The sequence below is a fragment of the Oncorhynchus mykiss genome, chromosome 17 (assembly GCF_013265735.2).
Source record: "Oncorhynchus mykiss isolate Arlee chromosome 17, USDA_OmykA_1.1, whole genome shotgun sequence".
Classification (NCBI taxonomy): domain Eukaryota; kingdom Metazoa; phylum Chordata; class Actinopteri; order Salmoniformes; family Salmonidae; genus Oncorhynchus; species Oncorhynchus mykiss.
The window spans coordinates 25202151-25274239 of NC_048581.1; positions in this window are offsets into that span (position 1 = coordinate 25202151).

Consider the following 72089-nt stretch of genomic DNA (forward strand, 5'->3'; position numbering starts at 1 on the left):
CACAGGCATCAAAGCCTCTCCTGCCAGTGGAGTGTTGTTTTTTTCTCTCTCCCCCAAGGCGAATTGGAAATGCCCGCAAGAGCACAGGGGAGATTCTTAACTGTACTAGCGTGTAAAGCCGGTGAAGGAACTCCACAAATGTGTACAGACTTAAAGGCCGTCATTGTAGTAGACCGTCATTGTAAATAAGAATTTGTTCTCAAATAACGTTTTTGGTTTCTTTTGTAATTTCTCAAACACAAACCCAATGTTAATAGATTTCTAAGGACCTGATTTATACTGAAGAGTATGGGTGCCTTGTTTGATGGCATCTATGCGATGAATTTTGAAATCAATCCACTCAACGAGACAAGTTTTAATTACAAGTATGAGCTACATAGGCCTACAGTTACACAATTTGGATTACAAAAAATGTAAAACGTTCAGTCCCTAATTGTCTTATTTCATGGACTTTAATCAAAGCCTTCATCAAAAGCTACGAAGAGAGTTATGTACATTTTCTTAAAGTTTTACTTTTATGTGTCACGCCCTGATCTGTTTCACCTGTCTTTGTGATTGTCTCCACCCACCTCCAGGTGTCACGCGTTTTCCCCATTAGACCCTGGGTATTTATTCCGGTGTTCCCTGTTTGTCTTATCTTCTCAAGTCAACCAGCGTGTTTTTCCGTTCTCCTGCTTTTTCTTATCTCTTTTGCTAGTCTTCCTGGTTTTGATCCTTGCCTGCCTTCAATCTGAACCCACCTGACTGACCATACTACATGCCTTGACCTTGAGCCTGCCTGCCACTCTGTACCTCCTGGACTCTGAGCTTGTTTACGATATTTTACCTGTCCACGACCAATCTCTTGCCTGACCCTTGGATTATAATAAATATCAGAGACTTGAACCATCTGCCTCCCTTGTCTGCATCTGGGTCCCGCCCTGTGCCCTTATATCATGAGGTATTGTCTAATAGTTTTTGACTGTATGGGCCACTATGTCTAGGTCTCCGATCTAACAGGGATTATGATTGGACATGTACCACATTATCTTTTGATATCTGTTAGCACTCTGTATATACAGTGCCTTGCGAAAGTATTCGGCCCCCTTGAACTTTGCGACCTTTTGCCACATTTCAGGCTTCAAACATAAAGATATAAAACTGTATTTTTTTGTGAAGAATCAACAACAAGTGGGACGCAATCATGAAGTGGAACGACATTTATTGGATATTTCAAACTTTTTTAACAAATCAAAAACTGAAAAATTGGGCGTGCAAAATTATTCAGCCCCTTTACTTTCAGTGCAGCAAACTCTCTCCAGAAGTTCAGTGAGGATCTTTGAATGATCCAATGTTGACCTAAATGACTAATAATGATAAATACAATCCACCTGTGCGTAATCAAGTCTCCGTATAAATGCACCAGCACTGTGATAGTCTCAGAGGTCCGTTAAATGCGCAGAGAGCATCATGAAGAACAAGGAACACACCAGGCAGGTTCGAGATACTGTTGTGAAGGAGTTTAAAGCTGGATTTGGATACAAAAAGATTTCCCAAGCTTTAAACATCCCAAGGAGCACTGTGCAAGCGATAATATTGAAATGGAAGGTGTATCAGACCACTGCAAATCTACGAAGACCTGGCCGTCCCTCTAAACTTTCAGCTCACACAAGGAGAAGACTGATCAGAGATGCAGCCAAGAGGCCCATGATCACTCTGGATGAACTGCAGAGATCTACATCTGAGGTGGGAGACTCTGTCCATAGGACAACAATCAGTCGTATATTGCACAAATCTGGCCTTTATGGAAGAGTGGCAAGAAGAAAGCCATTTCTTAAATCCATAAAAAGTGTTGTTTAAAGTTTGCCACGAGCCACCTGGGAGACACACCAAACATGTGGAAGAAGGTGCTCTGGTCAGATGAAACCAAAATTGAACTTTTTGGCAACAATGCAAAACGTTATGTTTGGCGTAAAAGCAACACAGCTGAACACACCATCCCCACTGTCAAACATGGTGGTGGCAGCATCATGGTTTGGGCCTGATTTCTTCAGCAGGGACAGGGAAGATGGTTAAAATTGATGGGAAGATGGATGGAGCCAAATACAGGACCATTCTGGAAGAAAACCTGATGGTGTCTGCAAAAGACCTGAGACTGGGACGGAGATTTGTCTTCCAACAAGACAATGATCCAAAACATAAAGCAAAATCTACAATGGAATGGTTAAAAAATAAACATATCCAGGTGTTAGAATGGCCAAGTCAAAGTCCAGACCTGAATCCAATCGAGAATCTGTGGAAAGAACTGAAAACTGCTGTTCACAAATGATCTCCATCCAACCTCACTGAGCTCGAGCTGTTTTGCAAGGAGGAATGGGAAAACATTTCAGTCTCTCGATGTGCAAAAATGATAGAGACATACCGCAAGCGACTTACAGCTGTAATCGCAGCAAAAGGTGGCGCTACAAAGTATTAACTTAAGGGGGCTGAATAATTTTGCACGCCCAATTTTTCAGTTTTTGATTTGTTAAAAAAGTTTGAAATATCCAATAAATGTTGTTCCACTTCATGATTGTGTCCCACTTGTTGTTGATTCTTCACAAAAAAATACAGTTTTATATCTTTTGTGTTTGAAGCCTGAAATGTGGCAAAAGGTCGCAAAGTTCAAGGGGGCCGAATACTTTCGCAAGGCACTGTACTACATATACGACATATGTATATTTACTTTCCACATGCTTGTGGTAAAAGTACAATGCCGGACACAGGAGATCTAGTCATGGACTGTTATCAGTTCATAAAAGTGTGTTAAAAATGTTGTGTCCTTAGTATCCTTAATGTGATGACATGCTATTTTATCAAAGCGATTACCTAACATTTAATTGATTACGTGATTTAATTAAATAATGCAACAATTAACTCATTAATAACCTGGAGCACCACGGATAAGTTTATTTATTCCGTCTTCTGAATGAATTCTTAGAGATCTAAAGATCTCTTCCATTTCAGTCATCAGTCAGTCATTATTTATTCTTTACCTTCTATCAGTCTCACCTGAACGTTGTAAATGATTGGTTCTCTACAAAACCTAGCATAAATTATGAATCAGCAATGTACAAATTGGTTTAATTATTTAGTTACTAACTAACTAATCAAGTCACCGAAATACATGAAAACACACACAATTAGTTCATATTACATGATCATGTATTACATGATACAAAGAAAAAGTGACGGAATGTGACGGATTGGTAGACAAAGGAAAGGGGGTGTGGACCGCTCAAGAGCGGGAAACTCATAGCTGATAACTACACTCATAGACATTGCCAATACCTTACATACACAAACACTCTTTCTGAAAGAAATTGCAATTTACGAGTGTATGCCTTGATGTCTCTCTCTGTGAGAGAGTCGACAGAAAGCCTATGGTTTGTCCACCAGAGATCAAAGTCATATGTCGTTAGAATGGATTCTTCAGAGTACCATTCGGAAATGTTCTCATAGAATAGCTGCTTCGGCAGTTGGTGGTATTCTCGTTCTAGACTAATTTCTAGCTGCAGACTAGTAATTCGACATCTAAGGTTTGCTCTTATTCTGTAGTGATCGATAGTCTCAGAGTTGAACCATTTACAGCCATGTAGTCAATGCTCCACGTGTTATGGTCTTGTCCTTTGGTAGAGTTATAGTGCGTCAGCTGCATGTTTTATAGTCTTAGAAATTCAACCATTTGCAACCTTAGCTTACACCATGGTTTGCGTGGTCTGGTGTAAATTTCATCAGGAGTGGGTTTTATACATTTTAGTAGGGCTGATCCATGACGCCGATGTAATGTTTATGCTCACGTGGGTGTGGCCACTGACTCATTAATCTTTATATGAAAGGTTATCACATTACATCTTTTCACAAATAGTTGTGTGTTTAATCATTTAAGTTTCACAATATTTAGATGTAAACCTGACAGCTTGGAAATGTACACTTTAAGAGATACCGTTATGTGTGTTTCCTGTCCTTCATGAGACCACCAAATGAAACTCACTCGTCATATGTCTCTTAAGTGTCCACAGACGATTCCCACATTCTCAAAAGGGGAAATATTGTTTAATTCCCCCATTTGGGGGATTTAGGAGTTTGGCCAAGAGAAGGTCTTTGTTCTCTTAGACTTTCTCAATACTGCATGGCAGTTTCTTCCAGGTATTCATTTTTTATTTGACTTTATTTAACCAGGTAGGCCAGTTGAGAACAAGTTCTCATTTACAACTGTGACCTGGCCAAGATAAAGCAAAGCAGTGCAATAAAAACGACCACACAGAGTTACACATAAACAAACGTACAGTCAATAACACAAAAGAAAAGAAAAATAGAAAAATATATGTACAGTGTGTGCAAATGTAGAAGAGTAGAGAGGAAGGCAATAAATAGGCCTTAGAGGCAAAAATAATTACAATTTAGCATCAATACTGGAGTGATAGATGTGCAGATGATGAATATGCAAGTAGAGATACTTGGGTGCAAAAGTTACGTTACTCTTTTCCTAACCTTCATGGTGTTATACTCAATGCTTAGGTAGCTAGCTACATTCTTCTACTAGCTCTGGAAAACAATGCTAATTGCTTCAGAGAAGCATTAGCATGTGTTGTATTTTGAAGCTACCCTGGCCTTATGACTCCCAAATGGCGAGCTGTCTAAGGCACAGCGTCTCTGTGCTAGAGGCGTCACTACAGACACCCAGGCTCAAATCTAGATTGCCTTTCTCTCAAAGTAAGTGCCTTATTACTTTATAATAGTTTCTGTATGTTGTGTTATACCTTTTCTACTGTAGCTCACTGTGTGTATGGAGAATAATATATTTGTGTATATTCCTTAAAACCGTGGACACGCAAGGTAACGTTACTCCTTTTATAACCTTTATGGTGTTATATTCAATCATGCTTACGTAGCTAGCTACATATTTCTATTAGCTCTGTAAAACAATGCTAATTGCATCAGAGAAGTATTGGCTTGTTGTATTTTGAAGCTACCCTGGAAAAATCTGAGTGCATTACACAAAGCTGTTTATCTTGTCCGCCTTATCCACTGCCTCCATTTTGAGGTTATAGTCAAGCACGCAGTCTGGTTTGATTTTTCTCTCTACCGTTAGGTGGTCCAAATTCACTGTGGCCGACATGGTTGTGTATGGACAGTGGAGAGGACATGGATGTCTCGTTTGTCATGTCACTTTACTGCCAGCTGTTGACATTTCTTATTTTGTATAACGGATCATTTAGGATGACAGTAGCATTGTTGATGAAATGCAGTCATCTCAGCAGAACTAGGAAGCAGTCTTGGGAAAAGAGTGTGGCAAAGAAGGGAGTTGCAAACATAGGATCTCTGTTCCAGTATTCTCTTATATTCTCTTATATCCCCATGAGAAGGACTGTCACCAGGAAGGTATACATTTCACTAATTGTAGTTGTCCCCCCTACTCCTAGCTCTCTTCTCCTGTATCTCCAAGGCATTGCAAATGGTCTCTGCTATGTCTCCCACCAGCTCCTCTGTCACAAACAACTTGAAGCACTCTGCCTCAGATGGAAATGGCAAGGGGGGATGCACTCCAGACTGGGACTCAAAGCAAACAGCAGGGCCAGGAGGGGTGAAATGGATGGCAGCCTTCCAGCTACCACAGAACTCCTGTACTTCATCCACTGTCGGTCTGCCTCCATCACCACCAGCATCTTCAAAGGGAACTGGGACTTTGTCAGTGGACAAAGGGTCCTCAGATTCAGAGTTCTCAATGGCTGGGGGGCAGCTCCTCACTGTCACTGTCAGAATCTTATTTGTGACTTTCAGACTCATTGTCAGAATTTTTTATAATCACCAGAATTTCCGCATTTGTGAGTTGTCTCCTTTTGAAAGACATTGCTAATGCTAAAGCTTAGCTCACTAGCTACATACAAACAACAACACTGAATGTCTCAGAGTGGGAGTAGCTGGTTACGTGATTGGCTGCCTGCACGCGCGACTTGTGTCAATAAATCAATATCAGAAAATGTTTTGTGGTAATTATTTATATATTTACTGTTTTATTCACATGTTTTTCAATTACCGGTGATAAATCATGCATTCCAATTCTTGCATAGATTGTAATTGGCACATAGTGTGTAAAGTACTTTTTTGAAGGTTGTACTGATTATGATGAGCTTAGATAATTCCAGCTATGTGTGGAGCCATGTTTCACGTAATCGTCTGTTGGACCAAAGATGCTATAACAAAATGAGGTGAGTAAGGGTTCACTCATTTTTTGAGAACTTCAGGAAGTGAATGGTGGGATGTGAATGATGGTAGACGACACACCCCTTCAATATGCATACTATAAACAGACCAAACTCATCTTGTCTTCTCTTATTATCTTTGGTTTCTGTGAGGAAAAAAGTATGGCTGCTTGCTGAAATTAATCATTGTTGGAATACTTTCGATTTCTAGAAAGTGTTTTACTCAATTATTTCGATCAATGGTGAGCTCACCCGTGATGTGATTAATTATACATAGTAATTGTAGTTTATGTCAGCCAAGAGTTTGAAAATATGACCGCTTGTGTTGCATCAATCTTTCCTCAGTTAGCACTAAGACAAATGTAGCCTACATTTTTCCGGTTAGGATGATTGTGTTATGCTATAGATACTTCTGTGAATATCGGAACATTGCATCCAAAATTAAACTACTCACATTCTGGACATAACTTTGTAAGGACTGTGTTTGTGTAAATAGTTTCTGAAAAAAGTGTGGCCAGCTCAAATGCTGATTGTTACCTCATTCAAAACTGTCCGTTCTAAATCAGCGTTCTAATCACACAGCTGTGATCGTACGCTTCAGGGACCACTGTTGAACGATCACACCCGTGTGATGGTGAGTGTGAAAGGGTTAATGTGAGTCTGGAAGGAGAGTTTACAGTCTAACCAGACACCTAGGTATTTGTAGTTGTCCACATATTCTAGGTCAGAACCGTCCAGAGTAGTAATGCTAGTCGGGTGGGAGGGTGCGGGCAGCAATCGGTTGAAGAGCATGCACTTAGTTTTACTAGCATTGAAAAGAAGTTGGAGGCCACGGAAGGAGAGTTGTATTGCATTGAAGCTGGTTTGGAGATTTGTTAGCACAGTGTCCAAAGAAGGGCCAGATGTATACAGAATGGTGTCGTCTGCGTAGAGGTGGATCAGAGAATTACCAGCAGCAAGAGCGACATCATTGATATTTACAGAGTAAAGAGTCGGCCCGAGAATTGAACCCTGTGGCACCCCCATAAAGATTGCCAGAGGTCCGGAAAACAGGCCCTCCGATTTGACACACTGAACTCTATCTGAGAAGTAGTTTGTGAACCAGGCGAGGCAATCATTTGAGAAGCCAAGGCTATTGAGTCTGCTGATAAGAATGTGGTGATTGACAGTCGAAAGCATTTACCAGGTCTATGAAGACGGCTGCACAGTACTGTCTTTTATCAGTGGCGGTTATGATAATGTTTGGGACCTTGAGTGTGGCTGAGGTGCACCCATGACCAGCTCGGAATCCAGAATGCAATGAGGATAAGGTATGGTGGGATTCAAAATTGTCGGTGATCTGTTTATTAACTTGGTTTTCGAAGATTTTAGAACGGAAGGGCAGGATGTATTTAGTTCTTTATGAAGAAAATATTTACTAAATAAACTAAAGTAAAAAATGTAATAAAAAACAACACAATGAAATTATCAATAACAAAGATATATATACAGGGGGTACCGGTACTAAGTCAATCTGCAGGGGTACAGGTTAGTCGAGGTAATTTGTACATGTAGGTAGGGGTAAAGTACTACTGCTGCTTCTTCTAACATACGTGTTAACGGTTTACAAAAACGGGCTTAGTATTAAAACTGATGGTCACACCCAGTGGGTAAAACTGGTTGAAATAATGTCAATCCTGTTCTCCATTCAGTATGACGTTGTTTTAACTAGTTTAACCCTCTGGGTAGGCCTACAAATCACCTACAGTCCAATGATGAACTACCAGATTCCCACCTTACTCAGAGCAATAAATAGCTTTTGAATGAGTGCCTGATACAGTAGGAGATAGGGAGGAGGAGACAGAGGGCTGGAGGGAGGGAGGGTTAGCTAGATGATTTAGATAATGTAATGGTCATGATGATGATGCTCTTTTCTGTTAGTCTAGCGATGTGTGTGTGTGTGTATTAGCTCTCTGCCAACACTCTTTACCCCTCCCTCCATTTGGAGCCTCAGATTCCCTGACTCAGCAGTGGATCCATATTTATAATAGATTGCAGAAATCTTCATTAGTGCATATTGAGAGATTGTAAAAGGCTGTCTGCGGGGAGACCGAGTGCATGTACTGAGGGAAGTCTGGTATCTCAGTGGTCATTTATCATACTAGTGCTACTGTGCTGAAAGTTGTGTTTGTTTTGTCTGTAGATTGATCCACATGCATACATTCATCTATATTTAGTATTACTAGAGTACTGTAAGTAGTTTCTTTTCCCTACGTAGATGTTTCCACACGTGCGCATACAGGTAACTGACAAAATAAAGGAAACACCAACGTAAAGCATCTTAATAGGGCGCTGGGCCACCACAAGCCAGAACAGCTTCAATGTACCTTGGCATAGATTCCAAAAGTGTCTGGAACTCTATTGGAGGGATGCAAAACCATTATTTCACAATAAATTCCATAATTTGGTGTTTTGTTGAGGGTGGTGGAAAACGCAGACTCAGGCGCCGCTCCAGAATGTCCCATAAGAGACCAATCCCATCAGGATAGATCTGCTTCACCATAGGTTGAAGTTTATCCTTCAGAATGGTTGTGTATTTATTGGTATTTACCTTGCCCTCTAAGGGGTTGAGTGGACCTAAATCATGCCAGGAAAAAGCACCCCACACCATGACAGAGCCGCCAGAATCCTCATTTACTCAAGTGTTTCCTTTATTTTGGCAGTTACTTGTAGGTCCATATGTAATATTACTGGATGACAGCCACACATAGGTCTACACATATTACTAGATATCACTCTTATAGTCAATGAGACATTGATGCCAAAAATCATCATAGTAAAAGGCGATAGAGGGATGGGTGTGGGGGATGATAATTGATTACGGCTGTGATTGACACGTCTGGTCAGGTTTGGGAGGGGCCACCTCCCGCCTCATTAGCCGTGTCCATCCTGGCCCGCCGTGTTTCTATGACGATGTCAAACGTGTTGCCTATTAGAGCCACTCACACTGGAAGGGACCCTGAGGGCCCTCAGGAAGTGTGATACAACTGGAGGCCCTCAATGTATGCTGCAGTATGGGTCTTATTTAAAGCCCAGTCATCAGGTTATTCCACCCAATCACACTTCCATCCTGGATCAAATCAAATCAAAGTTTATTTGTCTCGTGCGCCGAATACAACAGTGAAATTGTTACTTACAGGCTCTAACCAATAGTGCGAAAGAAAAAGGTGTGTGTGTAGGTAAGTAAAGAAAAAAAACAACAGTAAAAATACATTTGAAAATAACAGTAGCAAGGCTATATACAGACACCTGTTAGTCAGGCTTATTGAGGTAGTATGTACATTCAATGCCCTTGCTGATGGAAGGAGGTTTTCACTCAAAATCTCACGATACATGGCCCCATTCATTCTTTCCTTTACACGGATCAGTCATCCTGGTCCCTTTGCAGAAAACAGCCCCAAAGCATGTAGGTATGGTGTTCTTTGGATGCAACTCAGCATTCTTTGTCCTCCAAACACGCCGAGTTGAGTTTTTACCAAAAAGTTAAATTTTGGTTTCATCTGACCATATGACATTCTCCCAATCTTCTTCTGGATCATCCAAATGCTCTCTAGCAAACTTCAGACGGACCTGGACATGTACTGGCTTATGCAGGGGGACACGTCTGGCACTGCAGGATTGGAGTCCCAGGCGGCGTAGTGTGTTACCGATGGTAGGCTTTGTTACTTTGGTCCCAGCTCTCTGCAGGTCATTCACTAGGTCCCCCGTGTGGTTCTGGCATTTTTGCGCTCACCGTTCTTGTGATCATTTTGACCCCACAGGGTGATATCTTGCGTGGAGCCCCAGATAGAGGGAGATTATCAGTGGTCTTCCATTTCCCAAAAATTGCTCCCACAGTGGATTTCTTCAAACCAAGCTGCTTATCTATTGCAGATTCAGTCTTCCCAGCCTGGTGCAGGTCTACAATTTTGTTTCTGTTGTCCTTTGACAGCTCTTTGGTCTTGGCCATAGTGGAGTTTTGAGTGAGACTGTTTGAGGTTGTGGACAGGTGTCTTTTATACTGATAACAAGTTCAAACAGGTGCCATTAATACAGGTAACAAGTGGAGGACAGAGGAGCCTCTTAAAGAAGAAGTTACAGGTCTATGAGAGCTAGAAATCTTGCTTGTTTGTAGTTGACCAAATACTTATTTTCCACCATCATTTGCAAATAAATTCATATTGACGTGTACCTATGATGAAAACTACAGGCCACTCTCATCTTTTTAAGTGGGAGAACTTGCACACTTGGTGGCTGACTAAATACTTTTTTGCCCCACTGTAGGTGTTCCTTTTGTCCAGGTGGGAAAGGGCAGTTTGGAGTGCAATAAAGATTGCATCATCTGTGGATCTGTTTAGGCGGTATGCAAATTGGAGTGGGTCTAGGGTTTCTGGGATAATGGTGTTGATGTGAGCCATGACCAGCCTTTCAAAGCACTTAATGGCTACGGAAGTGAGTGCTACGGGTCTGTAGTCATTTAGGCAGGTTGCCTTTGTGTTTTTGGGCACAGGGACTACGGTGGTGTGCTTGAAGCATGTTGGTATTACAGACTCAGTCAGAGACATGTTGAAAATGTCAGTGAAGACACCTGGCAGTTGGTCAGCACATGCCCGGAGCACACGTCCTGGTAATTAATCTGGCCCCGCAGCCTTGTGAATGTTGACCTGTTTAAAGGTCTTACTCATGTCGGCTATGGAGAGCGTGATCACACAGTTGTCCGGAACAGCTGATACTCTCATGCATGCCTCAGTGTTGCTTGCCTCGAAGAGAGCATAGAAGTGATTTAACTCGTCTGGTAGGCTCGTGTCACTGGGCCGCTCGCGGCTGTGCTTCTCTTTGTAGTCTGTAATAGTTTGCAAGCCCTGCCACATCCGACGAGTGTCGGAGCCGGTGTAGTATGATTCAATCTTCGCCCTGCATTGACGCTTTGCCTGTTTGATGGTTCGTTGCAGTGCATAGCGGGCTTTCTTGTAACCTCCTGGGTTAGAGTCCCGCACCTTGAAAGTGGCAGCTCTACCCTTTAGCTCAATGCGAATTTTGCCTGTAATCCATGGCTTCTGGTTGGGGTATGTACGTACAGTCACTGTGGGAATGACGTCCTCAATGCACTTATTGATGAAGCCAGTGACTGATGTGGTGTATTCCTCAATGTCATCGGAAGAATCCCGGAACATGTTCCAGTCTGTGATAACAAAACAGTCCTGTAGTTTAGCATCTGCTTCATCTGACCACATTTTTATAGACCGAGTCACTGGTGCTGCCTGCTTTAATTTTTGCTTGTAAGCAGGAATCAGGAGGATAGAGTTGTGGTCGGATTTACCAAATGGAGGGCGAGGGAGAGCTTTGTACGTGTCTCTGTGTGTGTAGTATAGGCGATCTAGAACTTTTTTTCCCTCTGGTTGCACATTTAACATGTTGATAGATATTTGGTAGAACTGATTTAAGTTTAACTGCATTAAAGTCTCCGGCCACTCGGAGCGCCGGCTCTGGTTGAATGGTTTCCTGTTTGCTTATTTCCTTATACAGCTGGCTAAGTGCAGTCTTAGTGCCAGCATCTGTCTGTGGTTGTAAATAAACAGCCACGAAAAGTATAGCTGAGAACTCTCTAGGCAAGTAGTGTGGCCTGCAATTTATCACAATATAGTCTACTTCAGGCAAGCAAAATCTAGAGACTTCATTAGATTTTGTGTACCAGCTGTTGTTTACAAATATGTACAGACCGGCCCCCCTCGTCTGTGCTGTTCTATCCTGCCGGTGCAGCGTGTATCCCGCTAGCTGTATATCCATGTCGTCATTCATCCACGATTCCGTGAAACATTGGATATTACAGTTTTTTATGTCCCGTTGACATTCGTGATCGTACCTCGTCTAGTTATTGTCCAATGATTGCACGTTGGCAAGTAATATTGATGGTAATGTCAGCTTTCTTAGTTGCATTCTGCAGGTCCGGACGAGGCATCCGGCCCTTCTTTCTCTGCATCGCTTCCTTTTGCGAATAAAAACACATGATAGCACAATTGGTTAGGAGACCGTAAAACGGCGGCTATCTCCGCCGGCGCCATTTGGGTTATTATAGGAAGGCTGTAGCCAAGTCTCTCTCTCGCTCTCGCAGTTGATGGGGACAGTTGCAAACCGTAGTCTGGCTTGTGCAGTTGCAAACCGTAGTCTGGCTTTTTTATGGCGGTTTTGGAGCAGTGGCTTCTTCCTTGCTGAGCGTCTTTTCAGGTTATGTCGATATGGGACTCGTTTTACTGTAGATATAGATACATTTGTACCCGTTTCCTCCAGCATCTTCACAAGGTCCTTTGCTGTCGTTCTGGAATTGATTTGCACTTTTCGCAGCAAAGTACGTTCATCTCTAAGAGACAGAATGCCTCTCCTCCCTGAGCAGTATGACAGCTGCGTGGTCCCATGGTGTTTATACTTGCGTACTATTGTTTGTTCAGATGAACGTGGTACCTTCAGGCGTTTGGAAATTGCTTCCAAGGATGAACCAGACTTGTGGAGGTCTACAATTATTTTTCTGAGGACTTGGCTGATTTCTTCTGATTTCCCCATGATGTCAAGCAAGGAGGCACTGAGTTTGAAGGTAGGCCTTGAAATATATCCACAGGTACTCCAATTGACTCAAATTAGGTCAATTAGCCTATCAGAAGCTACTAAAGCCTTGACATCATTTTCTGGAATTTTCCAAGCTGTTTAAATGCACAGTCAACTTAGTGTATGTAAACTTCTGACCCACTGGAATTGTGATACAGTGAATTAGTGGTTGTAAATCAAGTTTTAATGACTCCAACCTAAGTCTATGTAAACTTCTGACTTCCTATGTATATATTTCTGTAATTCTGTAATTATTTTTTTATTCAGATTTTTCAGGGGTGCTGAAGGACCCTCAGCAACCCTACTTGCATTGGCTATGTCTGTCAGGGGTTATTTTTGGTACTGTTTAGTGCTTGAAAAAAGAAAAGGAATTCAAACACCATGTCAAGTGGTTTGGTGGTTGGATTGGCTAGTTTTAACATCTGTTTTAGAATTTGTTCTCTATTTCTCCCTAGGCAGCAGGTATCAAAGGCACGCTGATCGCAAACAGGAGGCTAGACAACCAGGTGAAGACCTACATCACCTACAACAAGGGTCATGATTGGATGTTGCTACAGGCCCCTGTGCCAGACCTGGCTGGCAACAATATCCACTATATACTGGTGAGTTATACTTTACTGACGCTAACAGGGAAGGCTCATCGCTGTGGTGATCATACATGATCTAAGACTGCCTCAACTCTTTGAGGTGCTTACCAGACCCAGATTAAGCTTAGTCCAGGACTAAAAAAGCATACCCAATAGATAATCTCTATTGAAAGTTCATTTTAGTCCAGGAATATATGTTCAGTTCCCTTCAAGTTATAAATACAGTGCCTTGCGAAAGTATTCGGCCCCCTTGAACTTTGCGACCTTTTGCCACATTTCAGGCTTCAAACATAAAGATAGAAAACTGTATTTTTTTGTGAAGAGTCAACAACAAGTGGGACACAATCATGAAGTGGAACGACATTTATTGGATATTTCAAACTTTTTTAACAAATCAAAAACTGAAAAATTGGGCGTGCAAAATTATTCAGCCCCCTTAAGTTAATACTTTGTAGCGCCACCTTTTGCTGCGATTACAGCTGTAAGTCGCTTGGGGTATGTCTCTATCAGTTTTGCACATCGAGAGACTGACATTTTTTCCCATTCCTCCTTACAAAACAGCTCGAGCTCAGTGAGGTTGGATGGAGAGCATTTGTGAACAGCAGTTTTCAGTTCTTTCCACAGATTCTCGATTGGATTCAGGTCTGGACTTTGACTTGGCCATTCTAACACCTGGATATGTTTATTTTTGAACCATTCCATTGTAGATTTTGCTTTATGTTTTGGATCATTGTCTTGTTGGAAGACAAATCTCCGTTCCAGTCTCAGGTCTTTTGCAGACTCCATCAGGTTTTCTTCCAGAATGGTCCTGTATTTGGCTCCATCCATCTTCCCATCAATTTTAACCATCTTCCCTGTCCCTGCTGAAGAAAAGCAGGCCCAAACCATGATGCTGCCACCACCACGTTTGACAGTGGGGATGGTGTGTTCAGCTGTGTTGCTTTTACGCCAAATATAACGTTTTGCATTGTTGCCAAAAAGTTCAATTTTGGTTTCATCTGACCAGAGCACCTTCTTCCACATGTTTGGTGTGTCTCCCAGGTGGCTTGTGGCAAACTTTAAACGACACTTTTTATGGATATCTTTAAGAAATGGCTTTCTTCTTGCCACTCTTCCATAAAGGCCAGATTTGTGCAATATACGACTGATTGTTGTCCTATGGACAGAGTCTCCCACCTCAGCTGTAGATCTCTGCAGTTCATCCAGAGTGATCATGGGCCTCTTGGCTGCATCTCTGATCAGTCTTCTCCTTGTATGAGCTGAAAGTTTAGAGGGACGGCCAGGTCTTGGTAGATTTGCAGTGGTCTGATACTCCTTCCATTTCAATATTATCGCTTGCACAGTGCTCCTTGGGATGTTTAAAGCTTGGGAAATCTTTTTGTATCCAAATCCGGCTTTAAACTTCTTCACAACAGTATCTCGGACCTGCCTGGTGTGTTCCTTGTTCATCATGATGCTCTCTGCGCTTTTAACGGACCTCTGAGACTATCACAGTGCAGGTGCATTTATACGGAGACTTGATTACACACAGGTGGATTGTATTTATCATCATTAGTCATTTAGGTCAACATTGGATCATTCAGAGATCCTCACTGAACTTCTGGAGAGAGTTTGCTGCACTGAAAGTAAAGGGGCTGAATAATTTTGCACGCCCAATTTTTCAGTTTTTGATTTGTTAAAAAAGTTTGAAATATCCAATAAATGTCATTCCACTTCATGATTGTGTCCCACTTGTTGTTGATTCTTCACAAAAAAATACAGTTTTATATCTTTATGTTTGAAGCCTGAAATGTGGCAAAAGGTCGCAAAGTTCAAGGGGGCCGAATACTTTCACAAGGCACTGTATATATGATAACAGTCGCGTTACGTCACACACTCAAGGGAGTTTGCTTACTCATCTTAACTGAAATGGATTTACTTTACATAATCACATTTAAACTATGATATGAGATTAATTGTGTACAAACACCATATTATTTATATTTATTATTAATTTATGTGCCCTTTCTTTCCTTTTATCCCACATGAGGGGACTGTGAAGGATGACTATGTAGCGAAATATTGGTGCCCTTACAGCAATATCATGCTATTAATTGACAAAGATGAAAGTTACATTTTTTTGGGGCGCTCCGTGAACAGATATAATTGTCCTTTGTTCTCGGCTCGCCCCTAAGACTTCACTTAATGACAGATAACAAAAATTACAACAAACTATGGAGGCGCAGCATGGTTTTGTGTTTAGTTTTATTCATGTTTTGTTGACCAAATATGGTTTGTTGTATAGTTAAATGTTAGCATTGTTGTTAGCATTTAGTGTAAATGTAACTCGCTGGAAGACTTCAGCATCAAAAGGATTCTATTAAGCTCTATCTTCAGGCTTTCTAAGATGAAAGCCTGATAAAGACAGCATGGCAGATTTATTTTCCTTATCTAAAGGACCGTCTCTTGAAATAAAAAGCACATGCTTTGTGCACCTTTAAAGATCAACCCTGTAGTGTTCTGTGTACTATTGGTGATTTGATTGACCAGTGTATGATGGCTTCGTCAAATACAATGGACTGTCTGTCATTTCTCACCCCTCAGCCCTTCTGTATAATGGCTTCGTCAAATATAATGGACTGTCTGTCATTTCTCACCCCTCAGCCCTTCTGTTCCCTCCATCTCCAACTGCAGATGTCTGAAAACCCCTGACTGTCAGGAAGCATATCAAACAAGGCTTCAGCACCGGGAATCATGGTGGCCACAGGTACGAGAATACAGAATGAACATTTGATAGATACAGTGGGGCAAAAAAAGTATTTAGTCAGCCACCAATTGTGCATGTTCTCCCACTTAAAAAGATGAGAGAGGCCTGTAATTTTCATCATAGGTACACTTCAACTATGACAGACAAAATGAGAAAAAAAATAACATTGTAGGATTTTTTATGAATTTATTTGCAAATTATGGTGGAAAATAAGTATTGTAGTGAATCACTAACCTTCAATTATCTTTATCTTTTATCTTTATTTTTTTATCTTTATCAATTATCTTCATCAGATGACACTCATAGGACTTCATGTTACACAATACATGCATGTTTTGTTTGATAAAAATCATATTTATATAAAAAAAATCGGAGTTTACATTGGCTTATTAGATTCACTTGTTCCAAAAACATCAAGTGATTTTGCATAGCCACATCATTTCAAAAGAAATACTCATCATAAATGTAGATGATAATACAAGTTATACACATGGAATTATAGATCTACCTCTCCTTAACAGGACACGACAATGAAGGTACAGTGTATAGTTGAAGGCATTACAGCATGAATCACAGCTTTGGTAATGCATTGATTCAATTTCTTTTCAGTAAGTCAAACAAAAGTATGGTGTCCAGTTTAGTACATTACAGTCATGCAGACTCCCAGGGTGTTTTGGTTACATATTAATACTAATCTCTCCTCACGCATTATTAGTATAATATATCAAGTGTTATATTATATGTTATATGTATACACTGAACAAAAATATAAACACAACATGTAAAGTGTTGGTCCCATGTTTCATGAGCTGAAATAAAAGATCCCAGAAATGTTCCATACGCACAAATGCTTATTTCGCTTAAATTTTGTGCACAAAGTTGTTTACATCCCTGTTAGTGAGCATTTCTCCTTTGCCAAGATAATCCATCCACCTGACATGTGTGACATATCAATAAGTTAATAAAACAGCATGATAATTACACAGCTGCACCTTGTGATGTGGACATTAAAAGGCCACTCTAAAATGTGCAGTTTTCTCACACAACACAATGCCACAGATGTCTCAAGTTTTGAGGGAGCGCTCAATTGGCATGCTCACTGCAGGAATGTCCACCAGAGCTATTGCCAGATAATTGAACATTAATTTCTCTACCCACCTCCAATGTCGTTTTAGAGAATTTGGTACTACGTCCAACCGGCCTCACAACTGCAGACCACGTCGTGTGGGCAAGAGGTTTGCTTATGTCAACATTGTGAAAAGAGTGCCCCATGGTGGCTGTGGGGTTATGGCATGGGCAGGGATAAGCTACAGACAACAATCACAATTGCATTTTATCTATGGCAATTTGAATACACAGAGATACCGTGACGAGATCCTGAGGCCCATTGTGAGACCCATTTTTTTAAGCTATCTGGGACCAACAGATGCATATCTGTATACCCAGTCAAGTGAAATCCATAGACCAGGGCCTCATTTATTTATTTCAATTGACTGATACCCTCATATGAACTGTTGCTCATGTTGCATTTATATTTTTGTTCAGTTTATAACCTCTGATTTCAGTCTCGTCATTGTCCCACTTTGGAATCAACCCCTGGACCTTTTGTTCACAGCACAACAGAACAACACACCGGTGCATTGTCACCCTGTTATACAATACGCAATCAGTAAACATTTCAGACCTTGACTTTTGTGTACACTTCAAAGTCAATTAAAAGTTTGATTGTTGTTCACTCTGAACGTTGAAGTTTCTCAACAAGATTTATATTTATTTTAATTTTTGCATTTCTCTGTCTCTATCACCAGCTGTAGAGCACGAGAGAGAGAGAGAAAGAAAGAAGGAAGGAGCAAGAGAGAGAGAGACAGAGAGAGAAAGAGAGTGAGACATGTCATGCCATGTGGTCAGGAAGTTTGTGAAATGTAGCATATAATAATTTCAGTCCCAAAATAATTATAAACAACTATCACAGGAGACTAATGGATTCTAATTAAAACTCATACAGTTTGACCTGACACCACTGGTATTTACATAGAAATGTATCATTGCTTTTCTCTTTCCTGCTTTTAGAAGATAAAAACATCAACAACCCACAGTCCTATTAACACCCTTCATCTTCTCTACATTATTATAAACATAGAAAAACGAGCTAAGCAGAGAGACAGCCGTTAGGAGCAAATTGCGTAAAATGATCCCCAAATATATTCGATAATTGGAAGCGCTGACACCAAAAATGAACCAAATGAATGGGATCCTGAAATAGTGTAATAAATCCTAAATTGGCTTAAATGGGACAACATACACAAAGCATCATACAACATGTCTCTCTCTTTTATGGACAATGAAACCTCTGTTGATCTACTCATTAGATTTGAGATAAAAGTACATGTTTTCATGTCTTCTATTTTACTGCAATTGTGAGTTATTATACTAGTATACTATAATTGCCATTCAATGTTGTGGGTCCGACAGATACACGACTAAGCAGAGAGAAGTTTCGCTTAGTCTTCTCCCAGCATGCAATAGTTTCCTGGTCTGCGTTTCATATCTGTTTCTGGCCCATCACACACGGCTCGCCCTGTGAAACACATACAGGATATTAATCCATATAGTGAACGCACATGGGATTACAGTATGTCATTTTCAAATGTCAAATTAGCATAGAACAGCCAGTCACACCATTTTCATTTTAACCTATTGAGCTTACAGGAACTACGCAAACATTGTAAGTACACTATCTACCATGTAAAAACATTGTTACCCTGAGGAAAATGGGGGAGGGTCATGCTTTTTCAATTTCAGTCAGGGGGAGGGTTCAGTATTTTTGTATTTAGTCCAGGGGAGTATCAGGAATTTTGTATTAATCAAATGCCAATTTGCTCAGGTTTGAGAATTAGTTGCTTATTATAGTATCTCGATGTGTGCCCGGTGATGCCCCTCATCACTGATTCTCTGCTGGACGCACAATATCAAGTGCGCCTAGTATTGACTCAATAAAATGATCCATAGCCAACACTACAGTGCCTTCTGAAAGTATTCAGACCCCTAGACTTTTTCCACATTTTGCTACGTTACAGCCTTATTCTAAAATGAATTAAATATAAAATATATCAGCAATCTGCACACAATACCCTATAATGACGAACTGAAAACAAGATTTTTGACATTTTTGCCAATGTATAAAAAATCTAAAACAGAAATACCTTATTTACATAAGTATTCAGACCCTTTGCATTAGACTCGAAACTGATCTCAGGTGCATCCTGTTTCCATTAATCATCCTTGAGAGTTTCTACACCTTCATTGGTATCCACCTGTGGTAAATTCAATTGATTGGACATGATTTGGAAACAGAATTGTGACTAGGCACAGATCTGGAGAAGGGTAGTAAAAAATGTCTGCAGCATTGAAGATTCACAAGCGAGTCAAGGCTCTGTCGCAGCCGGCCGCGACCGGGAGACCCATGGGGATGGCACACAATTGGCCCAGCGTCTTCCGGGTTAGGGGATGGTTTGGCTGGCAGGGATGTCCTTATCCCATCGCGCACTAGCGACTCCTGCGGCGGGCCGGGCACAGTGCACGCAGACACGATCGCTAAGTGTATGGTGTTTCCTCCGACACATTGTTGCGGCTGGCCTCCGGGAAAAGTGGGCATTGTGTCAAGAAGCAGTGCGGCTTGGTTGGGTTGTGTTTCGGAGGACACACGGCCCTCAACCTTCGTCTCTCCTGAGTCCGCACGGGAGTTGCAGCAATGAGACTGTGACTACCAATTGGATACCACGAAATTGGGGAGGAAAAGTGGTAAAATAAAACATGTAATAAAAAATAAAAAAAGATTCACAAGAACACAGTGGCCTCCATCATTCTTAAATGGAAGAAATTTTAAACACCCGCCCATCCAAACGGGTGTAACATCTGCTTCCAACTCACACTCTCAAACATGTGGATCCCCAGAACGCAGCTCACTTTCCAGCCCACTTTCCAGCTCACACTCTCAAACACATAGATCCCATGAGCGCAGCTCTCATGTGAAGGGGGGTCGAATGACACAGGAAATAGTCTCCACTGCCACGAGTTGACCATGCGTTCACTATATGCGTTCACAGATGAAGGACCTGCATTCCATCGCTCATCCGAAGTCATTTTCATTCTCCAGTTGGAACGTTATTCAAGATATATGTAAACAACATTCTAAAGATTGATTCAGTACATCGTTTGACATGTTTCTACTGACTGTTACAGAACTTTTGGACATTTCGTCACGTTACAGTGGACACGCTTTGTGACTTTGGAATTGTTTACCAAACGCACTAACCAAAGTAGCTAATTGGACATAAATAATGGACATTTTCGAACAAATCAAGCATTTATTGTGGACCTGGGATTCCTAGGACTGCATTCTGATTAAGTTCAACAAAGGTAAGGAAACATTTATCAACTATTTTCTGGTTTCTGATGACTCCAACATGGAGGCTAATTTGGCTTCTGTTCTGAGCGCCGTCTCAGATTATTGCATGTGTTGCCTTTTCCGTAAATTTATTTTGAAATCTGACACAGCGCTTGCATTAACTTCTCTGCGCATGGAACCCGGTAGCGGGCTGAAATTCCACAACATATGGTGATCGCTACATAAATAGTCATATTAAACATTCATGAAAATACAAGTGTCTCACATGTATTGAAAGCCTAGAGTCTTGCTAATCCAACTTCGTTGTCAGATGTAAAAAAGGATTTACTGCGAAAGAATACGATGTGATTATCTGAGGATAGAGCCCCATAAAGAAAAACTATTTCACCCAGCACAGGCTAACACAATTACAAACTGCATTAAAATAAATCGTTTACCTTTGACGATCTTCATCTGTTTGCAGTCCCAATGCTCATTGTTACACAATGAATGATCTTTTGTTTGATAATATCCGTGTTTATAGCCTAACACGAAAACATTTTGTGAACCGCTTGTGTCGTGAATTCCGTCTCATTCCATTTTCGACGACAAATTCGAGGGTAAATACCCACACAAAACTTGACTTTTCCAGTCATGATTGGTTTCATTGCAATTGTTTGTAACACACCCAAACCTGATGGGCCATTTTGCGGGACGTATTGACTGAAAGAAACCGATTTGAAGACAACAAGTAATGACATCACTGTGCACCAATGACATGACCACTGTTTCGTTGATTGACTGTATTTCAAACCAATGACCACTGATCGTCTTGAAATCTAGCTGGGTAGATAGCCAATGAGCTGAGGTAAACAGCAATATGCAATGGTTATGTGTTGGAAGACCAAACCATGTAGTAAACTCCTGCATAAAGAGAGTCATTCGCTATTGAAGTTTTATACCAGAAGGAGCTACGCATATTAGGCACAGCATTGTTTGGTAAACGCGCGGATACAGCTGTTTATATATCAATCAGTATGGTGACTAAGTCAGGGAAAGCTAAATCGACACAATTTTAGAAGAAATTGATCAGAAAAGTGAGACAGAGATTGTTGTAGGACGATTCATTTTGCGATTCCCAAGTGGAGGAATATTTTTTGAACGGAGAGGACTGGTTTTGGACTGGTAAGATCTTCTCATGCTAATGCCCTTGTTTGAAATTAATAATATAAAATATTATTTGTGATTTTTATTTTATTTCAGAAGCAATATGTAAAACACCCACATGAAATCGCCTAATTGAGGCAGGGCAGGCCCACAACAATGGCCAAAGTAAAATGGAGACAGTAGATATAGCTGGTCTGTCATAATACACTGCTCAAAAATATTGCAATTAAAACGGGCACGTTTTTTTTATCCAATAATGAAATAGCGCCCCCATAGACTCAACAGGTTAATCTCCGCTGTGGAGGCTTTGCAGCTCCTTCAGGGTTACCTTTGGTCTCTTTGTTACATCTCTTATTAATTCCCTCCTTGCCTGGACCGGGAGTTTTGGTGGCCGGCCCTCTCTTGGCAGGTTTGTTGTAGTGCCATATTCTTTCCCTTTTTAATAATGGATTTAATGGTGCTCCGTGGAATGTTCAAAGTTTCTGATATTTTTTTATAACCCAACCCTGATCTGTCCTTCTCCACAACTTTGTCCCTGACCTGTTTGGAGAGCTCCTTGGTCTTCATGGTGCCCCTTGCTTAATGGTGTTGCAGACTCTGGCGCCTTTCAGAACAGTTGTATATATACTGAGATAATGTGACACTTAGATTGCAAAGAGGTTGACTTTATTTAACTAATTATGTGACATCTGAAGGTAATTGGTTGCACCATATCCTATTTAGGGGCTTCGTAGCAAAGGGGGTGAATACATATGCACACACCACTTTTCCGTTTTGAATAGTTATTTTTTTAATTTCACTCTACCAATTTGGACTATTTTGTCTATGTCATTACATGAATTCCAAATAATATCAATTTAAATGACAGGTTGTAATGCAACAAAATAGGAAAAGCGCCAAGGGGGGTGAATACTTTTGCAAGACACTGTACATATACAGTAGGTAGAGTTAAAGTGTTGACATTGATCACATTCTGTATGTGATCTGTTATAGTGATTATGGCTATGAACGGCGTAGAGAAGGGAACTGTCTACCAGCGTTCTGGGTCAACACAGCTGTTGTACCAAGGAGCTGCAGCCAAGGACAGAACTATCTAATCAGCACAGGTTGAGTTGCACATAAGGACACTATTTTGTAGCGTTTCTATGTTGTCTATTCTGTATGAAGACAACCCTTCTGTATATTTCTGCTCAATGAAAGGTTAAATATTTTTAAACTTAATTTTGTAAAGCACTATGTTGGTCATGATGTGGTCCATGTAAAAGAAAGCCGGAATAGGTGTCACACATTTAAAAAGAGAAGTATAACAACAATTTAAAGCTTACAGTGGCTACAGTATCTTTCTGTATAGGTTGGCCAATGCTTATCATCTTCCCACTGTATTGAAACACTGTCAGGGTGTCACACCCTCTGTCACAGCTCCTAGTGTGAATAGTGATATTCGCTTTTTAGACCTGAGTCATTCACCAGACAGTAGATCTATACTGCGTGACATAGTGTACTGCTGAGAGCTTTAATGAGGGAAAAAAGTACCCCTATGCAAAACATGACTTGGTACTTGGTGGCAAAACCCTTGTTGGCAATCACAGAGGTCAGACGTTGCTTGTATTTGGCCTCCAGGTTTGCACACATCTCAGGAGGGATTTTGTCCCACTCCTCTTTGCAGATCTTCTCCAAGTCATTAAGGTTTCGAGGCTGACGTTTGCCAACTTGAACCTTCAGCTCCCTCAACAAATTTTCTATGGGATTAAGGTCTGGAGACTGGCTAGGCCACTCCAGGACCTTAATGTGCTTCTTGTTGAGCCACTCCTTTCTTGCCTTGGCTGTGTGTTTTGGGTCATTGTCATGCTTGAAAACCCATCCACGACCCATTTTCAATGCCCTGGCTGAGGGAAGGAGGTTCTCACCCAAGATTTGACGGTACATGGCCCCGTCCATCGTCCTTTTGATGCGGTGAAGTTGTCCTGTCCCCTTGGCAGAAAACACCCCCAAAGCATAATGTTTCCACCTCTATGTTTGACGGTGGGGATTGTGTTCTTGGGGTCATAGGCAGCATTCCTCCTCCTCCAAACATGGCGAGTTGAGTTGATTCCAAAGAGCTCCATTTTGGTCTCATCTGACCACAACACTTTCACCCAGTTGTCCTCTGAATCATTCAGATGTTCATTGGCAAACTTCAGACGGGCATGTATATGTGCTTTCTTGAGCAGGGGGACCTTGCGTGCGCTGCAGGATTTCAGTCCTTCACGGTGTAGTGTGTTACCAATTGTTTTCTTGGTGACTATGGTCCCAGCTGCCTTGAGATCATTGACAAGATCCTCCCGTGTAGTTCTGGGCTGATTCCTCACCGTTCTCATGGTCATTGCAACTCCACGAGATGAGATCTTGCATGGAGCCCCAGGTCGAGGGAGATTGACAGTTCTTTTGTGTTTCTTCCATTTGCGAGTAATCGCACCAATTTTTGTCACCTTCTCACCAAGCTGCTTGGCGATGGTCTAATAGCCCATTCCAGCCTTGTGTAGGTCTACAATCTTGTACCTGACATCCTTGGAGAGCTCTTTGGACTTGGCCACGGTGGAGAGTTTGGAATCTGATTGATGGATTTCTTCTGTGGACAGGTGTCTTTTATACAGGTAACAAGCTGAGATTAGGAGCACTCCCTTAAGAGTGTGCTCCTAATCTCAGCTCGTTACCTGTATAAAAGTCACCTGGGAGACAGAAATATTTCAGATTGAGATTACTTATTTCCCTCATTAAAATGCAATATATGTAAAACATTTTTGAAATGCTTTTTCTGGATTTTGTTGTCTTTGTTGTCTCTCACAGTTCAAATAAACCTACCATTAAAATTATAGACTGATCATATCTTTGTCAGTGGGCAAACATACAGAATCAGCAGGGGATCAAATACTTTTTTCCCCCCACTGTAAAAGCACAGCCAGGAGTTCTAGGGCACAGATTAGGACGCCTCGGGATGGCTGAGGTCTGAGGAGAACGAGACATCCTTAATTTATGCATATGCTTCCCTAAAATCAAAAGTCAAGTTTTGTCCAGGAGTTACTAAGCATTTTGGAGTTTTATCAATGTGACCGATAACTACACGTTAACTTTCAGGGTTAGAAGTCATGTTTTGTTTTAAGATTAGTCTGTTACGTTCTGACAAACAGAGTGAAAAACCAACGGACAATTAGTCAAAGCTCAAACCAAGTTTTTCCCCCAATAGGTCAAACAGCTGCAAAGACAAAAACATTTTTACACAACCACATATAGTCTCCTCCTTACACTTCTGGACAGCCAATACATATCTGTTGCTAGACATGACATTGGTGATGCCTGTTCTTTCTCGCTTCATCTGACACGACCTCGGCTCAAATGCCTCACTCCTCCCCAACTCACAGCTGTCCTGTTGACTGGAACCAGACTGTGGCCCTTATATCCTCTCCATAGGATACCTGATATCTAACAAAAACATCTTCTGACAGAATGTAAACTTACTGCATTCCCCTTTCTCACTCGGTAGATTTCCATACCCTCAGTTCTAATATGATTACATGAATAAGGATATTTCACATTTCAAGTTTAGTAGTACCCAACAAGTAAAATAATAGCAAGTATTGTTCACTAGCTCTGTCACTTCCACAATCACTGAGGTAAAAAAAAGTGAGTTCTTGTCAAGCTTCATTGATGAACGTGACCAATACCTTCACCTTCGCCTAATAGCGTCACTAAGCCATAACCTCAGTAATCCACACAAAACATGTACTAACTCATTCATATGGTATCTTCTTATTAAGGTACTGAAAAGGGAGTCAAGAACATGCACACACCCAGGAAGCAGATGTGTCCCAACAGGGCTCCAAAAGGCCTTTCTCTCTCTACCAGAGAGGGCAAGCTTACTGCCAACCTGCACACCAACGTCACCTTCCCGGGTGCATCTGGATGAGGTAGGGCTTTGCCAAAATCCAAAATGGCCTCCTTTTTGTAAAAAATAAAAAATCTATATGTTTTATATTGTTATGCATAGCTGTAAAAGTAGTCCTAGCATGTGGTGTACAACTCAGTCACTGTAGGCCTACGTTACTGAGTGAAATATGGATGTTTGCCATATGTTCAACATGGATGTTTTTCCAGACACATGCCTATAATTATTTCCCTGTTATGTTGTCCCATACACACCAACTGCTGAAAGTTTAATAGTAACTTGCAACACAACATCACCCACACACAGCTACAGTAGTGCACTGCTCGGTGCGGCAGTGCTTTCCCCCTGCACTGCAGCTAAGAAGTAAGTGTCTCTCCCACGAGGTTTCTCCCAGGCCCAGCTGTCATATTACAGTGTGATGAGTTGAGGAAATAAAGATATATTTATTACATTAAGAGAGGATTCCTCTGATAAGAGAGACATATGCCATGGGGTCAAAACGTTTGTGAAATGTATCATATAATAATTAAAAACAACTATCACAGGAGACTAATGGAGGTGATGAATCTTCATGGCGTCGGGACTCATGCAATCAGAAAATCCTTCTCGCCCGTTGAATTCAGACTTTAATTTATATTCATGAAGCCCAAGATGGCAGTATTTCTTGGGTAGAGCAAATGGGCCTAAATATTTAATGTGTTCACAAAACGAAAAGAAAGGCGAGGGAGGTGGAAGAAAGTTTGATGTTTTGAGAGAGATGGGATCTGTAGTGTCACGTGTCAGGTTTTCATTATCACAAAGTTACTTTATAGCATGTCATGTGTACACCAACAAGAACCACTGGAATAGTCACAAAAGTGACAATCCGTCCATCTAGCTCTCCAAGCATGCTCAATCAAACGCTCAAAGCATTTGAAAAAAAGAAACAACTATTTGAACCCAGGTATGACACACCATCAGCACGACAGCATTGACAACACACTGTTTATACCATTCTTTGTGTGTTGACATTCACCTGAACAAGACTCCTTTACACAGTCCTGCTGTGTTTGGACCTGAACTAACACAACCCCTTATTGTCAACCAGCACTGCTGTCCAGACCATGACGCTTGCCCTATTATGCATTTTGGATTTGGAGGCCCTCTGAGTCACACATGGAGCCACGGACACAAAGCTTGACATTTAGCCAGCAGGCCAGCATCAGTCTCATGCAGATTAGCGAGTGATCCCAGGACACCTCAATAGAGAACTAGAAGTGTCCATTCCGAACGACATTTTGGCAAAGGATTGTGGGCCATAACAATTCCACACAATAGCCCCCAACATTATCCCTTTTCTTCCATTCTATCCTGCCTTTCTTTATTCGGCTTATTCACAGTTTATCATTTTCAGAATACAATGGCGTACAACGTTACCCCCAGAAGCCTTCCCCCACACATAGCCAACCCGGCTGCGCTTGAAAAGAAGCAAAGCAGAGAGAGAGAGAGAGAATAATGGGTTTTGCATCTTGCTATTGTTGTGTTTGTTTCTGGACCGGAGCCCCCTTGTGCTAATGCAGTGTAAAGATCCCAACTGCATTGCATAACAATGTGCCACGAGGAGGCTGGGAGTTAGTTGTGCTTGCTTGCAAGGTACGGGTGGGATAAGTGGGAGGGTTTGGTCGCAGCAGCAGCTTGAGCAACAACAAAATGTGTGTGTGTGTTGATCCTAGGGAAGTGCCAGGTGTAAACCCCTGAGTAGACCTGCTGCAGATACTGTAGCGACAGAGTAGGGAGGGTCCAACACACACATTAGTGCTCTCTCTCTCACACACACACACACACACACACACACAAGAAAACAGGCAAACACACTGCTCTCATGGTAGGGCAGGATAAGATGCAACCCCAATGTTTGGGCTATTTCTGACTGCTTGTGTCTGTGTGTGAATGTAGCCCAGCAGTCTGTTGACTAGTGTAAATGCCACCCTACTGTCTCTTGATTACTACACTGCGACCTCCCTGTGGTTCTCTATTTCCATCACACACACAAGAGTGAGACGCACACGTGCATGAACACACATACACTCACACGACAGGAGACAGACACTCCCAGTGGTGTTGTGTAACATGTCAGACTCAGGATACACGCTAATGTGGAGGTGTCACAACAGCAGCTGTTGGAATTTTGACAAAAACAAAGAATGAGGCCCTGCCTGTGCCCATGCATGCTGAGTACTGATTACTGAGTGGTACTGTGGTTTTGGGGCATTGTATTAAACCCCATTTAAACAATGATATGTATTTAAGTCTAGAATAAACACTAGTACAAGCATCTGGCTGGGCTCTCAAACACAATGGAATTGTGTGTTTATAAATAATAAATGGTTTTTGGGACTTTTTTTGTCTTTCTGTTTCTTTCTTTCATCTGTAGTCCTAAATGAGAACCAACATCCACCTGGATTTCGGAGATGGCACGGCAGTCTCCTGCTCCAACCTGAGCTGGATCGAAGAGGGTATCAGGCATGTTTACAAGACGGCTGGGATATTATGTCTCTGCCTTGGCGGAGAACACCCTGGGATTCCATACTACCACCTTGGATCTGCATGTTACATATATGTTACCTCTATACATTCAGTTATTGTGTCAGGGCTATTCAATTCCCACCATTGAGGACTGAAGTACTTCTGGTTTTAGTTTCTACTGTACCTGGTAGATAATTGGTCATTGATTGGCCAGAGTGGTCGCTCACCTGGTGACCCAGGTCTGAGTCAGTCCCTGATTGGAGGGAACGACTAGAAAACCACAGTGCTGTGGTTCAAGGATCATAATTGAATATCTCTGCCTCATATTCCTCTGTAAATTACCACCTTACTAAATATACAGCAGTGTTCAGGTTCAGGTGAGTCTGAAGAGGCACTGGTGCATGTAACGATGGTGAAATGTGTGGTTAATAATGAACAGCCTGGTGACCTAGAGAGCCGGAGAGGGAGTATACGTGAAAATGTCATTAACCTTCCCTTATCAGCTTAAGTAGTCTTATTGAAAAGAAGATCTCACACATTACCCCAGTGATAATGACAAGTGGTGTACAGAGGGAAGGTGGAATGGAGCTGGAACGGAAGTGGAATGAGAAGAGGGCCTAGAACTGAGCCCTGTGGGACTCCAGTAGTGCGACCACATGGTGCAGACACAAATACTATTTTGATGTTGTGTACAGTATACACTATAATGTATGTGGGGTATCAACTATACAACTTTAGTAGAGTTGAACTGACACTATTCATTCTTACACGATGATGCCATATAGTGTACATGTACTGCAGTGGTGGATGGTGTAACTGTAACTAAATCAGAGGACAGGCTTATTGTAATGGCTGGAACAGAATAAATGGAACAGCATCGAACACTTCAAAGACATGGTTTCCATTCCAGTTCCATTCCACTTCAGCCATTATTATGAGCTGTCCTCCCTTCAGTAGCCTCCACTGATGTATATATGGGTTATACATGATGTCTATGGTATTACATACATTGACCACTTCTATTGCTGAAGATGACAGTGATAGAGGCGTAGCAGTCTCTGATTTTGTATTTTTTTCAAACATCTTATTAGTTTGTCATGAGTTATGACCTTAGCTGCATTGGTTCTAGATCTTATTGGGAGGATGTTTTTTGTAGGGTTTTATTCAAGTCAGAAGCTCTGACTACTCTTCAGGACAAGTTGTTATCATCTGGAATGGTTTTATTTTATGTTCTGTGGTTTTATGTAAGTGTTTTAGGTGAAGGGATTATGACCAGATCAAAGTGTGATCATCCATTTTGTCCATGTTCCCTCTTCCTCCAGCTGGTGATCAGTTTAGACAGGAGAATCTCATGCACCTTCACCAGTGAGGGAATGAACACGGTCCATGTGTCTTCAGCCAACAAAACAGCAAGACGATAGCAGTCCAAGGTAAGGATCAGTACTGCCTCTCTCTCTCCCGCTCTCTCTCTCTCTCTTACTCTCTCGGATCGCCCTAATCAAAATATTCTACTTGACGTACTGCTAATTAGCACATCTAGCAGCCATCTGAGTTGGTAAGCTACGTTTGAGGATACTTTACATTTGAATGTGTCAGGATATGTGGGAAAGGGGAAATTTCCAAAATTATCTAAGAACTCACTTGTGCGATCAATCATCTCCCCTTCAGCACACGAACACGCACACACCGACATCTCTGTCAGCTTTCCCACCCATCACAAGGCAGTTAGAGGAGGGACTCAACCAGAACAAATGACAGTCGGGAATGAGAAGGATACCTTGAGAATAATGCACCTAGATTAGGAGCTGAATTAACGGTCTGTTTCTCCCCTGGGTCTCTCTCTCTCTCTGACAGAGTTCTTCAAATCTCTGCTTTTATCTTTCTCTCTTAATCTGGACGAGTACAACCCTGATGTTCCCGAGTGGAGACAGGATGTGGGGAGAGTCATTAAGAAGACTCTGCTCCAAGTTAGTGTGAATTCCTTTTCTCGTTTTCTCCCTCGTCTCTTTCTATCCGCTCAGATACTTCTGCATTCGCCCTCGAGCTGTCCTGTGATTCATTATCACACAGGTGTGAGAGGCTCGGCTTCTTCTTCCCCTCGCGAGGCAGCTTGATGAGCACTAATAACTTATTTTCAGAAGTCGGAGCAATCAAATGCATTCTTCGGAATTAGTCTGGAATGTACTTAGGTAAATATACTTTAAAGTACTACTTAAGTCGTTTTTTTGTGTATCTGTACTTTACTATTAATATTTGACAACTAACTTTTACTTCTCTACATTCCTAAAGAAAACAATGTACTTTTTACTCAGTACATTTTCCATGACATCCAAAATTACTTACATTTTGTATGCTTAGCAGCACAGAAAACTGATTCAATTCACACACCTGGTCATCCCTACTGCCTCTGATTTCGTGGACGCACTAAACAAAAATGCTTTATTTGTAATTGATATATGAGTGTTGGAGTGTGCCCCTGGCTATCCATAAATTTAAAAAAGAAAAATAAAATTGTGCCATCTGGTTGGCTTAAAGAAAGCTCCAGCTTGGGCTATTAATTGCTAGCTTCAATAGATTGATACAACACCTCTTTTCATACAGAACATTTTGTAATAGAACCTTTTAGGACCATGGAAGATGACCGAAGGCTCCCTTTCAGGTTCCAGACAGTGACTGTCTGCAAATTCATATAATTTAGAACATTTTCACATTTTCCTGAAGAGGTGGTTTTTCAGCCAAATTCAGTCAGACTCACCTACACCCCTCCCTTAACCCAGATCAGATTTTTCTCTCCAGCGAACGAGTTTGGGGGTCATAAAATGCCAGCGCTGCCCAAGCACACAGAGACAGAAGGCTTTTAAGACTAATGAGTGTTCGCAAAGAGAACAAACAATGCCTGAGTGCATTGATTTTTTGGCAGCCCATTCCCTTCCCTTTCCCTCTCCCATTCCTTCTATGCCTCTTTTCCCTCATTGCAAGTCATTCCTTTGCTCTCGATTTGTCCGCTACCTTGCTACTCAAATAGTGACTTTTATGCTTGATAATTGATGTGCTTCAAGTGTGTGTGACTCGCAGACTACGCCAATCCATTGTTCGCCGATAGCCCCATAGAGAACCCATAGAGAACCCATGAAAGCATTAGTGCCTTTTAAAATGGACACTGATTGTCAGTTCGAATCCCCTGCCTCACAGGTAATCTGAAGTGGTTAAAATACATTATTAACAAAAACATGAAATAGTAGCTATTTTGAAGGCATGGAAAACAGTAGTTTGGCAAGAAGTACTTTGCCATCAAGAATGAAATACACTTTCGCAAAACAGGGAGGTTGAGATTGGATTTAAAAAAGGGTCAAACTTTATATGACACCTAGGGCCATAACACATTATGACACGGTCATTAGCATGTCATAACAGCTGACCAAACTTGTCAAAACCTATCATTATATATTCATAATGTTGTCATGGCCCATATATTTAGACCTGTTGTGACATATTGCATTATTTTATGGCTGGTTATGACACCTGTCAAAACCCACAATACCTGCCACACAAGGCAAACTATTCCATTACACCATACTTCAAATTAAATCAAATTGTATTGGTCAGATACACATGGTTAGCAGATGTCAATGCGAGGGTAGCGAAATACTTGTGTTTCTAGTTCCGACCATGCAGTAATATCTAATAAGTAATCTAACAATTTCACAACAACTACCTTATACACACAAGTGTAAGGAATGAATAAGAATATATACATATAAATATATGGATGAGCAATGGCCGAACTACATAGGCAAGATGCAGTAGATGGTATAGAGTACAGTAATTACATATGAGATATGAGAGTAATGTAGGGTATGTAAACATTATATAAAGTGGCATTGTATATAGTGACTAGTGATGCATTAATTACATTCAATTTTTAATTATAAAAGCAACTAGAGATTTGAGTCAGTATGTTGGCAGCAGCCACTCAATGTTAGTGATGGCTGTTTAACATTCTGATGGCCTTGAGATAGAAGCTGTTTTTCAGTCTCTCGGTTCCTGCTTGATGCACCTGTTCTGACCTTGCCTTCTGGATGATAGCAGAGTGAACAGGCAGTTGATTGGGTGGTTGTGGTCACCCAACTTATTGTGGGAAGCTCATGGAAGGCTACCCAAAATGTTTGACCCAAGTTAACCTGTTGGGTCAACCTCCCCCCTACTTTCTGCAATTTCTGCCTGAAGACACACCCAAATCTAACAGCCTATAGCAGAACCAAGGATATGCATATTCTTGGTACCATTTAAAAGAAAACACTCTGAACTTTGTGTAAATGTGAATTGAATGTAGGAGAATATAACACAATAGATTTGGTTTAGATAAAACAATGGAAAAAAACATATGTTTATTTTTTAAATTTTTGTATCATCATCTTTAAAATTAACAAGATAAAACAAACATTCAGATAGGATGATGGGGACAATTTCAGTGAAGAATACAAGAGGGCAACAGTACTTGTGCAAAGTTTCAGAATGATAACTTCCAAAATGATTGTGCTACATGACATTTATCATGAAGTCACCCAGGTGTCCCACACAAGTAGCCCAAATGTACCCAAGAGGCGAAATTGGTGAAGGTATACATTTTGAAACAAATAACGATATACAAAATACCAAAATGGTATTCTAACACAAAAAAAAACTAAGACAAAAAAATGGAAAAAATGGAATTATTGATGAAAAAAATATGAAAAAAATGTATATATATACACATTCACAAAATAACATGGGTAACTATTTACACACTTTCAATATTTGGAAGACCCTCAGTCCTCTATCAAATCAAATCTATTTATATAGCCCCAGCCTAAAACCCCAAACAGCAAGCAATGCAGGTGTTTAAGCACGGTGGCTAGGAAAAACTCCCTAGAAAGGCAAAAACCTAGGAAGAAACCTAGAGAGGAACCAGGCTATGAGGGGTGGCCAGTCCTCTTCTGGCTGTGCCGGGTGGAGATCACAGTGGTTGTTGAGGGTGCAACAGGACAGCACCTCAAGAGTAAAAATGAACACTTTAGGGTTCCATAGCCGCAGGCAGAACAGTTGAAACTGGAACAGCAGCAAGGCCAGGTGGACTGGGGACAGCAAGGTCCCAGGGCATGGTCCCAGGGCTCAGGTCCTCCAAGAGAGAGAAAGAGAGAATTAGAGAGAGCATACTTAAATTCACACAGGACACCGGATAAGACTTCCATTCGCAGTCAGTGTCACTGTGAAAGAAAATGTTCAGTTAAAATAGCTTCACATATGAGCCCTTATTCAACAGGTATAATAAACATATATATATATATATGGAGTACAGGGAACATAAGGTTGAATATATTATTATGACCTGCTAGATCTACTGTCTCTTTTATATTTTGACATTTCAGCTAGATCTACTGTCTCTATTATATTATGACAGACCAGCTAGATCTACTGTCTTTATTATATTACAACAAACCAGCTGTATCTACTGTCTCCATTTCACTTTGGCCATTGTTGTGGGCCTGCTCTCCCCTCAACAGTCTCAAATAGGCTTTTTCATGTGGGTTGGGGTGGGGCGGCAGACACACGCATCTCACATTTCATGACATTACATGTTTATATATTGCTTCTAAAATTGAAGTAATATTTTATGTTATTAATTTCAAACAAGGGCATTAGCATGATAAGAACTTACCAGTCCAAAACGATGTCCTCGCCCGTTCAAAAAATATTCCTCCACAATCGCTAAATGAATCGTCCAACAACAGTCTCTGTCTCACTTTCCCAATCAATTTATTCTAAAATTGTGTGTACATCTGTATATCTAGACTTAGATTTAGCTTTCCCTGACTTAGTCGCCAAACTGATTGATATATAAACAGCTGAATCTGCGCATTTACCAAACAATTCAGTGCGTAATATGTGTTTCTCCTTCCAGTATGAAACTTCAATAGCGGATGACTCTCTTTACGCTGGAGCTTACTACATGGGTTGGTCTTGCAACACATAAACTTGAACTATTGCCGTTTACATCAGCTCATTGGCTATCTCAATCTCACACAAATTATCAATGAACCTACCAGGTACCTCCCCAAAGCCTTAAACACGGGCACCCTCATAGATATCATCCTAACCAACTTCCCCTCTAAATACACCTCTGCTGTCTTCAACCAAGATCTCAGCGATCACTGCCTCATTGCCTGCATCCGTAATGGGTCAGCGGTCAAACAACCTCCTCTCATCACTGTAAAACGCTCCCTGAAACACTTCAGCGAGCAGGCCTTTCTAATCGACCTGGCCGGGGTATCCTGGAAGGATATTGACCTCATCCCGTCAGTAGAGGATGCCTGGATATTTTTTTTAAATGCCTTCCTAACCATCTTAAATAAACATGCCCCATTCAAGAAATTTAGAACCAGGAACAGATATAGCCCTTGGTTCTCCCCAGACCTGACTGCCCTTAACCAACACAAAAACATCCTATGGCGTTCTGCATTAGCATCGAACAGCCCCCGTGATATGCAGCTGTTCAGGGAAGCTAGAAACCATTATACACAGGCAGTTAGAAAAGCCAAGGCTAGCTTTTTCAAGCAGAAATTTGCTTCTTGCAACACTAACTCAAAAAAGTTCTGGGACACTGTAAAGTCCATGGAGAATAAGAACACCTCCTCCCAGCTGCCCACTGCACTGAAGATAGGAAACACTGTCACCACTGATAAATCCACCATAATTGAAAATTTCAATAAGCATTTTTCTACTGCTGGCCATGCTTTCCACCTGGCTACTCCTACCCCTGTCAACAGCACTGCACCCCCAACAGCAACTCGCCCAAGCCTTCCCCATTTCTCCTTCTCCCAAATCCATTCAGCTGATGTTCTGAAAGAGCTGCAAAATCTGGACCCCTACAAATCAGCCGGGCTAGACAATCTGGACCCTTTCTTTCTAAAATTATCTGCTGAAATTGTTGCCACCCCTATTACTAGCCTGTTCAACCTCTCTTTCGTGTCGTCTGAGATTCCCAAAGATTGGAAAGCAGCTGCGGTCATCCCCCTCTTCAAAGGGGGGGACACTCTTGACCCAAACTGCTACAGACCTATATCTATCCTACCATGCCTTTCTAAGGTCTTCGAAAGCCAAGTCAACAAACAGATTACCGACCATTTCGAATCTCACCATACCTTCTCTGCTATGCAATCTGGTTTCAGAGCTGGTCATGGGTGCACCTCAGCCACGCTCAAGGTCCTAAACGATATCTTAACCGCCATCGATAAGAAACATTACTGTGCAGCCGTATTCATTGATCTGGCCAAGGCTTTCGACTCTGTCAATCACCACATCCTCATCGGCAGACTCAACAGCCTTGGTTTCTCAAATGATTGCCTCGCCTGGTTCACCAACTACTTCTCTGATAGAGTTCAGTGTGTCAAAGCGGAGGGTCTGTTGTCCGGACCTCTGGCAGTCTCTATGGGGGTGCCACAGGGTTCAATTCTTGGACCGACTCTCTTCTCTGTATACATCAATGAGGTCGCTCTTGCTGCTGGTGAGTCTCTGATCCACCTCTACGCAGATGACACCATTCTGTATACTTCCGGCCCTTCTTTGGACACTGTGTTAACAACCCTCCAGGCAAGCTTCAATGCCATACAACTCTCCTTCCGTGGCCTCCAATTGCTCTTAAATACAAGTAAAACTAAATGCATGCTCTTCAACCGATCGCTACCTGCACCTACCCGCCTGTCCAACATCACTACTCTGGACGGCTCTGACTTAGAATACGTGGACAACTACAAATACTTAGGTGTCTGGTTAGACTGTAAACTCTCCTTCCAGACCCAAACATCTCCAATCCAAAGTTAAATCTAGAATTGGCTTCCTATTTCGCAACAAAGCATCCTTCACTCATGCTGCCAAACATACCCTTGTAAAACTGACCATCCTACCAATCCTCGACTTTGGCGATATTTATGTAGCGATCACCGTATGTTGTGGAATTTCAGCCCACTAGCGGGTTCTGTGCGCAGGGAGGTTGAAGAAGTTAAGCATTATGAGCATCATAATTATATAAATCCAGAAAGGCCTATCACATACATGTCCTCATGTCAGTTATCAGTGACAAAGAGGATGTCTTGTCCAGCTCCTGAAATCTGCTCCTGCATTCATCCCAGTCATCAGAAACAGAGCATTGGGGTAGGTACATGTTTGATATCAATGTGTGTGCAATTTAATATGGTCAATTTTAGAAAATGTTATATAACATAAACATAACATATAACATAAACATAACGTTTACGTTTACAACAAAACAAAGGAGATGATCGTAGACTTCAGGAAACAGCAGAGGTAGCACCCCCTATCCACATCGACAGGACAGTAGTGGAGAAGGTGGAAAGTTTTAAGTTCCTTGGCGAAATTTGGCTTGTCACCAAAAACACTCAGAAACTTTTACAGATGCACAATCGAGAGCATCCTATCGGGCTGTATCACCGCCTGGTATGGCAAATGCTCCGCCCAGAACCGCAAGGCTCTCCAGAGGGTATTGCAGTCTGCCCAACACATCACTGCGGGCAAACTACCTGCTCTCCGGGACACCTACAGCACCGATGTCACAGGAAGGCCAAAAAGATCATCAAGGACAACAACCACCGGAGCCACAGCCTCTTCACCCCCACTATCATCCAAAAGGTGAAGTAAGTACAGGTGCATCAAAGCTGGGGCCGAGAGAATGAAAAACAGCTTCTATCTCAAGGCCATCAGACTGTAAAATAGCCATAATTAGCCATCACTAGCACATTAGAGGTTGCTGCCGAGATACATGGAGCCGGAGAAGAAGGCAGACATTTTACATGTCCGCAACTGATTGTGTTTTTTGTTATTTTATTTGCATTGTTTGTAACTTATTTTTTTACTTCTTTGTACATAATGTTTCCGCTACTGACTCTTAGGACCGATAATAACTTCTGGACATCACTGTGATTACTCACCACGGACTGGCAGAATCCTTTTTTCCCTTTAACAAGTCTGATGAGACCGACGTGAACGACATACTGCTTTCTCAGGAACAGGCCAAGATCCCCGTGATTGCATGAAAAGGTGGAGAAAAAGGGGGCAGCGGGCAGGCTGCCTTCTGAGAATTTGTAGGCGATCGAATAAACCCCCACTTCCTTCTATTCTGCTTGCAAACTTGCAATCTTTGGAGAATAAAATTGATGACTTACGTGCAAGTTAAAACTACATTCAAAACTGTAATATTTTTTGCTTCAGAGGCATTGCGGAACGACAACACTAACAACAAACAGCTGGCTAAATATACGCTGTAGGATAGAACAGCGGCGTCTTGTTAGACATGGGGCGGCAAACTATGCAGTTTTGTAAATAACAGCTAGTGCACAATATCTAAGGAAGTTTCGAGCTATTGCACGCCTGAGTTAGTGTGGTCTACAGCTTATCATGAGATACTCTATCTACCTAGAGAGTTTTCATCTGTATTTTTTGTAGCTGTTTACATACCACCGCAGTCAGAGACTGGCACTAAGACAGCATTGAATGAGCTTTATTCCGCCATAAGCAAACAAGAAAAAGCTCGCCCAGAGACGGCGCTCCTAGTAGCCGGGAACTTTAATGCAGGGAAACTTAAATCCGTTTTACATTTCTATCAGCATGATAAATGTGCAACCAGAGGAAAACAAACTCTGGACCACCTTTACTCCACACAGAGATGTATACAAAGCTCTCCCTCGGCCTCCATTTGGCAAACCTGACCATAATTCTATCCCCCTGATTCCTGCTTACAAGCAGACTAGATCAATAAAAAGTGGTCAGATGAAGCAGATGCTAAGCTACAGGACTGTTTTGCTAACACAGACTGGAGAATGTTCTGGGTTTCCTCCGATGGCATTGAGGAGTATACCACATCAGTCATTGGCTTCATCAATTAGTGCATAGATTGCGTTGTCACCCACAGTGACCATACGTACATACACCAACCAGAAGCCATAGATTACAGGCAACACTAAGCTAAAGGCTGCCGCTTTCAAAGTGCAGGACTCTAACCCGGAAGCGTATAAGATATCCCGCTATTGAGTGTGTGTGCGTTATTAACATCTGCCTACGTCACGGCGATCCCAATCCGGACATCCGCTGCCCAGCCATGGAGCGGACTTCTTCATTTGCAGACACCCTACCCGGGTCGACCACCAGAGGGGGGACTGCAACGGCGATCCCAATCTGGACCTCCGCTGCCGAGCCATGGAGCGGACTTCTTCATTTGCAGACACCCTACCCGGGTTGACCCCGATGGGGACCAAAACGATGATCCACAACCAGGACAACCCACGGTCATTTTTATGTTGGTTTGCAACATGCAGGTTAATCGAAAGATTGAATGCAACATGGGGGACTGTCATGACGCTGGCCTGGGTGTAGGTTTATAACAGTCATAAATACCTCTTCCCCCCCTTTTCCTCTCTCAACCCTACTGATGTGAAATTTGAAAACCCCTTGTTAACATAGAGATTCTTGGAACATCAGAAGGTGGGGGGAAATTAACTATATTCTGGTAGTCCGTCCAATTGAACATATGTGGTGGTACTTAATGAATATGATGTCACTTCGGATGTCATCTGAGACATTCTCCTCAATGATAGGGTGACATAAACTGTACAGTGGAAAGTCTACACATCAGGGTTATCGGATTCACATGGAATTGTTGTTCAATTTAAATGTTTGGATATAAAATTATTGGTGTAGAGATTAAATGTAATTTTAGCTTCCAAATGAGAGATTTGGGTTTTCATAAGGTTAGGGCTCTGCTCAATCAGTGACCCACCCCTGTGAAGAGACATGGGCTGTAGACTGTGAAACACACCCTTCTCCCTCCACTATATAAGCCCTTGACAACGATGTAACCTTCTGTTCCAAGTACGTGAGGTCTGCAGCCTCTGCGTTAAAAGTACTAACATGTCAACTACAGAACTAAGCCAACCTCAGCGTGAGCTTGGGTTGCGAATGGTATGAACTTTGAACTCTTATTCACTACAGAAGTGATACCTCCTAGCCGTTGAGTTAGCCACAGCAGCTGCAAACGTGGGCTAGGAAAGAACAGACAGAGTATCCTCTCTACCACACAATAATGTTACTACAACGTATCTAATTGACCACTAGAGACATTCTTCAAAGGACAAAGGACTCGGTTTGACAACACGGCCTTCCATCTACCACCAACCTACCGAAGAGCAGCTCAGAGTAAATATTTATTGTATTTTCCTTTTCCAATGGGCGGTCATTTAGAATGCATAAAATACTGTATTTACGATAGCACAGCTTCTCCCTTTGTCCCTCAGTCTTCACGCTTTTTCCCTCAAACCCAGTCCCTTTTCTTTTGTGTAACCAGCTGTCATATCTGTTCCGCCCGGTAGGGACGTTTTCCTTTATGACGTAATTTTAATCAAGGTATAATTCATTCTTTGTATATGTCATTCTGTGTGATTAGTTAGGTATTTAGTAAATAAATAATTAAATCCAATTTTGTATTGCTGATTCAACTTGTTATCCAGGGTTCCTGAAGATAACCAAGAATTTACAACTTTCATATGAGACTGAATTAAGGTGACGATTAATATTGACTGCTATTGATGTAAAATATTACTATATTACTAGGTCTTTAAGAGTTTATTCGGAAGATAACAGCTCTATCAATATTATTTTGTGGTGCCCTGACTCTCTAGTTAATTACATTTACATGATTAGCTCAATCAGGTAATATTCATTACAGAGAAAGAAGAATAGCATGTCATATTACTTAATCCGGCATAGCCAAAGACATGACAGTGTCTTCACTCACATTTTCAACCTCTCCCTGTTCGAGACTGTAATACCAAAATGTTGTAAGCAGACCACCATAGTGCCTGTGCCCAAGAACACTAAGTTAACCTGCCTAAATGACTACCGACCCGCAGCATTCACGTCTGTAGTCATGACGTGCTTTGAAAGGCATGGCTCACATCAACACCATCATCCCAGAAACCCTAGACTCACTCCAATTTGCATACCGGCCCAACAGATCCACAGTTGATGCAGTCTCTATTGCACTCCACACTGGCCTTTCCCACTTGGACAAAAGGAACACCTATGTGAGAATGCTATTCATTGACTACAGCTCGGCGTTCAACACCATAGGCCCTCATCAATAAGCTAAGGACGCTGAGACCAAACACCTCCCTCTGCAATTGGATGCTAGACTTCCTGACAGGCTGCCCCCAGGTGGTAAGAGTAGGTAACAACACATCTGCCATGCTGATCCACAACACAGGGGGCCGTCAGGGGTGTGTGCTCAGTCCCTTCCTGTTCTCCCTGTTCACTCATGACTGCACAGCCATGCATGACTCCAACGCCATCATTAAGTTTGCTATTGACAAACAGTGGTAGGCTGTTTGCTAATGACAAACAGTGGAAGGCCGACAACAACGAGACAGCCTATAGGGAGGAGGTCAGAGACCTTGCCTTGTTGTGCCAGGACAACAACCTCTCCCTCAACGTGATCAAGACAAAGGAGATGGTTGTGGACTACAGGAAAAGAGGACGGAGCATGTCCCCATTCTCATCGACGGGGCTGTAGAGGAGCAGGTTGAGAGCTTCAAGTTCCTTGGTGTCCACATCACCAACAAACTAACATGGTCAAAGCACACCAAGACAGTCGTGAAAAGGGCACGACAAAACCTATTCCCTTCAGGAGACTGAAAAGAAGTGGCATGGGTCCTCAGATCCTCAAAAGGTTCTACAGCTGCAACATCGAGTGCATCCTGACTGGTTGCATCACTGACAGGTATGGCAACAGCTTGGCCACCGACCGCAAGGCACTACGGAGGGTAGTGTGAACGGCCCAGTACATCACAGAGGCCAAGCTTCCTGCCATCCAGGGCCTCTATACCAGGCAGTGTCAGAGGAAGGCCCTAAAAATTGTCAAAGACTCCAGTCTAGTACCAAAGGCTTCTAAACAGCTTCTACCCCAAAGCCATAACACTCCTGAACACCGAATCAAATAGCTATCCAGACTATTTGCATTGCCCCCCCTCTTTTACACCACTGTTGCTCTCTGTTGGTATCGTTTATGCATAGTCACTTTAATAACTCTACCTAAATGTACATAATACCTCAACTAACCAGTGCCCCCGCACATTGACTCTGTACCGGTACTATTGTTATTCTACTGCTGCTCTTTAATTACCTGTTACTTGTATTTCTTATTCTTATCCATATTTTCTTTTAACTGCATTTTTGGTTAGGGGCTCGTAAAGTAAGCATTTCACCTGTTGTATTCGGCGCATGTGACTACTAAAATTTTATTCGATTTTTGGAACATTTCGCACATTTTTTCCCGCGTGAGGGTGGAGGTGTGGGTTGGAGAGAGGATTGCTCAAAACTCTTTGGTCAGATTTGGTGGTGGTTGAAGACTTAACAGGTATAATAGAACATATTTTGAAGCTTCTATTAGCCACATAATCCCATTGACAACACATAGCCTTGAGCTGGCAGTCTGTGGCTTACAGGGCTGGGTATACACAAGCAGGTCGGTGGGTGCTGGACCTTAAAGTGTGTGTGTGTGTGTGTGTGTGTGTGTGTGTGTGTGTGTGTGTGTGTGTGTGTGTGTGTGTGTGTGTGTGTGTGTGTGTGTGTGTGTGTGTGTCACCTTAGAAAAGGTGGGAAGAGCCTTCAAGCTACTTCAGAAAGGGAATCGGCATCACAGGCCGCCTCTCAGAGCTTGGGCTGGAAAAAATACAAAGTAGAAAATATAGTGTGCGCTACCTTTGATAATAGATATTAGTATGCATTTCAGAGTCAGTGTAATACCCCAGAGAGAGGGTGAGATGGAGTTGTTGAATATTATAATCAGCACCATATACTTCCAGTTTATGCCACAGTAAGTGATGCTGTGTTGTTCTGTATTTGTGACAGTCATTGTAAAATGCCTGTTTTTCCATTAATTTAGCATTTACCTCAGAATATGAGTGTTGCTATGCTTATTTTAAGCAGATGGCTTTTAGTTGAAGAAAGGCAACCATTTAGAAAATTGTAATTTCACGCTATCACAGTCTTTTAAATGTGGGATATTAAAAATGCACTATCATTGCATCATCTACCCATAATCCATAGCCTGATTTATTTACTGTTGAATAAACTTGGCGACGGAGATGTCCCTTGTCCCAGCTCTGTTGTTTTAGGCCGAGACTACATAATCATACAAATCAGACCAAATAAATGCAATTTGTTGCTGTTTACTGGCCACTGGAAGGGAATAGTTTTTGACAATGTTGTGGCGCCAAAACGCAACATTATTGAACACCGTGTTCTTGTATAACACCATTTTGTTTTCAAAAAATTAATTCAAGTTAAGCATATGGACTGACTGTATGTAGCCCTACTGTAGCAGACTATTATGATTCAAAATATCTCAACTGTATTCCATGGGTGTTATTGGTGATACAATATAGTATAGGATACATTTTGGAAATGAAGCAAGAAAATCTCCAAGGGATTCCCATATTAACCTTTATTGTGTTGCTATATTCCTGTTATGTTTAACGTTCACCCTTATGATCACTCGGCTACGAATGCCTCTCCCTAATGTAAATATGCCTTGTCCATCTCTGTTCTGGTTATTGATTATTGTTTTATTTCACTGTAGAGCCTCGAGCCCTGCTCAATATTCCACCTCCCACATATACGATGACATCACCTGGTTTAAATGTTTCTAGAGACAATATCTCTCTCATCATCACTCAATGCCTAGGTTTACATCCAACGTACTCACATCCTACCATACCTTTCTCTGTATATTATGCCTTGAATCTATTCTATCACGCCCAGAAACCTGCTCCTTTTAATCTCTGTAGCGAACGTACTAGACGACCAGTTCTTATAGCCTTTTGCCGTACCCTTATCCTACTCCTCCTCTGGTGATGTAGAGGTTTATCCAGGACCTGCAGTGCCTAGTTCCACTCCTATTCCCCAGGTGCTCTCATTTGTTGACCTCTGTTAAAACCTCTCTAGGCTAGGGGCGGTATTTTCACGTCCAGATGAAAAGTGTGCACAAAATAAACTGCCTGCTACTCAGGCCCAGAAACTAGGATATGCACATTATTAGTAGATCTGGATAGAAAACACTCTGAAGTTTCTAAAACTGTTTGAATGATGTCTGTGAGCATAACATTACTTATTTGCAGGCGGAACCCCAAGGACAAATTTTGTTTTTGAGGTCACTCTCTTTTCAATAATTCTATCTAGATTTCTACGGCACTTGCTCTACGGCACTTGCTTGCAGTTACTATTGCTTCCACTGGCTGTGAACAGTCTTTAGAAATTGGTTGATGTTTTTCTTTTGAGAAATGAAGAAGTAGGGTTGTTCAGAACAAGGCTCGAGTCTAGTGTACTGTTGTGGTTGGAGCGCGCGATCTGAAAGCTCGCTCCACTTTGTTTTTATCCGCTATTGAACATCTGTGTTTGTTTGATGGGGTGCTGTCCTCAGGATTAACAAGAAGATAAGCTTTATATTGACATATTGCATATGTATTTTCAAGAATGTTAAATATTTACAATTTCGTAGTTTGAATTTGGTGCACTGCACTTTCACTGGATGTTGGTCAGGTGGGACGGTAGCGTCCCATCTAGCCTAGAGAGATTAATTTCTTGGCGCAACGATCCCTTTAGCGGGATCATTTTTGTCAACATCCGCTAAATTCAAATGAAATTACTAAAAATATTACATTTTCATGAAATCACAAGTGCAATATAGCAAAACACAGCTTAGCTTGTTGTTAATCCACCTGGTGTGTCAGATTTCAAAAAAGCTTTACAGCTAAAGCAAACCAAGTGTTTATGTAAGGACATCTCTCTCAGCAGACAAAACAATGCAAACAGCTAGCAGCAAAGTAGCTTGGTCATGAATGTCAGAAAAGCATTAAAATGAATCGCTTACCTTTGATGGTCTTCGGATGTCAATCACGAGACTCCCAGTTACACAATAAATGTTCCTTTTGTTCGACAAAGATTATTTTTATATCCAAAATACCTCCGTTTGGTTGGCGTGTTTTGTTCAGAAATCCACAGGCTCGAGCGGTCACGACCAGGCAGACGAAAATTCCAAATAGTATCTGTAAAGTTCGTAGAAACATGTCAAACATTTTTTTATAATCAATGCTCAGGTTGTTTTTAAAATAAATAATCGATAATATTTCAGCCATAGGAAAAGGAATCTGGTTGAGGTTTCAGGAAAAACAGTACTTACTGGTTAGATTTTCCTCAGGTTTTCACCTGCAATATCAGTCCTGTTATACTCAGTTCTGTTAAACTTTAGAGTGTTTTCTACCCTAATCTGACAATTATATGCATATTCTAGATTCTGGGCCTGAGAAATAGGCAGTTTCATTTGGGTACGTTTTTCATCCAAACATCAAAATACTGCCCCCTACACTCAATAAGTTAACGTGAAAGCCTTGGTTTCATGCATGTTAACATTAGAAACCTCCTCCCACACTCTGCCAACCCGGAAGTCTTAGCCGTGTCTGAATCCTGGCTTAGGAAGACCACCAAAACCCCCAAATTTCCATCCCTAATTATAACTTTTTCAGAAAAGATAGAACTGCCAAAGGGGGCGGAGTTGCAATCTACTGCAGAGATAGCCTGCAGAGTTCTGTTTTACAATCCAGGTTTGTACCCAAACAATTCAAGCTTCTACTTTTAAAAATCCACCTTTCCAGAAACAATTCTCTCACCATTGCCGCTTGCTATAGACCACCCCCAGCTGTGCATTGGACACCATATGTGAATTGATTGCCCCCCATCTATCTTCAGAGCTTGTGCTGCTAGGTGACCTAAACTGGGACACCCCGGACATCCTACAATCTACGCTTGATGCCCTCAATCTTACACAAATTATCAATGAACCTATCAGGTACGACCCCAAATCTGTAAATATGGGCACCCTCGGAGATCATCCAAACCAACTTGCCCTCCAAATATACCTATGCTGTTTTCAACCAAGATCTCCGCGATCACTGCCTCATTGCTTGCATCCGTAAAGGGTCTGCGGTCAAACGACCACCCCTCATCACTGTCAAACACTCCCGAAAACACTTCAGCGAGCAGGCCTGTCAAATCAACCATGCCGGGGTATTCTGGAATGATATTGACCTCATCGCGTCAGTTGAGGATGCCTGGTTATTTTTTTTAAGTGCCTTCCTCATCATATTAAATAAGCATGCTCCATTAAAAAATGTAGAACCAGGAACAGATATAGCCCTTGGTTCATTCCAGACCTGACTGCCCTTGACAAGCACAAAAACATCCTGTGGCGTACTGCATTTGCATCGAAAAGCACCAGTGATATGCAGCTTTTCAAGGGAAGTTAGGAACCAATATACACAGGCAATCAGGAAAGCTACGGCTAGCTTTTTCACACAGAAATTTGCATCCTGTAGCACAAACTCAAAAAAGTTCTGGGATACTGTAAAGTCCACGGAGAATAAGAACACCTCCTCACAGCTGCCCACTGCACTGAGGCTAGGAAACACTGTCACCACCGATAAATTCACTATAATTGCATTTTTCTACAGCTAGCCATGCTTTCCATCTGGCTACCCCTACCCCGGTCAACTGTGCTGCACCCCCCACAGCAACTCGCCAAAGCCTCCCCCATTTCTCCTTCACCCAAATCCAGATAGCTGATGTTCTGAAAGAGCTGCAAAATCTGGACCCCTACAAATCAGCCCGGGCTAGACAATCTGGACCTTCTCTTTCTAAAAATTATCTGCAGAAATTTTTACAACCCTTATTACTAGCCTGTTCAACCTTTCTTTCGTATCGTCTGAGATTCCCAAAGATTGGAAAGCTGCCGCGTTCATCCCCCTCTTCAAAGGGGGTGACACTCTTGACCCAAACTGCTACAGACCTACATCTATCCCACCCTGCCTTTCTAAGGTCTTCGAAAGCCAAGTTAACGAACAGATTACCGACCATTTTGAATCCCACCGTACTTTCTCCGCTATGCAATCTGGTTTCAGAGCTGGTCATGGGTTCACCTCAGCCACGCTCAAGGTCCTAAACGATATCATAACCGCCATTGATAAGAGACATTACTGTGCAGCCGTATTCATCAACCTGGCCAAGGCTTTCGACTCTGTCAATCACCACATTCCTATCGGCAGACTAAACAGCCTTGGTTTCTCAAATGACTGCCTCGCCTGGTTCACCAACTACTCTGACAGAGTTCAGTGTGTCAAATCGGAGGACCTGTTGTCCGGACCTCTGGCAGTCTCTATGGGGGTGCCACAGAGTTCAATTCTCAGGCCGACTTCTCTGTCTACATCAATGACGTCGCTCTTGCTGCTGTTGATTCTCTGATCCACCTCTATGCAGACAACACCACTCCGTATACTTTTGGCCCTTCTTTGGACACTGTGTTAACTAACCTCCAGATGAGCTTCAACGCCATTCAACTTTCTTTCCGTTGCCTCCAACTGCTCTTAAATGCAAGTAAAACTAAATGCAGGCTCTTCAACCGATCGATGCCCGCACCTGCCCGCCCATCCAGCATCACTGCTCTGGACAGTTCTGACTTAGAATATGTGGACAACTTCAAATACTTAGGTGTCTGGTTAGACTCACATTAAGCATCTCCAATCCCAAATTAAATCTAGAATCGGCTTTCTATTTCGCAACAAAGCAACCTTCACTCATGCTGCCAAACATACCCTCGTAAAACTGACCATCCTACCGATCATCGACTTCGGCGATGTCATTTACAAAATAGCATTCAACACTCTACTCAACAAATTGGATGCAGTCTGTCACAGTGCCCCATATACTACCCACCATTGCAACCTGTACGCTCTTGTTGGCTCGCCCTCGCTTCATACTCGTCGCCAAAGCCACTGGCTCCAGGTCATCTATAAGTATCTGCTAGGTAAAGCCCAGCCTTATCTCAGCTCACTGGTCACCATAGCAGCACCCACCTGTAGCACACACTCCAGCAGGTATATCTCACTAGTTACCCCAAAGCCAATTCCTCCTTTGGCTGCCTTTCCTTCCAGTTCTCTGTTGCCAAGGACTGGAATGAACTGCAAAAATCACTGAGCTGGAGACTCATATCTCCCTCACTAGCTTTAAGCACCAGTTGTCAAAGCAGCTCACAGATCGTTGCACCTGTACATAGCCCATCTGTAAATAGCCCATCCAACCACCTCATCCCCATACTGTATTTATTTATTTATCTTTCTCCTTTGCACACCAGTATCTCTACTTGCACAATCATCTTCTGCACATCAATCAGTCCAGTGTTTAATTGGTATATTGGAATTACTTCGACACCATGGCCTATTTATTGCCTTACCTCCCTTATCTTACCTCATTTGCACATAGTGTATATATACTTTTTGTATTGGATTATTGACTATATGTTTGTTTATTCCATGTGTAACTCTGTGTTGTTGTATGTGTCTAACTGCTTTGCTTTATTCTTGGCCAGGTCGCATTTGTAAATGAGAACTTGTTCTCAACTAGCCTACCTGGTTAAAAAAAGGTGAAAAAAAATATTATTTCTCTACCCTCTGTTACAGCACCCTCTGTGGATTCCAGCCTGAGACACAGCAGTTCAGCCATGCTGATGCTCCTATCAGTAGTATTCCTTGGTTTAGCAGTTTTTCTCATCTACAAATTCAAGAGGTATGTACAGCACTTTATGATTATATATTTGAACACTTTATCGAAGCACAGGTCTAATCACCTGCCATCGTCATTAACCTTGTCCTTAACCACACGTACCAACAAATGGGTGTGATCATTCTACAGTGGTGCCTGTACGTACGCTCAAACCAGTGTGATTAGAATGCTTATTTAGAACGTCCTGTTTCAATTGACACAACAGTCAGTGTTTGAGCTGGCCACACAATTTTTTCACGGAAACATGTCCAAAATGTGACCAGTTTATTTTTGGATGGAGTGTTGAGAAATTCACAGAAGTAGCTACAGCATAAGACAATCATCCAAACCGGAAAATGTAGGCTAAATTTGTCCTAGCACTATCTGAGGAAAGATTGAGTAACGCAAGCGGTCATATTTTTATAACTCTCGGCTGACAGAAACTACAATGTAACTTAACTAATAGCAAATACTATGTATAATTAATCTGGTGAGCCCACCATTGATTAAAATAGTTGCGTAAAACACTTTCTAGGAATCGAAACTAATCCGACGATGGGTAGTTTGTGCGCTACCATGTTTGTTTTTTCGCATCAACCAAAGATAATAAGAGGAGACAAGATGAGTTTTGTCTGTTTATAGTATGCATGTTGAAGGGGATTTGTTGTCTACAAATGAGTGAACTCTCCCTCACGGCATTATAACATATTTGTTCTGACAGACGTTTATGTGAAATCCAGAATGCATTGTATGTCAACAACCATGGCTCCACACATAGCTGGCAAATAGCTTAGCATTAGCTCATTAGAATCAGTACAACAAAATACCAACAAAACGATTTTACACACATCATAGGAGTCCATTACAATCTATGCAATAATCGTAATGGAATATTTGTCACAAGAACTTGAAAACAAGTGAATAAAAGTGTAAATACATTCTGCTCCATGATTGCATACATACAGTGGGGAGAACAAGTATTTGATACACTGCTGATTTTGCAGGTTTTCCTACTTACAAAGCATGTAGAGGTCTGTAATTTTTATCATAGGTACATGTCAACTGTGGGAGACGGAATCTTAAACAAAAATCCAGAAAATCACATTGTATGATTTTTAAGTAATTAATTAGCATTTTTTGCATGACATAAGTATTTGATACATCCGAAAAGCACAAATTAATATTTGGTACAGAAACCTTTGTTTGCAATTACAGAGTTCATACGTTTCCTGTAGTTCTTGACCAGGTTTGCACACACTGCAGCAGGGATTTTGTCCCACTCCTCCATACAGACCTTCTCCAGATCCTTCAGGTTTCGGGGCTGTCGCTGGGCAATACGGACTTCCAGCTCCCTCCAAAGATTTTCTATTGGGTTCAGGTCTGGAGACTGGCTAGGCCATCTCAAGACCTTGAGATGCTTCTTACGGAGCCACTCCTTAGTTGCCCTGGCTGTGTGTTTCGGGTCGTTGTCATGCTGGAAGACCCAGCCATGACCCATCTTCAATGCTCTTACTGAGGGAAGGAGGTTGTTGGCCAAGATCTCGCGATATACGGCCCCAAGCATCCTCCCCTCAATACGGTGCAGTCGTCATGACCCCTTTGTAGAAAAACATCCCCAAAGAATGATGTTTCCACCTCCATGCTGCATGGTTGGAATGGTGTTCTTGCGGTTGTACTCATCCCTCTTCTTCCTCCAAACACAGCGAGTGGATTTTAGACCAAAAAGCTCTATTTTTGTCTCATCAGACCACATGACCTTCTCCCATTCCTCCTCTGGATCATCCAGATGGTCATTGGAAAACTTCAGATGGGCCTGGACATGTGCTGGCTTGAGCAGGGGGACCTTGCGTGCGCTGCAGGATTTTAATCCATGACGGCGCAGTGTGTTACTAATGGTTTTCTTTGAGACTGTGGTCCCAGCTCTCTTCAGGTCATTGACCAGGTCCTGCCGTGTAGTTCTGGGCTGATCCCTCACCTTCCTCATGATCATTGATGCCCCACGAGGTGAGACCTTGCACGGAGCTCCAGTTGTTGCATTCTCACCAAGCTGCTTGCCTATTGTCCTGTAGCCCATGCCAGCCTTGTGCAGGTCTACAATTTTATCCCTGATGTCCTTACACAGCTCTCTGGTCTTGACCATTGTGGAGAGGTTGGAGTCTGTTTGATTGAGTGTGTGGACAGGTGTCTTTTATACAGGTAACGAGTTCACGATCGGGGCCTGGTCGGGTGTCTGCAGTATATCCTTCGCGTCCGACTCATTGAAGAAGAACTCCTTGGCAGCATCATGTTGTGGGGGTGATTTGCTGCCGGAGGGACTGGTGCATTCACAAAATAGATGGCATCATGAGGTAAATTATGTAAATTATGTAAGTAAATTATGTGGATATATTGAAGAAACGTCTAAGACGTCAGTTAAAGCTTGGTCGCAAATCAGTCTTCCAAATTGACAATGACCCCAACCATACTTTCAAAGTTGTGGCAAAATGGCGTAAGGACAACAAAGTATTGGAGTGGCCATCACAAAGCCCTGACCTCAATCCTATAGAACAATTTACCCAACTTAATTGATGTGGGAAGCTTGCGGAAGGCTACCCGAAACATTTGACCCAAGTTAAACTATTTAAACGCAACGCTACCAAATACTAAATGAGTGTATGTAAACTGGGAATGTGATGAAAGAAGTAAAAGCTGAAATAAATAATTCTCTCTACTATTATTCTGACATTTCACATTCTTAAAATAAAGTGTTGATCCTAACTGACCTAAGACAGGGAATTGTTACTAGGATTAAATGTCAGGAAATGTGAAAAACTGAGTTTAAATGTATTTGGATAAGGAGTCTGTAAGCTTCCGAGTTCAACTGTACATATGTACATACAAACATACCGTATGCTACAATAGAAACGACAACACGACACTGAATATAAGGTACTTACTTTGATAGGAACGCACACATGTCCAAAGTTATTATTTGTAAGGAAAACAATGCAATAATGTGAGCGACAGACAGAAAATGTTCCAGTTCGTGGAGAACTGCGCAAATGTCTGCATACTTGATGTGCCCAAAAAATGGGGAAGGGCTTTGTCCGGCTCAGTAAAGCCTCAAACATAAATTGTGCACAACACTGAAATGGGCTATTTCTATGTGAATTAATCAGGAGGCAGGACACATCTCAATTCAAACTGTTGTTAGAAAATACAACCTGTTAGAAAATAATTGACAAGTTGAAACATAGCCTATAGATAATTAGCAGGCAGCATGGGTTAACTGCCCTATTGCATAACAATCACATTTTGGAACAGTGAGTGCATTCTGACATCACGTGCATAAAACAACCCATTAGAGATATTTGGAACTCATGTGAAAAGGTTAATAATAATTATAAGAATATGCTATCTTGATAATCAATGATGAACTAATGACGTTCCTTTGAAATAACATTTAAAATATCCTTTATTTGGATGCATGAGGAACATGTGTGATTTGGTGATGTTATGTTAAGAAAACTGGCATTCAATTGCTTAATATTCTGTTGCCATACTTTGGCTGTTAGTAGCTGAATTATTAAAATCCTAAAGTCCTAAAAGTCAGTGGAAAACGCATCAATTATGGATATGGAATTCCCCTCATTAATCTAAAGAGGAAACAGATTTATTGAAATGTCACACACGACAAAGCAAAACAATTAAATAACAAAATTACTTGTAATTTGAAATAAATTGATGTACGGGTGGATGAAACACATTTGTAATCTTAAATATAAATGGGGAAAGATTTTAGAGATGATGCTAAATACACATTACAGTCTGTTACCTCTACTAGACATTGATGTCATATGTGGATTTAATGATGGATAGATTAAGATTTTCTAGATAATATGTTCAGGGGTTAATACCAACTCTGAACTGAGAAGTGCTGCCAAAGGGATGGACCATCATTGAATAGTCATTCCCTATTGTAACATGGCTGTTGTCTGTCTACATTTACCAATCTGTAGAAAAATCCCCTGGATGAACATGTAGGAGGAGGTGAATCAGGAGAAAGAGCAGATGATTGGTTCAGTTAGCCAGAGTGCTAGCACTCCTAAGACCACCCTCAGTGAGTTCTCTACACCCAAAGAAGTCATGGAGAAGGAGATGGATACCAGGGTTAAACGTAAGATACAAACTTAGTCTGATTAATCGTTGTTTATTGTGTTATTAGCAAGTTGCTGATTTGGCGACTTTCGACCTCGTCGTTGAGAATATAATAAAACACATACATTAAAATATAACACATACATTGTCCAAATTAATTGTATTAGAGTACAACAAATATGGTTCATATCTCCATGTATAACAATGTTGACTTTTGACCTGCAGTATATAAAGTCTTCATTGTTTCTTTACATGGAATTAACTGGTAGGAAAAAGGAGAAGTAATGTATCTTCAGAAAAAAAGGGAAGAAAATTGGGAAACAAACAAACCAATGGTTCAGCTATTAATGTCCCACACATGAAACAACAGCTTAAGAGCTTTTTATAAGACGTTGTAATTAAACCCCAGTAATCAACAGGCAGTATCAGTGTCAAAGTAGTTATTTGTTTCACAGACACCAAAGCCTCTAATACCAGTGGACGAACACACGTTGTTCTTATGTTACATTTTTTCTCTCTACCCCAGGGCAAATTGGAAATGCCTGCGAGAGCACAAGGGAGATTCCTAACTGTACTAGCGTGTATGGCCGAGGAAGTAATGCAACAAATGTGTAAAGACAAAGTATTGCTATTTTGAGAGTTCTCACTTCATCTTTTGTAATTTCTCAAACACAAACCCAATGTGTGTTTTCTAAGTACCTGATTTAAACTGATATGCATGGGTGTTTTGTTTGATAACAAGTATGAACTACATAGGCCTACTGTCACACAATTTGGATTACCAAAAAACGTAAACTTTGACATTTATGAAGAGTTATGTACTTTTTTTGTTTGTTTTACTTTTCATGAGGTCTATGGGCCATTATGTCTACATGTAGGTCTCCTTTCTAACAGGGAATACGATTGAAAATGTACCATACTATCTTTAGATATCTTTTATCACTGTCACGACTCCTACCGAAGGTGGCTCCTCTTCCTGTTCGGGTGGCGCTCGGCGGCCGTTGTCACCGGCCTACTAGCTGCCACCGATCCCATTTCCCTTTTCTGTTGTTGTCTGAATAGTAACACCTGTTTCTTGTTTGGTTTTTAGTTGGGCTATTTAAGCCGGTAGGCCCGCCTGCTCTTTGTGCGGGCTTATTTATTTTCCACTGTGTTATTGTGGGGTAGTGTGTGTTGTTTTGGGGTTTTCCCTCCGGACTGGTTAGGTCCTGGTTTTGGGCATTTGTGTATGTGCGCCCAATATCTTGGCGAGTACAATTTTTCCTGTGCTTAATAAAGCGCTATTCTGTACCTCCTGCCTCCTGCGCCTGACTCCGCACCCAATACGCCCAGTGCGTTACAGAAGCCTGCACCATCAAATGGAGTCAGCAGAACGCGTCCTCCATCATCCCACCATCCTCCATCAGATTGGGTCTGCGATGGACCAGATGATGGAGAGAATGGACCGATGGGAGAGGAGTGGTCTCCCAACTTCACCTCCGGCTCCTCCGACGAGTCCACCTACTCCTCCCCCAGCGTCCGGCTCCAGCGCACTTCGTCCTGCTCCCCCGATGGAGTATGATGGAGCGGCGGCTGGGTGCCAGGGGTTTCTACTTCAGCTCGAGTTGTACCTGGCTACCTTGAGGCCGAGTCCTTCGGGGGAGGAGAGTGTGAGCGTCCTCGTTTCCTGCCTGACGGGTCGAGCTCTGGAGTGGGCCAACGCTGTCTGGAATGGCCCAAACTCAGCGAGGTTTCCGGGCCGTATTCGACCACCCTCCGGAGGGCCGAGCGGCGGTTGAGCGACTATGCCACCTTAGGCAGGAGACGAGAAGCGCACAGGACTTTGCGTTGGAGTTCCGGACCTTGGCCGCTGTGGCCGGGTGGAATGACAGGGCCCTGATGGACCACTACCGGTGCAGCAGAACACTTCTCGGTCACCCCAGGTGAGTCAGCATCAAACTCACCCAGAGCCCCTTGTTGGTCACATGGTTGTATTAATTTTTTTCATAGATTTTTCTCCCTCTTCCCAGCATAAGGCGCTAGTCGATTCAGGCACAGCTGGGAACTTTATGGATCGCGGACTCGCCCTCAAGCTGGGAATTCCGCTGGTGCCGATAGATCCCCCTTCCCCGTGCACTCCTTAGATAGCCGGCCATTAGGGTCAGGGGTGGTCAGGGAGACCACGGTTCCACTGGACATGGTAATACAGGGGGATCATAGGGACCTTCCTTATCGATTCACCTGCGTTTCCAGTGGTGCTGGGAGTTCCCTGGCTGGCCAGTCACAATCGCAGGATTTCGTGGAGACAGGGGGTTCTCCAGGGGTGGTCAGAGGAGTGTTCAGGTAGGTGTCTGGGAGTTTCCATTGGTGCCACGTCGGTGGAGAGTCCAGACCAGGTTTCCACTGTGCGCAATCCCTCTGAGTATGCCGATTTGGCTGTTTCAAGATAATCTCCTCAAACATTATTTCCATACAAGAAGGAAAAAAACAACTTTGTGTTGACTTTCCACTCGTCTGATGAGGTGTCTAGAGTAAAAACTATGCAATACAATGATTTTAAACCACCATCCCATTCATATGTGTCTTATCAAATGATCCCACTATCAACACATTTCATCAGCTTCTTTTAGAAGTTAGAAACCAACTGTTGAGTCAAGTTCCACCACTTGAATTCCCTAACGTGGTGAAGTACACACAATAGTGTACATGCTATCTAGTAGCTAGTTTCCTCCACTACACTGCTGTGCAATGCAATCCCCCGAAAGCTGTCACTAGCAAGAGTAGAAGCAGGAGCCCCAGTCAGCCAGCCAGCCAGCGGCTTGAAGGCACGCACAGGTTCCCTGGCAGCAGGTGTAGCCAATCTGGCGGTAAGCAGAGATGGGTGGATGGTTAAGCACCGAATGTACCATGCCGAGCTATCCTATAATGCAATGCCTAGAGTCAGCACATAATGACACATAGGAGAGTTAGAGGAGAGAAGGACGGAGATGTTTTGAGAATGTTAAAGAAGTGTATTTTTAGTCACAGGAAAATGTGTTTCCCATGATAGTGTTGAGTAGTAAAGGAAAGAGGTGGAGCTTCTGTATCTGTAGTCCCTTGTTACATTATAACAAGTGTGGTGCTACATTCTAATAAGAGTATTATAGCAGTTGTCATATCCAGCCGTTGCTGTAGAGACAACTAACGTTGTTATGATGCATGAAACATCATCCACAGAGGCTGTTTTTTTCCCGCTCTGGTTCCGTTCTTCCTGACACAACATCAAAGCAATGCTTTGTTTTGTTGAATGATAATTGCATCATCCTTACTCATCTATTTAGGGACAGTGAGATGTCACACTGGCTTTGTTCAAAAACGTAAAACTTTATTGACAGATAATTGGAACACTAAAATATTTTTTCTTTGTGTCATCTCTGCCACCACCAGTTCCTACGGCAACTCCTGCACTGCCTCCACTGGCAGACAAAGCTGAACGAGCTGAGCTAGGTCACTGAGAGTTCATCCACATGTACACTACCATTCAAACGTTTGGGGTCACTTAGAAATGTCCTTATTTTTTAAAGATAAGCACATGTTTTGTCCAGTAAAATAACATCAAGTTGATCAGAAGTACAGTGTAGATATTGTCAATGTTGTAAATGGCACATTTTTTATGGAATTTTAATTTTAATTTAATTTGTTTTAATTTTTTAAAATATAGGTGTACAGAGGCCCATTATCAGCAACCATCACTCGTGTGTTCCAATGGCATGTTCTGTTAGCTAATCCAAGTTTATAATTTTAAAAGGCTAATTGATCATTAGAAAACCCTTTTGCAATTATGTTAGCACAGCTGAAAACTGTTGTTCTGATTAAAGAAGCAATGAAGCTGGTCTTCTTTAGACTAATTGAGTATCTGGAGCATCAGCATTTGTGGGTTCGATTGGCTCAAAATGTCCAGAAACAAATACTTTCTTCCTGAACTCGTCAGTCTATTCTTGTTCTGAGAAATGAAGGCTATTCCATGTGAGAAATTGCCAAGAAACTGAAGATCTCATACAACACGGTGTACTACTCCCTTCACAGAACACAGCAAACTGTCTCTAACCAGAATTTTTAAAAAGGAGTGGGAGGTGCCGATGCACAACTGAGCAAGAGGACAAGTACATTAGAGTGTCTAGTTTGAGAAACAGACGCCTCACAAGTACTCAACTGGCAGCTTCATGAAATAGTACCCGCAAAACACCAGTCTCAACATTAACAGTGTAGAGGCGACTCCAGGATGCTGGCATTCTAGGCAGAGTTGCAAAGAAAAAGACATCTCAGACTCGACAATAAAAAGAAAATATTAAGATGGGCAAAAGAACACAGACACTGGAAAGAGGCCTATAAGGCCAGCATCCCGGAGTCGCCACTTCACTGTTGACGAAGAGACTGGTGTTTTGTGGGCACTATTTAATGAAACTGTCAGTTGAAGACTTGTGAGGCGTGATGGTTGCTGATTATGAGCCTCTGTATGCCTATGTAGATATTCCATTAAAAAATCTGTGGTTTGCAGCTACAATAGCTACAACATTAACAATGTCTACACTGTATTTCTGATCAATTTGATGTTATTTTAATGGACATTTTTTTTTGCTTTTCTTTCTAAAACAAGGACATTCGTAAGTGACCCCAAACTTTTCAATCGTAGTGTATAATTCCATTTATCTCTCCGGAATTTCTTTGGAAAGGCATTCCTTCGGCATGTAAAGCCATCATAACGGTGGAGTACTGTCACGACTTCCACCGAAGGTGGCTCCTCTCCCTGTTCGGGCGGCGCTCGGCGGTCGTCGTCAGCGGTCTACTAGCTGCCACCGATTACTTTTTCTTTTCTGTTGGTTTTGTCTTGATTGTTTTCACCTGTATCTTATTTGTTGTTAATTAGGGGCTATTTAAACTGTTGTGTGGGTTTATCCTTTATGTCAGTGGTGTATTATTGTTTTTGCTTTTACGTGTTGGCTGTCCGTTATTTTCCCTGGTTGAGGGACTATTCGGTTTATTGGTCATTTTTGCCTGGTTGTTGGCTGGACCCAGCTGTATTATACGTATTCACTGCTCTCTGCACCTGACTCCACACCCACCACTCCTAGCTATCCATGACAAGTACAACCATTCATCCCATAAGCCTCGAAGCTCCTTTTGCCCTATGAGTGGGAAACCATGGGGGAAATTTCCTGAATCTTCTCATTACCCGGGAGCTAGCATTTAGCAGTCACTTCTTAAAAGTTGAAAGGGGGACAACTTGTTGTCTTCTTGATGCACCCATCCCATTAGCAGGATAATTTTCGTCAACATCCGCTGAATTTCAGAGCAGTATATTCAAATTAAATGACTAAATATACCAAAACACAGCTTAGTTTGTTGTTAATCCACCTGGCATGTCAGATTTCAAAAAAGCTTTTCGGCGAAAGCATACCAATCGTTTATGTAAGGACATCTCTCTCAGCAGAGAAAACATTACAAACAGCTAGCAGCAAAGTAGATTGGTCACGAAAGTCAGAAAAGCAATAAAATGAATCGCTTACCTTTGATGATTTTCAGATGTTTGCATTCACGAGATTCGAGACTCCCAGTTATACAACAAATGTTCCTTTTGTTCCATAAAGATTATTTTTATATCCAAAATACCTCCATTTGGTTGGCGCGTTATGTTCAGAAATCCACAGGCTCGAGCGGTCAAGACCAGGCAGACGAAAATTCCAAATAGTATCCGTAAAGTTCGTAGAAACATGTCAACCGTTTTTTATAATCAATCCTCAGGTTGTTTTTACAATATATAATCGATAATATTTCAACCGGACTGTAGCTTCTTCAATAGGAGAGAGAGAGAAAATGTCTGCTCCTCTCTGTTGGCGGATGCAAAACACTGCTGGCACCCAGCCATCCAATGACGCGATGTGATCTTTCTCGCTCATTTTTCAAAATAAAAGCCTGAAACTATGTCTAAAGACTGATCACACCATGCGGAAGCCATAGGAAAAGGAATCTGGTTTATATCCCTTTAAATGGAGGGAAGGCATGTTAAGAACGAGGGTCGAGTCTAGTGTACTGTTGTGGTTTGGGTCGCGTGACCTGAAAGCTCGCTCCACTTTGTTTTTATCCGCTATTGAACACAGTTTATCCCGTCTTAAATTTGATTGATTATTTACGTAAAAAAATACTGAAAGTTGTTTGAAATGTTTGGACAAAGATTACAGGTAACTTATTAGATATTTTGTAGTCATGTTGCGCGAGTTGGAACCGGTGTTTTTCTGGATCAAACGCGCCAAATAAATTGATATTTTGGAGATATAACGATGGAATTAATCAAACAAAAGGAGCATTTGTGATGTTTATGGGACATATTGGAGTGCCAACTGAAAACGCTCTTCAAAGGTAAGGCATGAATTATATCGTTATTTTTGAGTTTTGTGTCGCGCCTGGCAGGATGAAATATGATTGTCTGTGTTTGTTTGATGGGGTGCTGTCCTCAGAAAATCGCATGGTTTGCATTCGCCATAAAGCCTTTTTAAAATCTGACACCGTGGCTGGATTGACAAAAAGTCAAGCTTTAATTTGACATATTGCATGTGTATTTTCAAGAATGTTAAATATTTACAATTCTGTAGTTTGAATTTCACGCTCTGCAACTTCACTGGATGTTGGCCAGGTGGGACGCTACCGTCCCACGTACCCTAGATCAGAGAATATCATATTACTTCAGAGCTAGCCTCCCTACACTGGCTTCCTGTTAAGGCAAGGGCTGATTTCAAGGTTTTATTGCTAACCTACAATGCATTACATGGGCTTGCTCCTACCTATCTTTCTTTTTGTTCCTGCCGTACATACCTACACGTACGCTATGGTCACAAGATGCAGGCCTGCTAATTGTCCCTAGAATTTCTAAGCAAACAGCTGGAGGCAGGGCTTTCTCCTACAGAGCTCCATTTTTATGGAATGGTCTGCCTAGCCATGTGAGAGACGTAGACTCGGTCTCAACCTTTAAGTCTTTACTGAAGACTCATCTCTTCAGTGGGTCATATGATTGAGTGTAGTCTAGCCCAGGAGTGTGAAGGTGAACGGAAAGGCCCTGGAGCAACGAACTGCCCTTGCTGTCTCTGCCTTGTCGGTTCCCCTCTCTCCACTGGGATTCTCTGCCTCTAACCCTATTACAGGGGCTGAGTCACTGGCTTACTGGTGCTCTTTCATGCCGTCCCTAGGAGGGGTGCGTCACTTGAGTGGGTTGAGTCACTGACGTGACCTTCCTGTCTGGGTTGGTGCCCCCCCTTGGGTTGTGCCGTGGCGGAGATCTTTGTGGGCTATACTCGGCCTTGTCTCAGGATGGTAGGTTGGTGGTTGAAGATATCCCTCTAGTGGTGTGGGGGCTGTGCTTTGGCAAAGTGGGTGGGGTTATATCCTTCCTGTTTGGCCCTGTCCGGGGGTATCATCGGGTGTGGCCACAGCGTCTCCTGACCCCTCCTATCTCAGACTCCAGTATTTATGCTGCAGTAGTTTATGTGTCGGGGGGCTAGGGTCAGTTTGTTACATCTGGAGTACTTCTCCTGTCTTATCCGGTGTCCTGTGTGAATTTAAGTATGCTCTCTCTAATTTTCACTTTCTCTCTTTCTCTCGGAGGACCTGAGCCCTAGGACCATGCTTCAGGACTACCTGGCATGATGAGTCCTTGCTGTCCCCAGTCTACCTGGCCGTGCTGCTGTTCTGCCTGCGGCTATGGAATCCTGACCTGTTCACCGGATGTGCTACCTTTCCCAGACCTGCTGTTTTCAACTCTCTAGAGACAGCAGGAGTGGTAGAGATACTCTTAACCTGATGAGGCGGTAGGGATCCCTTTTGGGGACATCCCCTCCCACGTTCAGCTGGAACGGTGGCGAATGGAACGCAAAAATATTCTTAGAAATATTTAACCTCCACACAAGTCCAATAGCTCAAATGAAAGATAAACACCTTGTTCATCTACCCAGCATGTCAGATTTTTTTAATGTTTTACGGTGAAAACACACCACATATTTATATTAGACCACCACCGAAACGAAGACAAGAGGCAGCCATTTTGTCCCAGAAAATATAAAATTATAAAAGCAGGATTAAAAAATAAATCATTCACTGACCTTTTGAAAATCTTCATCAGATGACAGTAATAGGACATGTTACACAGTACATTTTTTTTTCAATAATATGCCATTTATATCCATAAATGTCCATTTACATTGAATTCATGTTCAGAAAATACTCAAAAATGTCCGCAGAAAATATAGGTAGCGCGGCAAGATAACGTAAATAGACATCATAAACTTTGACTAAATATACATGTTCTACATATAGTTAGAAAGATACACTGCTTCTTAATGCAATCGCTTTGTTACATTTATTTTTAACGTTACAGAAATCGCTCACTATTCAATATTCTGAGACGGCGCTCAGATATAAGCTATATTTCTCCGCCATGTTGGAGTCAACAGAAACACAGATTTCAGCATAAATATTCCCTTACCTTTGATGGTCTTCGTTCAGAATGTACTGGAAGGGTTCATACTTACCCAAAACATTGTTTGGTTTCAAGTCTTGTGTCTTTGTATTAGCTACTGCTAACAACATCAGCTGAAATGCACCCAAAATGTCCTCTGGTCCGGTAAAGTTGCGCATCAAAACTTCAAAATTACATATTATATGTCGACTAAACAGGTCAAACTAAGTGCAGAACCAAGCTTTAGGATGTTATAAACATACAAAACAATTTTCTATTCAACCGGTCATTGTTTGTCCTTCTCCGGAGTGCTGGAACAAAGGAATGGCTGGGACCAATTCGCGCCCTAACGCACAGGTATTTTCTCGCGGCACTCACTCAATTCACTCCCATAGGGCCAATTCTCACGAGATTTGAACGATTAAACACTCTACTGAATGAGGACATCTAGTGGAAGACATAGAAAGTGTCCCCAGATCCATAGCTGGTTGGTAAGGGTGGGGGCGATGACGTCAAAGTTGCCCCAACTTTCATGACCACAAAACTAGTTTGGAAGAATGCCTGCCCTGTGAGTTCTGCTATACTTACAGACATAATTCCAATGGTTTTAGAAGCTTTAGAGTGTTTTCTATCCAATAATAATTATTATATGCATATATTAGCAATTTTTGACAGATTTTTTTTCAGTTTACTATGGGCACGCAATTCCTCCAAAGGGGGCAGTAGTCAGCCCTATCTTTAAGAGGTTTTAATGATCGGCTATGAAAAGCCAACTGACATTTACTCCTGAGGTGCTGACTTGCTGCACCCTCGACAACTACTGTGATTATTATTATTTGACCATGCTGGTCATCTATGAACATTTGAACATCTTGGCCATGTTCTGTTATAATCTCCACCCGGCACAGCCAGAAGAGGACTGGCCACCCCTCATAGCCTGGTTCCTCTATAGGTTTCTTCCTAGGTTTTGGCCTTTCTAGGGAGTTTTTCCTAGCCACTGTGCTTCTACACCTGCATTGCTTGATGTTTGGGGTTTTAGGCTGGGTTTCTGTACAGCACGTTGAGATATCAGCTGATGTACGAAGGGCTATATAAATCAATTAGTTTTGATTTAAACACTTTCCCAAACTTCTTCAATGAACCATAAACAATTCATGAACATGCACCTGTGGAACGTTCGTTAAGACACTAACAGCTTACAGACGGTAGGCAGTTAAGGTCACAGTTATGAAACCTTAGGGCACTAAAGAGGCCTTTCTACTGACTCTGAAAAACACCAAAGGAAAGATTCCCAGGGTCCCTGCTCATCTGTGTAAACAGGCATTAGGCATGCTGCAAGGAGGCATGGGGACTGCAGATGTGGCCAGGGCAATAAATTGCAATGTCCATACTGTGAGACAGTGCTACAGGGAGACAAGACGGATAGCTGATCGTCTTCGTAGTGGCAGACCAAGTGTAACAACACCTGCACAGGATGGGTACATCCAGACATCACACCTGCGGGACAGGTACAGGATGGCAACGACAACTGCCCGAGATACACCAGGAACGCACAATCCCTCCATCAGTGCTCAGACTGTCCGCAATAGGCTGGACTGAGGCCTTGTAGGCCTGTTGTAAGGCAGGTCCTCACCAGACATCATCGGCAACAACGTCGCCTATGGGCACAAACCCACCATCGCTGGACCAGACAGGACCGGCAAAAAGTGCTCTTCACTGATGAGTCACGGTTTTGTCTCACCCCCGCATTTTTCCATTTATGTTAGTCATATGTCTGTGAAACTTGTTCAGTTTATGTCTCAGTAGTTTAATCATGTTCTGTTCATTCAAACATTTACACCTGTTATGTTTGCTGAAAATTAACACAGTTGACAGTGAGGATGTTTCATTTTTTATGTGTGTGTGTGTCTGGTGATGGGCATGTCATTTGCAAATAGCATCTACAACAGTTGTTGTAAAATACTTATGGTAAATGCAAAGGCTGCTAGACAAAGGTCGGGCATAAATATTGGCAATGTGATTAATGTGATTGTTTGTGAGTTGCTGTCACCTATACTTCTTAACAAATGATGAAAGCAGTTGTGTGTATTACAGGGTAATCTTCCAATTATGCAGTCTTGTTATACAGTACGTTCTTGTTAAAGCTACTGTATTTTGTTACTGTAAATACTATATTGTATCTTGTTATTGTTGATACCATACTGTATCTTGTTATTTTAAAGATTTTATATGTCTTTTGAATATTTTCTCCACTTCACTATGGTAGCGAAGTTGCTGCATATCTCCTTCCTGAACCCAAACAAGCAAGAGGTATTCCTATGAGGCACTGGTTTAATTATAACCACGGCGACATGATGACTTCACGGTATCATGGGATGCCACCTCCCGCACGGATTTGTTAATTCTTAATTCTTTGGACACTGACAGGTAAATCGTCTCAAATTTGACATCCGCGCCATGTGACACCCGCTACCACTCAAAGATCAACAATAAGCGTCGTCTAAGTGGCCAATTTTTTTTCTTCCATTATCCTCAAGCCGCTTGTAGACGGTAAGAGCTGAAAAAGAAGTGAAGAATTGATTGGAGGCAGAATATTTGTGGTTGATCAAATACCTTTGTCAAGAAAGATGTCAGCACTGTCATCTCCAAAGCCACCAAAGTGTACTCAAGGGATTGGCACTTCACAAGACTATAAATTTACTCTGTCAAAATAATAACAAATAAAGGCTCTCCATTGATTACAGTTTATTTCACTTTTGCAGTTTTCTGGCATAGTTGGCAGATGGGCTGACTTTGACATGAAATGGATACCGCTGGACGGCAAAGCCTGGCATAAACAAGGACCATTTGTCTTGACTCGCGAGGGGAAAGCCTTCGGAGCAGCGTCATTAAACCTAGGGTTGGATTAATCTTGGGCCTGTTTTTCCCTTTCACCTTGGGACCCCATTACAATGTATTACAGGTCTCTTTGGCTGTGTTTACACAGGCATACCAATTTTAATGTTGCTTCCACTAATTGGTCTTTTGACCAATCATTTGAGCTCAAAAAAAAGTAATATCTGATGTGATTGGTCAAAATACCAATTAGTGGACAAAATATCAGAATTGGGCTGCCTGTGTAAACACAGCCTTAGAACCCCAAACACATACTCTAACCCTTGGCGAGGGTTGCTGATAGACCTGTGGGTTGGGTAATAGAAGCTTGGAGCTAGGCTGGAGTGTGTTTACACATTGGGAAATGAAAGCCAATTCTTCACATTTCACATCTCAGCTGTGAAGTGAATCCAACTCCCGATGATTGGGCCAATGTTGCATCAACGTTATATCTTTGACCTCGTGATTTTAGCAATTGCTGGAAGATTCTGAAAGATTTTTGTTGTTTTTCAAAGCCTGTTTATGTTATTTTTGGAATGGATGCTTGTCCTTGATGCCTTGTAAAAAACAAACATAACAAACAAGGTGGATGCCATGGGAGGGCTACCAATTTGGGTAAGGGGGTTGGAAGACTCATAATTGTCTATGAGTTGTTCAAAACATTTCTTAAATGTTTGTAATCAATCTCACCCCCAACTTCAATCTCGCCAGACTAGGTTGAACTAGACCCTGCAAATTGTAAACTGAGCGTTTAAGAAGTACTTTGCATTTCACAGATTTGGAACTTGTGTCAAGCGGGGAGATGTGGTGGCATTTGTTTCACCACAGTAATGACAGACACCAGCACACAGGAGGATCTTTAAAAGGCAGCTACATGTTTAAAATGGTTTGAACTTTGAATCTCAACATGAGGTGGAGACAATAAAATCACCTTCCGGACAATCACTGGTACGGCTGATTAGCTGTCCTAAGTAAAGTATCATCGTAACTGAACTTAAGTAGGACCATCCTGTTACTCTGCTCAAACCATCGTATTACAATACTGTCATCAACCCATTGGGGAACCATCGATACGGTTGGCTAGGCTATCTTCAAAGAAGCATCTCCCAGAGCAAATGGAAGGAAAATCAACTCTGTAGTTCTGTTCAGGACTACACGACAAGTCACCGGATACCGGACAACTACGAAGGAAGACAACAGTAGAAGAATTGTTGGAACCATTTTGGACAATCAGAGCCTTACAAGCGTGCCGCAAAAAGGCCCAACCACTTTTCCAAGGCTGCCCCGTTCACCGAGAGATCCCTAGCGAACCCAGGCATTTCACTTAAATACATTCATGAGTTCTTGCTCAAAGCTGGCAGCGGTTTGTGTGCAAAGTATACGGTTATTGTAGGCAGAGTAGTTTCTGAATGTGGCAGTGTTATCCATGTTGTCATTCCTCTAGGGATCTATTTTTAGCGTATTACGTCTCCAGTCAATATCAGTGTAGCATGCGTGTTTATCCTGTGTCCCCATTTAATTAGCTAGAAAATAAGTAATTAAACCAATTTGTGTAATTCTGAGTCATAAATTAAGCTCAGGTTTTTGCAGATGCAAGGTTACGACTGTTCAGAATGGTGATATGATACGAGGTTATGATTAATAAGTTATCTTTTTATAGCTGTGATAGGTAAATACCTTTTAGAGTTTATTTTGGGAGATGGTAACTCTTCAAAACAGACTGATATTTCTGGCAATCTTTTCTAACAGCTTTTACACTAAAAGAGCATTTTCATAATTTTCAAAATGTCATTTTTATTCCAACCCCATAGGGTGGAAAAATCACATTTTCGACTGCACTGGGCCTTTAAAATGTGTTTACTCGAGAAGGATCTTCAACAGATTTTTAAGACAAATATAGCATGTCTACTCTGTTTGCTTTGTCACATACATTCCCTGTTTGTCCTATATACCTTGTCTGTCTACAACTATTAGCCTGCGTATGTGAGTGTTTGAACGCCATGCTAAGCCACTTAGCCATGTCCATGGCTGTTTATGTATAAAGTCTGCTTCCATGCTAAGTGTCTGTATTAAAGAAAATGTTAAAATCTGACACAGCGGTTGCATTATGGAGAAGTGGATCTAAAATTCCATGCATAACACTTGTATCTTTTAGCAATGTTTATTATGAGTATTTCTGTAAATTGATGTGGCTCTCTGAAAAATCACTGGATGTTTTGGAACTACTGAACATAACGCGCCAATGTAAACTGAGATTTTTTTATATAAATTTGACAAAACATCGGGAACTTGAGGAGCCGGCTGAGGAGTGGGAACCTGGTGAGCCGGCTGAAGCGGGGGAACCTGACCAGCCGGCGGAGGCGCGGGAATCTGGCGAGCCAGCTGAGGCATGGGAGACTGAGAAGCCGGCTGAGACATCCCCGGGTTGCTTCGGCCTGTCGAGCCGGCCCCGGCATGGGGAGCCGGGCGAGCCGGCTGAGGCATCCCCGGTTGTTTTGGCAATGGAAGCCTGATGAGCCAGCTGAGGCTTGAGAACCTGTCGAGACAGCTGAGGCATCCCGAAGCGCAAGAGAGGATGAGCGGGGGTAGACTGGGGAGGTTTTCAAAAGCATCAGCAAAGAAGGGCACCTATTGGTTAATGGATAAAAATAGAAAGCAGACACTGAATATCCTTTTGAGCATGGTGAAGTTATTAATTACACTTTGGATGGTCTATCAATACACCCAGCCACTACAAAGATACGGGTGTCCTTCCTAACTCAGTTGCCTGAGAGGAAGGAAACCGCTCAGGGATTTCACCATGAGGCCAATGGTGACTTTGAAACAGTAGAATGGCTGTGGTAGGAGAAAACTGAGGATGCATCAACAACATTGTAGTTACTTACTAATACTAACCTCATTGACAGAGTGAAAATATGTAATTCTGTTTGCAACAAGGCATTAAAATAATACTGTGGTTAGAAATGGCCTTTTTTACCTGAATACAACATTTTATGTTTCGGGCAAATCCAATACAACACATTACTGAGTACCACTCTCCATATTTTCAAGCATAGTGGTGGCTGCATCATGTTATATTTATGCATTGAATCGATAAGGACTCGAGACTATTTCAGAATAAAAAAATGATGGAATGGAGCTAAGCACAGGCAAAATCATAGAGGACAACCTGCTTCAGTCTGCTTTCACCCAGACTCTGGGAGATTAATTCACATTTCAGCAAGACATTAACCTAAAGCATGAGACCAAATCTACACTGGAGTTGCTTATCAAGAAGACAGTGAATGTTCCTGAGTGGCGGAGTTACATGTTTTTACTTAAATCTGCTTGAAAATCTATGGCAAGACCTGAAAATGGTTGTCAAGCAATGATCAACAACCAATTTGACAAGAGCTTGAAGGCTTTGAAAAGAATAATGGGCAAATGTTGCACAATCCATGTGTGAAAATCTCTTTGAGACAAAAAGACTCACAGCTGTAATCACTACCAAAGGTGATTCTTGACTCAGGGGTTTGAATGCATATCTATTTTTATTTTTTTTACAAATAACAGTTTTCTTCTTTTGACATAAAGAGTATTTTTGGTAAATCGTTCACAAAAAAATGACAGTTAATTCCATTTTAATCCCACTTCAAGCGGTGTGAAACGTCAAGCGGTGTGAATACTTTCTGATGGTATTTCATAATTTAAATGCATGGTGTTAGGTGTCAGTCCATTAAAAGTTGTAAAGCATTTTACCATCTCCTTCGCAGCACATTGTTGTGAAGATTCAGTTATCTTCCACTCACAACCATCTCCAATACTCTTCACTGTTGAGAAAGAAGTTTAAAAAAAAACTGTCGTCAGTGATAATTATGTGTGAAAACTCCTTTAATGAAAATGAATTAGTCCTTTGAGTTATTGTCGACGAAAGACTGATTAGGGGGACATGGGGGCTCAAATTGTTAATTCATCTTGGAGTTGAGTGATGCTTGCTGAGTCAGCATTCCCATTTCCATTTTGTCAATAGTGTACCTCCCATATTTTACAAGGTGATTCATTCATTAAGTTAAAGAAAGAGCGACCGGGCCTTCTAAAGATAAGTATCTACTTCAAAAGGAGGCAGGAGACTTGTGTTAAGATGCAGGGAAGATAAACATGAACAATTATGTTTTAATTGTGTGAGAGGGGAAATGAGAAACAACATGTTTTTCAGTGAGTTGTAGGGTCTTCTCGCTGGTGCTCTGAGAGGTTTGTCAAATACTATATAACTACACAGCCTGTGTTTGGTATGTATGTATACAACCTGTAACATTTGGTCTACCCTCCTCCTGGATACCTGGGGATACTGGCTTTTGCGCCACAGCCTTGCCATTCCTTGTTACTGGTATTTGTCAGACGTATTGTCAGCAACTTTTTCTACATTGTGCAACATCAAAACCACACTATTTCCATATGTTTACAACATTTACGAATCTCGATACTCTCGTCTTGCCCTCTGCTCTCCACTGCTGACTGACTAATGGGTTATTGAGTAATTAATCAACTTCTAATGAGTCGACAGCAGATTTCCAAATGGGGTCTGAAATAAGTCTGAATGGCAAACATGCACTGAGACTTGATGTTCGGGACACTGCAATTAAAAATGCAATATCTAGTCTTCTCCTCCAATGATTCTCTTGGTGGAGGTGGATGACTCAGGGTTGTGTCCTTGCGAAGAGGAAAAACACTAGACATTATCTGTTAAAAGTGTGCATTTGCACACCTTAGTTTTAAGTTTCAAGTTATAATGTCATATGCGCAAGTACAGTCAAATGCTTTTCTTGCAAGCTGTAAACCTGGAGTATTTATTCCGTCTTATCCATTGTCCTGTGTGAATTTAAGTATTGTCTCTTGGATGACCTGAGCCATAGGACCATGCCTCAGGACTACCTGGCCTGATGACATCTTGCTGTCCCCAGTCCACCTGGTCGTGCTGCTGCTCCCATTTCAACTGTTCTGCCTGCGGCTATGGAACCCTGACCTGTTCACTGGACGTGCTACCTTGTCCCAGACCTGCTGTTATCAACTCTCTAGAGACAGCAAGAGCAGTAGAGATACTCTTAATGATCGGCTATGAAAAGCCAACTGACATTTACTCTTGAGGTGCTGAACAGTTGCACCCTCTACAACCACTGTGATTATTATTATTTGACCCTGCTGGTCATCTATGAACATTTGAACATCTTGGCCATGTTCTGTTATAATCTCCACCCGCCACAGCCAGAAGAGGACTAGTCACCCCTCATAGCCTGGTTCCTCTCTAAGTTTCTTCCTAGGTTCCAGCCTTTCTAAGGAGTTTTTCCTAGCCACCGTGCGTCTACACCTGCATTGCTTGCTGTTTGGGGTTTTATGCTGGGTTTCTGTACAGCACTTTGTGACATCAGCGGATGTAAGAAGGGCTTTATAAATACATTTGATTGATATTCTTCACTTCTTTTTGTAGGTCGCCAGGACCTTCTTGTACCTTTTTGCTATGTTGTCGGGGGATTTGCTGTTAACATACACAACATAAATCAATTATTTAATGTTCTTGCTGAAATCTGAACACAATGTAATTTAATTTCCCTCTGCCATTACTCAAATAAAGCTTAGGCTAAAAAAACAAATCAACATCAGCATGTAAAGATTGTTTGAGGATGTTTTAATTAGAAAACATAACAACCTGTCACGTAGAGTAGGCCAGAAGGGTAAACTGGAAAACCTAACCTCTATCAAAATAAAAAGATGGCGGAGCCGCAAAAGTACTTCTGTGCATGGGTGTTTATTTACATAGTGACTCCGGAACAAAAACAACAGTACTGCCATCAAACATATACCTTATGGGGCAGCTAAAAACAATGCTTCCCCATCCACAGCTCAATCCAAAATGCCTCCCCATGACTGAAAGATAGGCTCCTTTTGTAGGGCTAGCCCCTCCCCTCAGAACAATTAACCCTAATTAATATTAATTTAGCAATTACCCAGACAAACCTATATTTTCCATTTAACTAAACATACTAAAGTATATACATTGCAACATGGTTATGAAACAATATCACAACATAACATTTACAAAATTACATCACTACTGACAGTGTCTTTCAATATGTCCATTTACATTAATGAGCCATTTGGGACAGGCACTACAAAGTCAGCCCAATTCCCTTAGCTCGGGTCCTTATCCAGCATTCCCGGAAGCTACAGAGATGGAGAGAGAGAGGAACAGAACAGACAAACAATGCGCTCATCCACAACATCGATAAGTATAAAAAATATTGCTTATATTAAATATGAACACTGACATAAGTGTGAAATGTATGTACTAAGACAGAGAAGTTAACTTGTGTGTCGACCCACATTGTTAACTTATCTGATAACAGAGCAGGGAGGAGTGATGAATGTGTGCGTGCGTTAAAGTACCAAATGCTGCCCGCGGCCAGTGACGGACACAACCCTTATCCTTAAGTTCATGTTATATAGTAACTACATAGTAGTGCTCTTAGTAACCACAATGTAGGCAAATAGTAATTGCAATGTAATTACTGTTTGGTGACAGATGTTATTACAGCACACCTATGTAATAACCTATGGCTCCAAACAATATTACCATGTAATGACACAGTTGCAATTCCAATAAAACTAAAATGTTACTATCTAGTAACTAATACTAAGTAGTTACTTTTACTACTCAGGTAAGTTGTTCATTCTATACTTTAAGCTATATAGCTTTTGTGCCCAACAGTATCAGAGAGTAACCTTAATTAAGGTGTTGGAATACTGAGTTGTAGAAGTCACATATAATGCCAGCTGGCGCCACTCGTGCGCAGAGCTGTGTGAACACTGTGTTTATATAATGATTTTGTGGTTGACTCTGGTCTTCTCTATCCTATGAGGAGGAGTCAGCTACCCATCAGTTTGGTGCGTTTTAACCTTAAAGTGAAAACTGCCCATGTTCATTATGCCTTAAACTTTCCCTTAAATACAAAGTTCAACTCTAAAATATCTACAAGAGTAACAACGTTGGTCACTTGCAGAACCACTAAGGTAGTTGAATTTTCCCAAAAGTACACATTTATTTGAGTCTTTTGTGACGACCCTCCTACTCTGTCTCCTGAATTTTTTCTCTTTGCTCTTGTTTTCTTTAGTGGGCAGAGCTGGGAGAGTCGTCAGCAAAATGGGACACACCTGGGCCTGGGTGTGTTCCGGGATAAATACACATTTTCCTCATTCATTGAGGAGACTCCATGCAGACACACTGTTTGATTTTGGTTGTGGCATTTTTGTGGCCGTCTTGCTTGCTTTGGCATCTTTCAAAACTCCTGATTATCACATCTATACACGCAACCACTCACTTACAATACTGATTACTGACTCCACACACCATTGTTCATTTGTATATAGTTAACAAATATAATTTTGTTATTCCTTATCTCCACGTTGTCTCCCTTTTTGTTACGTGCTTTGAGCCGGTTCGTGACAATTTTGAAGGTAATATTTAGAATGTCCCTCATATTCTTCTACAGCATCTGGGCCTTGTTTCAAAACTCTACCTATAATAAACTATTTTATGACAGGAGGGTAACCCAAGCAATGAAAGAACAAGTCTAACTCATGCTAGCTCATAGTTTACTATCCTAACGCTCCTTTGCCGGCTAGCCTGTGGAGGAGTGAGCTAGCTGCACTTCAAACAGATTTTAGTCAATTAACAGGAATAGGTGTTGACATAAATAGTAGGTACTGTATGTATTGACATGTATGCAGACTATAATATGCTTTAGTTTAAATTCAAATTCAAATTCAAAGACGTATGACCTTAGTTGTAAAACATAGTAATTTTTCTGGGAGAGAGAGGGAGCTGGTCACTTTTGTTCCCCTTACAATCTTCGGGCCTTTCTGACAAGACCTTAGGATTTTCCATGGGTGTGGGCAAATATTGTTGAATTTCTACTCTATGGTAGTATTGAGAGAACTTTAAATTGAAACGTTTGATGTGTTCGATTAATATGCATGCCATATGACAGCTTGACTGTGCTAGCTTGCCTTTAAACACTTAACCCTTGTGTTGTCTTAAGGGTCAAAAAATGACCCGCCACTATGTATAACAGCAGAGAAAATGCTCTAAATGCTATATTTTCAACTTTAAATGTTATTACTTTTCATCGATTGACCCCAACATTAGAAAAAGTGAAACAACGCCTTTGTTCATATTTCTATGAAAGCTGTACACCACCAGGGTACAAAGATTATCTTAGGGTAATGTTTAACATTACAAAATAATTAATAAAATAATTTACACACCACGAACAAAGGAAAGAAGGCAGGAAGGAAGGAAGGCGCGGGCGGACAGGCAGGCAGGCAGGCAGGCAGGCAGGTAGGCACGCACACACACATAATGAGAAATTGAGATTATGTGTGCTACTGATTGAACTCAGCCAATGGCTCCTGAAAAGGAAGATCACCATGGTTGGCACAGTTAGAAAGAACAAGCCTGAGCTCGCCCCTGCACTCCTCGCAACAAGGGGGAGAGAGGCCTTCTCATCAAAGTTTGCCTTCACCCCACCACCACTCTAGTTTCTTACCTCCCAAACAGGAACAAGAATGTGGTCCTCCTGAGCACACTGCACAAAACGGCTGAGATCAGTGATCGTGAGGACAGGAAGCCAGCCATCATCCTGGACTACAACCACAACAAAGAGGCATGGACAACCTGGACAATGTGATTGGAACTTACAGCTGCAGGAGGATGACTGCCCACTGGCCCCTGGT